At 32.3% G+C, this 70751-nt stretch overlaps 8 protein-coding genes across 10 annotated transcripts; 2 read left to right on the plus strand and 6 right to left on the minus strand.

Annotated features, from left to right (window-relative positions):
- Window positions 1-856: 856 nt before the first annotated feature.
- On the minus strand, window positions 857-1840 carry LOC133677656 (transcription repressor OFP6-like). The gene has a single exon (XM_062099773.1). It carries the CDS (start codon window positions 1698-1700, stop codon window positions 1107-1109), a length of 594 nt encoding a protein of 197 aa, XP_061955757.1. The 5' UTR covers window positions 1701-1840; the 3' UTR covers window positions 857-1106.
- Window positions 1841-8281: 6441 nt separating this feature from the next.
- On the minus strand, window positions 8282-13355 carry LOC133676658 (uncharacterized). Of its 2 annotated transcripts, XR_009835644.1 has the most exons (14): window positions 13196-13355; window positions 13033-13119; window positions 12879-12952; window positions 12699-12770; window positions 12573-12601; window positions 12436-12486; window positions 11963-12013; window positions 11619-11675; window positions 11429-11511; window positions 10779-10926; window positions 10534-10584; window positions 9967-10071; window positions 8821-8908; window positions 8523-8661 (listed from the first exon to the last, which is right to left on the minus strand). XR_009835644.1 is itself a non-coding variant. In XM_062098373.1 (13 exons), exons 1-13 carry the CDS (start codon window positions 13261-13263, stop codon window positions 8524-8526), a joined length of 1014 nt encoding a protein of 337 aa, XP_061954357.1. In that variant the 5' UTR covers window positions 13264-13354; the 3' UTR covers window positions 8282-8523. The 2 variants fall into 2 exon arrangements, 1 of the variants encoding a protein (XP_061954357.1); XM_062098373.1 differs by lacking the exon at window positions 8821-8908 and having other exon boundaries at window positions 8282-8661; window positions 13196-13354.
- A 6376-nt stretch (window positions 13356-19731) lies between these two features.
- On the plus strand, window positions 19732-23551 carry LOC133677459 (putative HVA22-like protein g). Its single transcript, XM_062099539.1, has 8 exons — window positions 19732-19926; window positions 20018-20107; window positions 20285-20334; window positions 20517-20615; window positions 20954-21010; window positions 21099-21162; window positions 21253-21465; window positions 22287-23551. Exons 3-8 carry the CDS (start codon window positions 20303-20305, stop codon window positions 22389-22391), a joined length of 570 nt encoding a protein of 189 aa, XP_061955523.1. The 5' UTR covers window positions 19732-19926; window positions 20018-20107; window positions 20285-20302; the 3' UTR covers window positions 22392-23551.
- On the minus strand, window positions 22587-23268 carry LOC133677460 (uncharacterized). Its single transcript, XM_062099540.1, has one exon. It carries the CDS (start codon window positions 23266-23268, stop codon window positions 22771-22773), a length of 498 nt encoding a protein of 165 aa, XP_061955524.1. The 3' UTR covers window positions 22587-22770.
- A 10131-nt stretch (window positions 23552-33682) lies between the features above and the next one.
- LOC133676944 (transcription factor E2FA-like) lies at window positions 33683-39289 on the minus strand. Of its 2 annotated transcripts, none has more exons than XM_062098759.1 (14): window positions 38907-39289; window positions 37199-37391; window positions 36962-37015; window positions 36772-36857; window positions 36608-36696; window positions 36433-36487; window positions 36123-36175; window positions 35986-36036; window positions 35838-35886; window positions 35668-35733; window positions 35475-35551; window positions 35154-35367; window positions 34523-34589; window positions 33683-34413 (listed from the first exon to the last, which is right to left on the minus strand). In XM_062098759.1, the coding sequence occupies exons 1-14, from the start codon at window positions 39111-39113 to the stop codon at window positions 34349-34351; spliced, it is 1326 nt and encodes a 441-aa protein (XP_061954743.1). In that variant the 5' UTR covers window positions 39114-39289; the 3' UTR covers window positions 33683-34348. The 2 variants fall into 2 exon arrangements, with proteins under 2 accessions (XP_061954743.1, XP_061954742.1); XM_062098758.1 differs by having other exon boundaries at window positions 33683-34416.
- Window positions 39290-43137: 3848 nt separating this feature from the next.
- Window positions 43138-44439, minus strand: LOC133676774 (protein SEEDLING LETHAL 1, chloroplastic-like). The gene has a single exon (XM_062098509.1). The coding sequence runs from the start codon at window positions 44217-44219 to the stop codon at window positions 43155-43157; it is 1065 nt and encodes a 354-aa protein (XP_061954493.1). The 5' UTR covers window positions 44220-44439; the 3' UTR covers window positions 43138-43154.
- A 1841-nt stretch (window positions 44440-46280) lies between these two features.
- LOC133677461 (2-Cys peroxiredoxin BAS1, chloroplastic) lies at window positions 46281-49333 on the plus strand. Its single transcript, XM_062099541.1, has 7 exons — window positions 46281-46657; window positions 46786-46860; window positions 47187-47268; window positions 47364-47443; window positions 48209-48334; window positions 48756-48869; window positions 49011-49333. The coding sequence occupies exons 1-7, from the start codon at window positions 46445-46447 to the stop codon at window positions 49125-49127; spliced, it is 807 nt and encodes a 268-aa protein (XP_061955525.1). The 5' UTR covers window positions 46281-46444; the 3' UTR covers window positions 49128-49333.
- A 13268-nt stretch (window positions 49334-62601) lies between these two features.
- LOC133677162 (cytokinin riboside 5'-monophosphate phosphoribohydrolase LOG7) lies at window positions 62602-67462 on the minus strand. Its single transcript, XM_062099016.1, has 7 exons — window positions 67175-67462; window positions 65734-65831; window positions 64812-64842; window positions 64222-64321; window positions 64006-64076; window positions 63129-63272; window positions 62602-62878 (listed from the first exon to the last, which is right to left on the minus strand). The coding sequence occupies exons 1-7, from the start codon at window positions 67280-67282 to the stop codon at window positions 62807-62809; spliced, it is 624 nt and encodes a 207-aa protein (XP_061955000.1). The 5' UTR covers window positions 67283-67462; the 3' UTR covers window positions 62602-62806.
- Between the last annotated feature and the right edge of the window lie 3289 nt (window positions 67463-70751).

Here is a 70751-nt window from a genome sequence, read left to right on the forward strand (position 1 = left end):
TTTTATAAATTTTTTTATTTAAATTAATAAAAAAAAATAAAAACATAAATAAAATTGGTTGAATGAATCCACGTCCTATAACAAATCCTATAACAAATATTATACAAGGCCGAAAATATAAGAAATATTATTTAAAAATAAATATTATTTATTTTGAAAAATAAAATTTATTTTTTTAAAATAAAAAAATATAGATAGTTAGAATAATATTTTTAGAAATCAAACATAAAATTAAAAAAATACTTGTAAAAAAAACATGCAATAAGTCATGAGACATAAGTAAATTTATAAAAAAAATAGAGAATAATTACAAAACTAATATTAAAAAAAGCTATAAAAAGAATAAACAATAAAATAAAAAATAAAAAAAATGAATAACATTAACCTTTTAAATTTATAACATAGGATATTAAATCAAAAGAAAAAAAAATCCATGAGAAGGTATAAAAATAACCACAAATACAAACTTTTGTTTTTAATCTCTTCTAGGATCAATTAAATAATATTGTAACGTCGGATCAATAAAGTATTGTAACGAAGGGAAAAACAAAAAAAATACCCTTCTTCAACAACCTGGTGTTTTGATCATGGGGGAAAAAATTACTGTTTAAAAACCTTACTTTCACTGTAAAAAATTGGAAAAAACAATGTGAAAGGGGAAAAGCCAAAGCAAAAATATAATTTTACCACATGGCCATTGTAAACTATCCAGTGTTCCAGTAAAACCCACATTTTGTTTTATGCGTTATGCATATAGATTATTTATTCACAGCTTATTAAACATGAGATATTAACAGTCGGATTTGCTTATCCGAAAGAAAATTTCTTGAGCGAGTAGGTTAGATAGATAATAAGATTCTACAACTCCAATATTTGTACTTTTGTCATTACATAAACCAACAAAGGTACAAAAGTTAGAAATGTCTCTTCGACATTTTTTGCCATTACATCCACAAAATGCCTAATCTAAAACATAAAATTTCATGTCAACAAGGAAAAGACTTCCACTTTATTATGCGGCCGTTCATTCTACAAACGAATTATTTTGTACCCGGACATGACGTTCACGTGCAGAACAGCAAGAACCATTTTCACAAGTCACGTGCCTAGCAGCCATAGTAATAATGCAGCTGCTTCTCGGAACCTGTGGTGGTGTTAGACCTCACAGAGAAGACTCCATTCCAGATCTCAGTGAAAGCTCTAACGATAACCCCATGATAGCAAGGCGAATTTAGCTGCAAGAAACAATCAAGGAGCTGTCTAAGATCATCCTTTGAGTAAATCTGCTTCTCCAGTATCATTTGCAACATTGAGTGTCTAAAATCCAGATAAGGGTCATCGGAATCTTTCTCTACAGCAACGCTTTCACCTCCAACACGCCCAAATCCTCGCACGGCTCTTGAACACGTCCCGCTGTTGTCTGTGTCAGAGAAGAAATAGGGTGGTGTGTCCATTGATGGAGAGAATGTGGAAGGGGTGTCATGATATTCATGGCCATTTGGAGACTGGTTTGTGGTTATTTTTGTTGAAGAGGTCGAAGAAGAGGAGCAGTAGAGATCCTTCTTCTGTTTTCTGTAACTGGGGGTTTGGAGTTTCGGTTTTGGCTGGAATATATTGGAAAGTTTTGGTTTCTTGCAGCTGCTACAGCCTAAGTTCACCGAGACTGTGTTGAAAAGGAGCTTTTTCTTGTTAGTGGACATTGTTGATTGTTAAGAGTGCGTCTGTGAGAGAAGGAGAGGTGAAAGGAGTCTGTTGGGATTTCCTTGAAGAGCGCCTGAGCAAGTGAATGAATAGAGATGAGGCATTTGACTGAGGGAGGGGAAGGAAGGGAGGGTTCTCTATAAATCCTGCATGCCTTATGATGGGCCCCCGCTCTATATATGATATTTCGACTCGTCTGTTAGCATTCATGTAATCACAGCGTGATCTTGACCGTGCACGAGTTATTCTTGATCAGGCAAATTTTCCATGATGGAATGGTGTAAATCAACTGTTAGACATGGCTCCAAAGGCCCATTGGTAAGCTGTCATGTTATATACTGTAACGTCACAGTTGTTTTCTTCTTCCTAGTTTAATCCAGGGAGGTACCATACCATGATTTGAGGACAACTATAAAGAAGATAGATTCTCACATAAATAATTACAAGATAGATGCTTGACGATGATTATTGACCTTTTTCCCATACAGGTAAGGCCTCGAAAGCAAGGGAACTGGTTCATCATGGTAAAGCTAGGAATCATGCTAATTAATCTCAATTTATTCTTTCATAAATAACTGATAACAAAAATAAATTAAAACGATAGTATGTTTAATACAAATTATTTTATAACAACTCTTTTGAAGAATATATATATATATATATATATGTATATGTATATAAGTTAGAATCCATAAACCATAAGTTAAAAATCTTAATTTTTATTAAATTAGAATTTTGACTCAATTTTGTAATAAGTTTTTTTTTATTTAAGCTCATAATTAATTTTAACCAAATTTATTTATGATTTTTATATAGCTAAGAAATTTAAATCAATTCATCGTTTGGAGTTGTGTTGAACTAATTTTTTATTAATTTTTTGTTTTAAATTAGTTTTTTTAATGTTTTTGAATTGTTTTAATATACTAATATTAAAAATATTTATTTTAATATATTTTCGAGTATAAAACACTTTAAAAAACAATATTTTTCATAATCTCAAAAAAATCCTAAATCAAACACACATCTAATGCTAAACTTCTAACTCCTGGCATTTACATGTTTAGAACATAACCAACTTGGATAGAAGACACTGGTAAACTTTTGAATTTTAGTATTGAAAACATAATCAAGTTTTGTTTATGATGAGAGGATTAGTGAATAAAAACGACAAACCTAAACTAATCCTTGCTTCTTTGGCAACTGAAACAAGATAACATACACTGAAACCTATGAAGAACTCCAATGTGTTTTTCATTTCCAAGTAAACTATTCTAGTTTAATGTAGGGAATGGTGAAAAACAACTTTTCATTTAGTAAAATATAAAAAGTGAAGTTATTATTTTAATAGAAGAACACATGATCCTTGCATTTTTTATTATGGAAACGCGGTACAAACTGTATTTTAAAAAAATATAAATTTTTTTTTATTAAAATTTAATATTATTAATATGATTTGAATTATTTTGATATTAAAAATAATTTTTTTTCTAAAAATTATTAATACATATTTTAATACAAAAAATTATTTAAAAAATAACCACTACTATACTGCCGATCACCCTCGACCTCTCTACCCTTATAAAGGCAGCAATATCCAGCACCAATCTGTAGAAAAAGTTGTTTTCCAGCTTTAACACTCTGGTAAATCTTCAACCATGTACAGATCCGGTTTAATATCTATGAGAAAGTAGCGAATCTCCCGAATTCAAGAAATATATGACGCTATGATTATGAAAGATTCGGAATCATTCAAGATTTTCCAATGGATTAAAGTAAAGCTATAATGGCACGGACTTTATTCTATTGTTCATTAAAAGAATAAAAAAAAAACACCTTAAATTATTCAGAATTATCCTGAATTTTGAGTCAAATTGAACTTAGTCCCCAGATTTTGATTTTTTTTTTGTTTGAGTATATATATATATATATATAGACCCCTCTGGATTTTTTCAATGTTATTAAATTTAGCTTATGTAACGTGTTAATCTAATGACCTGTTAACTTGAGATCTCGTTCAGTCCGCATTTCATATCAAATTGGGTGAGAATTCATCAATTAAAAACTAGACGACCCCATTATCAATCTACAATCAGATCAAAATTAGAAATTGATATATTTTGATTTAAAAAAAAAATTATATAAAAAATTATTTTAAATTTTTTAAAATTAATATTGAAATATTGTTATTTTAAAATATCCACACAATCTGTGATCCAGGCAAAGCTAAACTATTAGCTAGACTGGATTTTATAACTGTGGTTTTTTTTTTGTTTTTTTTAAATCACATGTTTTTATGACATGTATTGTATTTTTTAATTATTAACTGAGGTCAAAATGAATTAAAATTTTTTATTCATACAAAAATAAATTTGAAACACTTAAATTAAAAAAAAATCAAAAGCTAAGTTAAGTTTTACTCAAATTTCAGGATATTTTTTGATAATTTAGTAAAAACATAAAAATTACCCCTACCTTTAACTATTATCAAAATTAACAGAAAAATCTTTTTTTATATAAAAAATAAATTTGAAACACTTAAATTAAAAAAAATTAAAAGCTAAGTTAAGTTTTTCTCAAATTTAGGATAATTTAGTAAAAAAATAAAAATTACCCCTACCTTTCTATAATTTAATTCATATTATAATTATAATTACACGTTATAATTTGAAAGATTATATTTTATATCATAAATTTTATAGGTATATTAACATTTAATATTCTAAAAAAAATCAACAAAAGAAAAATCTAATTAAATTATAATTCGAAGAGGTATCACGTTTTCTGTGGGTGATTTGATACGGTCTGTTCTGGGTGTATTTATCTTAACATAGGATTTATCTGCAATCAAGGGATGAAAAAAAGAAGGGACAGTAAACTAGATCCTAACAGGAGATCAAATTGTTGCTGGAAGAGAGTGAGAAGAAGAAATAGAAGATCAATATACTGTTTGATCATCTTGTATTTAAGATAAACAAGGATAATTCAGGCTTTCATGGAAATTATTTTCTCATTTTCGCTGATGTCAATTTAGAAAAGAATACTAGAGTGCAATCTATTTGAATTAAAATTCATAGTAAATATGAAGAAATTTCAAATGAAGAAGAGATATTTCTCTGTAGTGTATAAAAAAACAATATAGAATGAGAAATCATACATAAAAAAAAATAATAATATTGAAAAGTTATTTAAAAATATTAGAGATGCAGCGTTAACAATTCAAAATCTAAGTAAAATTCAACTTGATATTAATAAATTATATACAGAGTAGAATTAAAATGAAATGTGGGCAAAAAATGTTAATTAAAAAAAAATTTGAGTTTAAAATTTTATAAATTAATTCAAGAAAAATGTTAATTTAAAATTTTATGAATTAACACTGTAGGAGGCTTAAGTGTTAAAATGATTTTTGTAGAATAAAAAAATTTATATTTGTTATTAATAAATATATTTATTTTTGATATTTTGGTCTAATATGTTTGTTAATTTGAAGTAATATATATATATATATATATATATATATATATATATATATATATATATATTTTAAAATGACTTGGTAGTATCGAATAATAAAAAAGAGTTAGTTTTGAGAGTTATTGTCAGTCTAAGTCTGACAAATGAGATAAAGAGGCACGGGCAATACAGACAAAATTGGGTTCAAAATCTTTCCTCGTCTGAAATCATTGGCATCCAATATCTAGGCATAAAAAAAGAAGATGAAAATAGTATTTGGATTTGTTAGTAAACCGACTGTCTTATGCTTCTAAAATAGTATTTTTTTTTTGTTTTTAAAAAAATTATTTTTTATTTTAAATTAATTTATTTGAATATTTTCAAATCGTTTTAATATATTAATATTAAACATATTTATTTTTAAATAAAAATAATATTATTTTAATATATTTACGTATGAAACACATTTTAAAAAAATAAATACTTTAAGAAAAAAAAACCCGTAAATATGCTATCGATTCCGTTGTCCAGTTAATTAAATAAATAGATTGAGCAGGCAAGAAAGTAATTGGTTCTGCAGATAGGGAGAAGTTTGAGGGTGCGAGGACGCTCTTTTTTCAACGAAGTACGAAATCTGATGCAGCGGGAGCCAGGCATTATTCATGGGCCGCTGAAACTAATGCTCGCAGCAATGCCAAGCAGGGAACGAAACCCACAAGCATGGACTGGAATCACATGTATTTTAGCAGAAATGATATCAAAAAACAACTGTGAAAACATGTTGGTATGCTCAACTTTGACCACAAGTGGAGGGAGGAAGCCTCCTCTGCCGGCGAACATGATATAAAAACCATACCCACTTGCACATTCTCCTCGTCCATATTGGTGGTGGCTTTTAGTCGGAAACTTGTGTTTACAAGTATAAGGACAAAAGTGGAAACAATATTTCTTGGCCAGAAAATCGAAGTCACGGGGTGGTTATGGGAACAATCTAAAATTAACCGATTTTCAGCCAGTGATCTTGAGATTCTGCTGACATCCCTGACTTTTTTTTTGTTTTGAAAGAAGAGCTGCTCGGGGGATGATTCTAATTCTTGCTGCAACTATTTTTTTTTTCCCCGCATCAAAGATGCTGCCTGAGTCGTTATAAGGACCCTGAAGAGGATTTTTCGAAGCTACTTAGCATAGTTATTAAATCCGGTTTGGAGTTGACCCAGTTAAAAAGCGAGGTCCTGAATTTTATGGATCAACTCGAGTCAATCTGGAAAAATTAAAAAAAATTAAATTTTTAATATTTTATATGAAAAAATTAAAAAAAAATCCATGTAAATATAGGCTATACATATTGTAAATAATGAAATTTAAAAGAATATTTTTTAAAAAAAATTATCCAACATTAAAAAGATATTATGTTAAACTTTTAAGTTAAAGTATTTAAATCAAAAAAATTTCTTATCCTACATTGAAAAAACGTAGCTTTTAACTTGTAAACATAGAGTATATGTACTAAGGGGTTTCAAATCCTCATTGAAAAAAGATAACTTTTTTCTTGGGAACATAGAGTATATATACTAATATGTTTTTAATCCCACATTGAAAAAAGATAACTTTTTTCTTGGGAACATAGAATAAATATATTAATGAGCTTATGAACATAGAATATATATACTAATGGGTTTCAAATCTCACATTAAAAAGATACTATGTTATCTTTTTAAGTTGAAGTATTTAAATCAAAAAGTTTTTTTTATCCCACAATGAAAAAACATAATATTTTTCTTGGGAATATAGAGTATATATACTAATGAGTTTCAAATCCCATATTTGAAAAAAAAAACCGGGTCAACCAGGTTTGACGAGGTCATTGCATTGACTGGTTTTTTGAAAAACCCGGACTGGTCCAGTCTCTAGATCGGCTGAATCTCAGATCAACCTGTCAGGCTGGTCCGAGTTTAATATCCATGCTACTTAGTCAGATAGCCTGGGCAAATCAAATGTGCGTTCTTAGAATGAATTATATACCATCATCTATCAGAATAATTATATCCACGCCTTCTCTTAAAAACCGATCCCTCTTGATAGACCTACTTACGTTCCTCGAGCTTATCTCTGTTTCCGGTTGAGCAAGACAATCGTTTTTTTTTTTGGTGTGTGTGTGTGTGTGTTTAGCTATTTGGGATGTTGTAATTGGAGTGTTCTGGGGTTTTCACTTTTCAGGCTAAGAAACTGTTTGTTTTTTATAATGTTTTTGAAAAACAAATAGAATTTTTTTTTTTCAAATTGATTTATTAAATACTTTTAGATCCTTTTAATATATTAATATCAAGAATAAAATTTAAAAAATAAAAAAATATTAATATATTTTTAAATACATTTTAAAAAACAAAAAAAACTTGTAGTTTTGACATCTTACAAAATTTGAATACCACGGTGAAATGACTGGATCATTTTGCATGACATGAATAAGATGTGGATCCTCCTAAGCTAACGTTATATGGGCCTAGGGCCGTTAATAAAACTAGAAAAAAAATGAGGAAATTATTTGGGTTTATATGAAAAATCACAACTTTCAGTTTGATTTAAAATAACAGGCAAATGTTTTTCTAGAGAACCTTTGTTTGTAAGAAATATTTTACAGTAATAATATTTAAAATATGATGGTAATTGAATGACAATAATGTGTTATGATGGAGAGGCATCGGTGATGATAGTAATAGCATGGTGATGAAGGTAGGGTGCAATGACGACAATAGAGATGATATTATAAGTAAATTATTAACGGCAAAATATTTAATAGAATTTTGAGTTGAAAATATATTTTAACAAATGAATTAAATTTAAAAATTGAATATGATATATTTTATAATAAATAGTTCTTTCAAAATAGTTTGCGAGAAACAATCACAAGAACAAAAAGCCCTCTTAGAGTGCAAATCAGTTTCATCGTTTTAACATTAAAAACAATAATTAAAGTTTTCACCGAAACAACCTTATATATTTGCAAGCACGAGCAGAAGTGGAGGATTGATGAATCTATAACCTATATAGGGGGGAAATGAACTGTACGGTTTGTTAGATTTTGCAAGAGTCCTGACTCCAAAATCGAGAGTGTTTACCAACTAGGCTATTTGCATTAGCAAGCGACCTCCCTTCATTGAATTATTTCCAAAAACACCAGAGAGCCAAAGATGGGGGAGAAAAAAGAGCAGAGAGAAAGATACAACAATCCTCGAGGGGATATTAACTTAATTTGAAATGAAACTATAAAAGAATGGGAGTCAGTGCGATCAGCTGTCCAACTTCCCTGTAAATCAGGGACGATAGATGACTGGAAATCAGAAAAATGAAAAGGCAGTTGACCTTTTTACCTCAGCTTGGTAATTTTTTCTTAATCAAGCTCGCTACATGGTGGGCAACCCATTCCGAGCCAGCCTCAGTGCAACAGAAACTATGAGTATGGCCTTCCCTTTCAATTGATAGAGAAATACCAGGAACCTGCTTCGAAATCTGCGAGCATGAAAGTGAGCTGAACAAAGCCTGGAAAGTGAAACTGAAGAATGCTAAACCGAGGGCAGAAACAGTGTAGCTTAATATATTGAAGCACAAGATCAGTTTCTTGAAGCAAGTTGATAAGAAAGAGTAGTAAACATCATGAAGCAGACTTACAGTGATCCATCATCACCATAAAGAGTGCAGTAAAGTTCACTATTTTGCAATCTTTATTCAATCACCATTCCCCAAGTAAGATATATATCTGCCACACCATTTTATCACAATGTATGCTTGTTTGGTGTCAGAATCATTTCAATCCAATAGTTTAAACTGTTAGATGAAGTCTCAAGATATGATTTATATAATTCTATAACAAATTCCTTCCAGTGAAAGATTTTTGAACTTGAAACTTGCACAAACACACTATCTTGTGCTTAATTTTTATCAAATTGAATGAGGATGATGAGTTTCAAACTTGTGACCGATTGATCAATAAGGCTCCAATACCATATTACAAAACCATCTCAACCTAAAAGCTTAAGTTATTGGGTTGAATTAGTTCTTTGACATGGCATCAAAATGTAAGCTTGCTTTAAGCACTCTAATTTCTTCAAAGGAGGCACGACCCGACCAGTTAAGGTCAGGAGTGCATCGTCAATAGAAAGGATGAGGCGACCAGTGCACACCTGAGGCGGACCTACCAACACAGCCTAAAATCCAACCACGAGCTTTTTAACTACAACTACTTAAATATACGTTGTTAGAGTTGGAATTACCACGACTGCTGGCACTAGAATTGCCCTCTAATGAATGTGGTAGTCGTTTCTCAGGCTTCTTCTCCACAAAATAGAGGTCCAAAGACACTTATTGAAATTGGCATGATAACTGGAGAATTCTTGTTGTTCATACTCTTACTTTATATTCCTTAAAATTCAGTAAGATACTCTGCCATGATGTTTCAGAACTGCCTTATGCAGTCCTCTCTCCTTTGTTTATCTTGTGCTAAAACCCTCTGATTTGAAAATAGAATTTATAGTTTCTCTAGCTCACCGTAGGCTTAGTGTTCATACCAAATCATAGTATCCTAAGGGTCAACTATGCAAGTGGTAGCATCCTAAGGGTCCCAAACATGATGAAGGCAAACAGAAAGAGGTAGTATCCTAAGGGTCAACTATACAAAGGCTTCACCATACAAATTTAACATGCTCTCCATGAGCTAAACACGCAGGTCAGTTGTGCACACATACACAACGAGCTTTCAAGAGGATACAAGCATACAACAAGCCCTCACAAGAAATCATGAACCCATCCATCACTCACCTCTTCAAACATTTGCAGCGGACCCCAGTGGTCATCAACACCAAATAAGAAAGCAATTTTCTCGTGATTCTCTCTCATGAAAGCCCAATCTGGCATTTCTGAAAGCTAACATAAAAAGAACCATGATTAACCCTTGGTTGTAAATGTACTTTAATGCAATATGGGGGTGACACCCACTTAAACCTTTTTTCTGGATTTGAAGAGGTAACATCAGCTTTATTGTACCTGTAAGTGGATGAACAAAATGTTAAACAAAGGCTTTTTAGTGAAAATTTCAGGGAAAAAAAAATAAAAATCCAAGTACTAATAAACTATGTTTTGGCAAAATAAACATTTGACTATGAGGGTCAGATGTTAAGAAGGCTTTATGAAAAGAAAGAGTTTTGAAATGTGTCCCCAACATGACAATATGGAACACCTTGTTATAGTACAACAGTAACAATAATAACACATGACATGATGTTCCAAAATGTCTACATTGCAAGAACATTTCAGGAAGAATTCAATATAATTTGATCCAATACTCTAATATCTTGAAATATTAATCTTCTAAGCAATCAAAATTACCTTTCTGAATTCCATCAATGCCATGTAAAGCATGTTTCGGATGGTATGGTACTGTGAACAAATGAAATATCAAATTAATATAAATTAACAAACTCAGAACATGCAGATACCTAGCTTATGTTTTTTTAAAATTAGCAATAAGGAACCATACAAAAAGAAAAACGAATAGTTTAAAGCTTGTTGCAAATATGTTTGCAAGTCATGAGGCCCACAATTTAATCTCATATAAAAAATATGACCATTACCTGCAGCAAGTGACTACAAGCAGCATCAATAGCAGTATCAGACCATGAACTCCCAAGAGATTTTGACAGAATAAACCTTAAAGTGCACTGAGGTAGCAACCCCAAGGATGCTACACTGAAACTAAGTAAAGCAGACAAAATGGAGGACCTGAAAGTCACAAATTTCTGTCATAAAATCCTTGTGCCTCAGTGCTTCACTAACAAAAGTCAAAACTACAGCTAGAAACGAGAGCATGATTTTAAACATGGATAAACAGGGTTCCAGGCCATACAGCATGCTAAAAGCTAATCTCTACCGCTGATGGTTAGACTACATTAATTAATTTATAATTTCCTTAAGATGTCCCAACCAGATTTTTATCAAGTAACCCTAGTAAATATTCATCAAACAGGCAATGATTGTTGAGGGCATGAAGCAAGTAGCCAGGAAAGGAAATGGGTGGAAAAATCAAGAACTTTTTAATGGTTCATGAAAACACAGTCAATTGTTGATGGTTCCAATCAGTGTGTCCACTGGAGTGTCTATGTCTTTTATCAGCAACTTGAATATAAGGGCCACAGGCTTCCATAAGAGAGCAGAGCATGTAAAGGAAGATTGGAAGGATGATGGAAGTGATGTCACTCAAACTCAAAATAGAAATAAAGCTTACTCTGCGACATTCTCGATATTAGACTGTTGCTTTGATAGTGGATTCAACATTAAAAAAGGGTATAGTCCTATAAAATATGTAACCTGCAACGCCAGAGTTAAATGTCAAGCAGCAAGTTTGCTAATTCAGCATAACATGAGAGATCAGGACACAAACTGGAACTAGAAAATTCGCAGAAAGCAGTCATCACCTTCTCTAGAAACCTTAGTATTTCAAGTGACATGTAGGAACCAATAGAGTGCCCAACCTTCAGAGAGAAAATATTAAAGTTATTAAGAACTTCAGTTCAGAAAAACTCATAAATTAAGTAGTTGGCTCTTCCACTTTACAACTTGTACATATGGTAGTGATAATGTAAATAAAGCTCCAATTTATCTATTGATTATGTTTATGAAAACACATTTTGATCCAATATAATGTGATCTTGGTCAGGCATTTCATGGTACTCTCATCTTTTTGGAATTGAAAGGAACCAAAGGGATTGGATTCCTATGGAAAATATAATATAAATCATTAAGAGAAAATGCCTCCTACCAGTACTATAGGAAGTTCATTATTTTGCAGTTCCTGCTTGATGAAATCCACCTGCACAATGAGAAGATCAAATGGAAATTATAATTTTCAATATACTATACTTGAAAAACAGACTAGTTTTCACCAAGCATAAGTACTTTATATGGGAAAGGGGGGGCCGGGGAAGGAATTAGAGTTCTTCAATAAAGGCAATCAAGACCAAAACTATTGAGTTGGAAATTTCTCACTAAGATGGAATTTCAATTTCAGGTCCGTAGTTCTGTTACTGGTGCATTCTCCAAAGCTCAAGCAGATTCATTAACAAGGTTGCCTTAAGCTTCACACAGTCAATGAGCCTAATTCACCTAGATTCTTTACCTCACGAGACAAGGGTTTACCACCAGAAATTATATTGCCAAATTCTAAAAGTTTACTCAACATTATTCACCAAGCCAACAGTCCGCTGAAAGCCAATAAAGTAAGAAGGACGACACCTTATGATCAATTTGATCTTGTAATGAGAACAACTTCCCGTGCTCCCAATTCTAACAAAAACAAAACTTCGTGTAAGAATTATATAACTCTCCACAAGTGAACTAAAAAGAAAACATACAATGACAAAAGCAAGTACCTTTTCAGTGTGAGATATGTGCCCAATAGCTGTTAATGGGCAAAAAAAATATATATATATACCAATCAAAGTTAAAATCATATCTCAAAATTCAATAACAAAAGGGAAACATTTGCAGATAAATGCCTGTAACAGAAGCACTTCCACCAAGCAACTCATACAGGGATTCCAAGAAATCCTTGTAAAACGAAACAACACCTGCATTAATTAACAAACCAAAAGAAGAACAAATCCACATAATTCAGAAATCCAACACTCCATTACTACTACTTGTACTCTAACAAACATCAAAAGGCATGGACTGACCTGGGTTTCCAGGGATAAAGAGAACATGAAAGGTGGGTTTATCAGATTGAATCTCTAACAATTCAGTTGTGTGACTGAAAATCAGAGCACCCATTAATGCATAATTGAATACCGAAAACAACAAAAGAATGGAGTTAATAGGAGATGTGAATACCCGGAAATTTTGGAGAGTCGTAAAGTAGCATGCTTTCTGGGATTAGAAAGCAGCAAATTCGGACAACTCATATCTCTGCCTCTGCTTCTACAGTTTGATGATCATAAATTTTACTACCCGGTTATTACTTTTAGATAAAACGGATATTGTAATTAATGGATACCTTCTGGAAGTGAAGAACAGTGAGAAAGATGAAGTAGGAGCATGAAGGGAACAAGATGAACAGGTCATTTATTGCCTTTTCTTCTTCTTCGTGTACTTTGTTTATTCTTTTTAATAATATTAACTCTCTATTTTATTATTATTATATTATATTAATGAAATGAGTGTTGATCGATCTCTCATGATTGTAATACATGGACCGATGATTACATATATAATTAATGGGTATTGGAGGCTTACATGATTATTAATTTTAGAGCCCATAAAATTAATCGAGACGCACACAAGCTGATCCAAACACCTATATTAAACTATATATATATATATAGACGGACAAAATGCCCGCTGTTGGTAGGACTACTTGAATCGAAGGTACAACCTAGAGTCTTTCTTTTATTATTATTAATTAGGTGTTTGGGTTAGCTTGCGCGCACCTCGACTAATCCCGCGAGCCCTGAAGTTAACGATCGTGTAAGCTTTCAGTGGCCATCATATTAGTAATTACAGGGCTCAAACTTGAGACCACATGAGGAGCAAAGCTCTTGATCTCAAACTTTTATCACTGGACCACTTACTAGATAATTCAACTTAAAACGTTTTTATATTTGTGGGTAGTGGTTATTTTTCAAATTGTTTTTTTTTTAGTTTAACGTAGGTGTCCGGGCCAGCTTGCGTGCATCTCAATTAATCCCACAGGCCCTGAAGTTAACGACCATGTAAGTCTCAAATGGCCATCATATGAGCAACCATAGGGCTCGAACCTGAGATTATAGAGGGAACAAACCTCTTGGTCCCAAGCTCTTACCACTGGGTCACCACCTAGATGGTTCAAATTGTTTTTTATTGAGTGTATTTGTGGTTATTTTTCAAATTATTTTTTATTTAGAAATGTATTAAAATAATATTTTTTTTATTTTTAAAAAATTATTTTTAATATCATAGAATCAAAATGATTTAAAAATATCAAAAAATATTAATTTGAAGTAAATAAAAAAATAAAAAAATTTAAATTTTTTTTAAAAATACTTTTAAAATGGAAAAACAAATATGGCGTAAGCAATCTTATTTACTTGATGCGTTTTAAAAATATTTTAAAAAAATTATTTTAATGTTATTTTAATATTTTATGGATATTAAAATACAATTTAAAAAAATAAAAAAATGTATTATTTTTATGTATTTTTTTTAAAAATATCAATTCACGCCTTCCATATCCGTAAATCTGGGAGCCAATCCCATTGCATCCCAAGGGGTTACGGAGGGATGGAGATTTAGGTCTCAGCCCCGTTAAGATGCACAAAGGTCCAAACAAGACGAAAAGAAAGAAAAAAATTAGTCCAATTATCAATATACGAGGTGATTGACCCGTGGATCAATTTTTTTAAAAAATATAAAATAAAAATATATAATATTTCCTGCAACTCATTTCATGGATCTAATTCACTTGAAAACATTGTATTTTTTTTAATAATTTATTGAATTATATACTAATAAAAAAATTTTTTTTATAAAAAAACAGATAAGATTAAAAAATAAACGATAATGGTATGTAAAATTTTTTTTTGCTAATATTATAAAAAGATTATTGTGATTTTATTTGAAAGCAAAGTAAAAATTAAATGGTGTTTAATAAAAATATATTATTAATTAATTTAATTAATTAATTAATTTTTATAAAATTAAAAAATAGATCAAACGTGCGTGCCTAAATAGAATAGCATGCCTAATCCTTTAAAAAAGACCTAAACGTATTGGTCTGTCAAGTCAAGCTCACATGTTTGGCCTTCATTTAAAAACCCAGACTCATTTTTTTTTCTTTTCTAATAGGTGACACCTCACCTATAATGGAAACCGACCTATCACCTACTATGATGTTTTCTAGTCACTTTTAGTGATTGAAAAATCAAGATTCAAGTTTTTTAAACCTTAAAATCAATTTTTCTAGTTGTTTTTACTTGAAAGCACCTAAAAAAACACAATAAGAACCTCTATAAATCACTTACCAACCCTAAAACACCCTAAAATCACTAAAAAAAAATGGAAATCAATCAAATAAAAAATAAACAAACTCATGTTCATAGAGAAATAAAATCATCACCGTGGAACTCTTCTTATCAAATAAAACTCAATAACATCAAGATTAACCATTTTGGTTGCAATAATATGGCCAACAAAAGCTCTTTTTTTTTTCTTTTTTATCGTTATCCATTGACTTTCTATCTCCTCTCACACGCTTGAACCAAAAAATGAATAAAATGAACTTTTAAAATGACAAGACTAGATCTTTGGGACTTTTAAAAAATTATAAATTTATCATTTTCATTGCGTGAATGTGTTTCGGGAAACCCAACATTTGACACATAAGACTTGAATGAATAACAATTGAATATTTTGGGTGCCACCTTGTAGTTATGGTGCTTTTAGTCTTTGAGAGTTTTGACTTGTAACAAACCATGTTATCCTTCACTCTCGTTGACATTAGTTGGTATCAAAACTCAATGATTCATGGTTATTTTGGTTGGAGGTTATAGATGATATATATCAAAACTTAATTATTCATCGTAATTATTTATTGTATTATGTTAAATAACCATTGCTGGAAGAGATCGCAAAACAGGATGTTTATTGAAAATTATAGTGGTGGGACTCATGATGAGGTAACCTACAAAAAACTATTGTGTTAGGGATTCATGATAGAACAACCCACACAAAAGTATTAGGGATCTACGATGAGGTTGTTCAAACACAAAAGGATATTCGTGGTGAATGATAAATTTTTATTATGGTCTGAACTCACGGACGAGTTCTTTCTAACCCAGATAGATTGATACATGAGTTTTTTTTGGAAAAATAAATATTTTCTTAGTTATTTTTATTTCTTCTCATTTAGTTTAGGATTTTTTTTTCTTATTATTTATTATTAGGCTTTCTAGTTTTCCTACTTGAGGGAATAATTTTCCTATTTCTTATTTTTATTTAGTATTATAGAGTTTTCTATTTTTGTTTTTGTATACATGAAGGGTTGTAATAGCTTTTTGACAAGTAAGACTTGAATGAGTAAAAATTGAATATTTTGAATAATTGTTTTTTTATAGTTATAGTATTCTTGATTTTTTAAGGATTTGACAAACCTTGTTATTCTTCACTTCCATCTACATCAGGTATCAAATTCCGACTAGTATAAAAATAAAAAATTAGAATTAAAAAATATAATTTTGTGTTAAGATATAAAATCTGAACGTAAAATTTATGGTTCCATGTATTGACTCTTTTAGGTTGAGTTTGGTTATTATCCTGGGATAAAGGAGACAGAGACAACAAAAAAAAGACAAAATAGGAGACAAAAACATAATTATATTTGGTATACAAGATAAAATGACTATCTCTGTATCATGTTTGGTTGATGTTAGACAATACAAAATAAAATATGAAAAATATTTATTTTATCCTTAATATGTATTACTATCAAACTTACATATTAAAAAAAATAGATATTATATTTTTACTATAGTTTATATTGAGTGTTGAAATTAATAATAGTATAATAATTCAAGTTATAAAATTCAAATGAGCTCAAGGTTTAGATTGATTCAGGTTTAAGAAAAAACATAAAAATAATTGATCCAGCTTAACCCCATAAAAAACCTAGTCGATTCACGACTTGATCGACTCTTAGTAAAATTCGATTCAAAAACTCGTTGATAGTTTTTTGAAAAAAAATTTGGTTAAATAAGGTCGTTTTGATCCTTTAAAAAATGGAATTAACCTGAGTTGACCTTCTCGACTCGTGATATGGGTTTTATTTTGGACCGAACTTCGAGTCATGTTTTAAAACAATGATAATATTTATTTTTATCTTTACATGCTTTAATTGGACAATTTAAAATTAAAATTTTTTTACATGGATATTTTAAGAATAATAAATACTAAATATTATATCTAGATACATTTTCTCTTTATAACTCATGTTTTGAAAATACATCATTTATCTTTATGTGTCTACCTATGTCATTTCAACTAAGTACATTTCTTCTTTTACCCGTCTTTGTTTTTTTTCTCCGGAACAATAACCTAAAGCTTCCTTATTGAAAAGAAAAAAAAACCATCTCAGCTCGCTTAACACACAAGGAAATCAAAGGTTAAGGAAAAGAAAATATATTTTTTCAATCATCATATCAATGATTTAAAAGCTATTTATTCATGGAAGACATAGAAACCAGAGACATGAAGGTAACTTCAAAATCTTCATGTCAAGTGACACGAGCTATCGCCATGGTTGTGATCCCAGTTGCCGATGGTGCATAGGATCGAACTTGCGAGTCAAAAACCAAACCTGAACCACCCCCAACTAAACGCAAAGATGCTACCTGCATCATGACCAGCTGACAAGTGTTGTGAAAGAACTTGGTGGCATTTTCTACAATCCTAGCTAGTGAAAGAACTCGGTGAAGACTTTTTTATATCTCGAAATTGATTTCATATGTTTTCTCATCACTAGATGCCATTTAGTTGGTGAAGAACGTGACCTAACGATAACAACTTCATATATTTCATCATTTGATCTTTTTCATAGCTTTGGCATCGCCCCATCGAGAGACCCTCGCCAACTTGTTTAGTTGCTGTCTTGGGGCGGAAATCAAGAGAGGAGAAACCCAATCAACTAAACTTATGAACATTGCTTGAAAGGATGCAAGATCATTCTAATTAAGCAATTACCTTTTTTTTTCTTTTTTTTATTGATTTCCCATGACCTCAATTGCTTATAAATCCACGCGTTGTCTTTTTCTCCCGTGCCATATATTGAAATTTGAAACTAAAATTAGTGGGTACGTAATTAATTGATCGGAAAAGAAGATTAGTGGGGCTTAAATGTACATATTTAGCCTTAATACGCCCAATGAGATATCTTCGAGACCATAAATATAAGGAAGGAGTCATAGACTTGGATTTGAAACATGGTTAATTGTGTGTAAATATTAAAGACAAACAAACAAACAAGACTGGATCATGCTTTGGCTACGAATCTTTTGAAAATCATAACGTACGAACAAGGAGGAAGGTTCTTCTTGAAAATCATAACTTGCGACCACAGTGGAAGCTTCTTCTTTTGATTGGCTCTCCATGCCCGGCCATTAACTTTTGGTTTAGGTATCCATTACTCCACCTGCACTTACTGCACGTTCGGCTGAAAATTACGTTTTATATTTTTTTTTATAAAAATAATATTTTTTTATTATTTTAAATTTTTTTTTATTAACGTGAGTGTTCGGGTCAGTTTGCACGCACTTCAACTAATCCCGCGGATCCTGAAATTAACGTGGTTGTTTAAGTTTCTAGTGACTCTAGCATATGTGAGACTCGAACTTGTGACTTTTAGAAAGTAAATTTAAAATCTGACCCAATTAAACTACACCGCCGCTGAAGTTATCATCACGTCAAAACAATTTAAAAATATTAAAAATATAATTTTATAACAAAACAAAAACCTAGAATTTGACCCAATAATATTTGGACCGCAATGTCATTCACGACGTTAATATGATAGCTTAATGTCTAATGAACCCCGTTGTTAATTCCATTTTGCAACGGTCCCATGGAAAAGGAAAAGAGAAAGGGAAGGGAACATGACCCTTTCTTCGTTACGGTCGTTTATATTGACAAGGTCATATCATCGTCATCGAGCCTTGCATTAACACGCAGAATTACCTGTAAATTTCCTCCGTATTTGTCTAAGGCTGCAAACTTGATTTACTAAGCTCCCTTGCTTACGAAGTCAGCTTCTGGAAAATGGCTAAAGTAGCTTCTGTGCAGTTTCGCTTGTTAGTCAAGAAAACTGAAAGGCGGTTTGAATAGTAAACTCCCAAAATATACATTTGATTAAAATGTTGACATATTTCTCACGTTTGATGTCGAAGGAAGGCACACACAGGATGTGCTCCCCAGTTGACTCGCATGTTTCTTATCCAGCTGGAACGAGGATGGCTTTCATTGGTTCCGGGTATGTTTGGAATTACGTTCTAAATAGTATAGATTTTTTCTTGTTTAAAATTAAAATTTTTAATTATTTTAATATATTAATATAAAAAATAATTTTAAAAAATATTATTTTATATATTTTCAAATAAAAAATAATTTGAAAAATTACCTCTACCACATTTACAAACACTCTTATCTTTTACTGTTTATTAGATAATTTGCCACTTTACTGAGAAAAATAAGATTATCATTTAAGAAAAAATAATAAATTTTAAAAGAACCATAATTATAATATTCAGACTCGTTTAATGCTTGAATTACTATTCAACTCAAGTTTTGATTTTTAATAATATCATTTTAAAAAAATTTAAAAATCTAGGCACATGCCAAATCAAGGGTCACGGATGAGACCAATTCTTATTACAGTGACCAAAACTGCCTCCAATTTTTTTATTTTTTTATGGCTTGACCACAACAAACAAAATGACAGAAACACCCTTAGAGAACAGAACAGAAAGCTTTAACTACCAAACAGTGAATCCGTTGGCAGAACCCCAAAAATCCCCTCTTTCCCTCCACTTTAAAAATTGCGTGTAAGAGTACTAGAGAGGCGTCCACTGCAAGAAATCTCTCCCATCTCCGTATCTTATTTTATTCTTTCTGCAACAGGACTGCTACTCTCTTCCCTATATAAATATAACACAGATAGATAGTTTCCGATCATCCGCAGAATCATATATAGATCCCTCTCGAAAGGTTTAAAATCCATTTCTCTTCTGAAGAAGTAATTGGTAATTAACCCCATGTTTTGTTGATTTATCTTCTTATATCTATATTTTGAATGCAGAGTTTGAACAAGAATTCTTCACGTCAAAGTTTCTTCAAGATTTTGTTTCTGTTTTTACAGTAGCAGCTCATTACAAGTTCATTGGTGTTGGTATTTTTCCACTTTTGCTTTCATTAATATACAGTTGCTTGTCTTCTCTTCTTCTTCTTCTTCTTCTTCTTCTTTGGATGTCAACTATTGTCTTTTGGTTCACCGCTCTTTCTTCTTCTTCTTTTCTTCCGTATTCCATGATTGAATGTGTAGAGTTTTCTCTTAATGGTATTTCAGGGATTTTGAAGATTAAGGATGTTGGGAGATCTCCTCACCAGATATCTTGTGTAGGTTATTCAAACTCAATATTCGTTCCTTCTTTTTTATTTACTCCTTTTGTATGTTTCTGTTGTTTCATTGTGATTCTGTGTATAAACTTTATTTATAATGCTCTTTTTCTCTTTATTGAATGATGTTTGTTGGAATTGAATATTGTGTTGACTTTTTTTTTTTTTTTTGATATTGCCAGGTTGCTTTTTGGGTATGCATACCCAGCATTTGAATGTTTCAGATCTGTGGAGAAGAACAAGGTGGACGTTGAAGAAATTAAATTCTGGTGTCAATATTGGTAAGTCCCCTTATGTTCATTCAAACCTGCAGGCTTGGTCTCCTGAACAAATTTTAGTTTTGTTTTCTTTCCCAATATTTGTATGGTCAATCTTGCGAATTGGGAAAGAAAAGAAAACGAAAGAAAAAGATTTTGAATCGAGTGGAGGAGAAGCAGATTAATCTTTACATGCTGGTCATGGGGATCATGTGTTGTGTTCCTTCTTCACTCATTCATCCTGTTACCGCTTTCTAACAAGCAATAGTATCGCCTTATAAATCATTGCTTAAATTACATGGGTCTTCCCTGATGCTTTGCAGCCCATGAACTTTCAGTGTAATTCTCATTAAACTTTGCAGGATCATTATAGCACTTGTAACGGTTTGTGAGAGGATAGGGGACGTATTTCTTTCATGGTAAGCAGAGTTCTGCAATTTTTGTATGTACAAGCCCAGTAGCTCCTATTTTGTGGTATTTGATTTTCATTCTCGTTTTATGGTGAAGGTTGCCGATGTATGGTGAGGTGAAACTGGCATTTTTTATCTACTTGTGGTATCCAAAAACAAAGGTAAAGACAGAAGATGATTGGATGAGAACTGGAATAAATTTTGTTCGCCAAGTTCAGCAAATTATAACGTTAAACTCTTGCTCAATGCAGGGAACTGGCTTTATCTACGAGACCATGTTGAGGCCTTTTGTAACAAGGCATGAAACGGATATCGAAAGGAAGTTACAGGAGATGAAGGCTAGAGGTTGGGATTTTGCCATCTATTACTGGCACAACTGCACCGAATTGGGGCAGACTAAATTCTTTGACGCTCTGCAATACTTTATGAGCCAGTCAGGGAAGTCTACAGACAGCAAAACTAAGGTAAATTATTTTTCCTTCAAAACAAGTCATTAAATCGGTAAAATATGGCTACAGAACACAACAGTGCCCGTGATTCCAAAAGTGGACGCACAAGGAAGAAATACCAACACACAACAAACTAGCTAGAAGCAACGCCTTCCCCCTCCACAAGCAAAACACACCTTGCCATGCTAGAGAAGGAAACCTTGGATTGGTGAACACTCCTTGCGCCATGATAGTAGTTGCATTTCATTTGTTCTTCCTTCTTGGCGCTGCTCTGCCAATAATCTTTATTGCTTGGCATACCTGCCCAACGAATTTCATCACTCTTCTCTTTCTTCATTGGGTATCTAGCTTGTAAACTTGGTTACTTGCCAGTCTCCATCTCATCCCTGAAAGTATTTGTGCCCCATTCAAGCTCCATGACCCATCACACACATAATTTATCCATCTATCGTTACTAACCCAACACTTCACAAATAGCTCTCATCTCATTCCTATAGGCTATATACAGCTTTCTAATGGACTGCCCAAAACTTTCAGGAAGAAACATCTTTCATTACACGCTAATCTATAGGCTTTAGGAGTGAAATGGATTCAACTTCAGAAGAATCAACAGGTTAAGCACTATGTAAATTGTAAATGTAAATGGAGCAGATTGACAATCTCGATTAGCAATTCTGTAATCAGTAATGAAAAATACGCATACGCATTCACAGCACTTTGGTTTCTTTGATGATATCTTGTATAAGCACAACTCTTAATATACTACAGAAAAACAGTAACCTCGATGAATTAGTTAGTACTAATTGTGATTTCTAACCAATCTTGCAATCTTGCAGAAGAGCAATGGCCATGAACCTAGTGCTCCCCCACTACCCGTACCATCTCCAAATGAGTGGCCTTCAATGGCCATGCATAAAAGCAAGAACAAAAAGCGGTCATAAAGACCACCGCCTCCGCCCGGCAGCAGCACAATCAACCGAGCAGTTGCAGGGTCCCCGAAATCCAAACGGCTGCAAGTCCAACTCGATGAGGAAACAGAATATGTTACCACAATGGACACAGACAACTCAACTAGCCTTGATTCTAATGTCAATCAAAAGCGTATGTGGCTACGAAGAACAGAACCAATCCAACACTGAAAAGAAGATTTGTAACAAAAGAAACACTGTACAAAAAATCCAAACATTAGAAAAACAGGAAAAAAAAAAATCTTCTTGTACATGATATCTTTCTTTCTTTGTTTTCTAAATCATTTATGGGTTTGCAACTTTGACTCGAGCTGAATCAGATACACACACTGAAATTGACACTGAGTCACTGTTATTTGTTGAAGTGGAATCGAATGGCACGGAGGATCCGATCAAAAGCATTAGTTATGCTCGGAATGACACGAACGCTGATGAACCCAAAACAAGCAGTGATTGGATTCTTGGTGGATAAGCGAAGCCAGAGACGGCGGAGGAAGTGGGTGCTAGAGGAATCAGGAGAGGAGGACATGGGCTGGAGGTAAGCCCAGGCAGCTTGCTTAACAAGGCGGTTGCGGATGGGAATTTCATAGGTGGAAGTGGTGTTGGAAGTAGCCGATGTTGGGGAGTTAACAGTGGCGGAAGGGAGAAGGTCTTTAATAGAAGTGTAGGATAAAGAGGATTTTAGGGGGAGGAGGGAGATGTCAAGGTGAGAAGGAAGGGTGCCGTTTAAGTGTGATGGAGGGAGACTGGTGGTGTGGAGGGAGAGCTTTGTGGGGATAACAAATGAGGTGGCTATTGAGTTTCTCCGGCGGAGGGTGGGTGTTTGTGGTGGTGGTCCTTGGTTGCTCATGGTGTGGATGAGAGAGGGAGGGAGAAGGGAATTTTGGAGTTTATGAGGGGAATACGGTGACTGAGGCTGGTTGAAGCGAACTGGTGTATTTGGTTAGCGATGACTATGCTGCTGCTGTCTGCCATTCATTGACTGCAATTATTGGCCTATGTTGTCGTTATCGTTTGCCACGTCATATCGTTTAATGTTTGGCCTTTTGTTGTTTAGTCCCTTAAGTTTTCTTATATTGTTTCCAAATTAATTTATGGTGGATGGAATAATCAGGATTACTTGTTTCTTTTCATTTACGAGTTTTAGTTTATGACCCAATTGGATTCAATTTTATATATTGAGAATCCCATTAAATAAAGAATTAGTTTGGGGAGGGGAGCATAAATTGAGATAATTTAACTGATAACCATGATTAAGCACGACTCTTCTTGTATCATTTATTCATGTAGATAGTTTTTCTAACCATATTTGAAATTTGGAAAATATCCAAAATCATCACAAAAATTAAAATATTAAATGACAACAAATATTATAAAATAGTATTTGATGATTGTATATCCTATAGTCTAGTACTAGTTGGGTGCTCACGGGTTTATTTTTTATTTTTATAAGAAATATTATAAAAATTTATAATACAAAAAATAATACTTTTTTAATATTAATAATAATAATTTTTCAAATTTATTAATAATATTAATTATAGTAAAACTAATAAAATTAATAATACAAATAATAATATTTTTATTATAATATTATTAATTATAATAAAAATAATAATATGTAAAACACAAATAATAATATTTTTAATATTAACACTATTAATTATAATAAAAATAATAATATTTATAACACAAATAATAATATTTTGGATATGAACACTTTGAATTATAAGAGAAATAATAATATTTATAACACAAATTATTATATTAAAAAACCAAAGAATATTTAGAACATAAATTATTTGGGTCCTGGCAAGGATCCAAGCGAATTGGGTCCTGAAGCAGGACCTAAGGGGTTGGGGGTTTAGGACATTGGCTGAACCCAAGGGGGTTCGGGATTGGGCCATGTTCGGACTCAAGGGGTTGGGTCCGTGTCCAAACCCAAGAAGGTTGGGGATTGGGTCGCATCCAAACCCAAGGGTGCTGGGTCTGTCCGTGTCTGGACCCAAGGGGGGTTGGGTCAGTGTCCAGACTCAAGAGAGTTGATGTTTAGGTCTTTCAATGCCCGGACCCAAGGGGTTCGGGTCCTTCCGAGTTCGGACCCAAGGGGGTTGGGCTGAGTGGGAATTCAAGGGGGTTGTGGGATGGAACTGCGTCCAGACCTAGTGGGGTTGCATCCGTTCCCGGATCTTAGGGGGTTGGTGTTTGGGTCCTTCGGTAACCAGACCCAAAGGGGTTGGGTCCTTTCGTCTTCAGACCCAAGGGGGTTGGGTCCATCTGTGTCCGGACCCAAAAGGGTTAGTGTTTGGGTCCTTCAGTAGCCGGACCCAAAGAGGTTGGATCCATTTGTGTCAGGGCCAAAAAGGGGTTGGGGTTGGTCCCTATCCGGACCCAAAGGGGGTTGGGAGATGGGTCTGTGTCTAGACCCAAAGGGGTTGCAGTTTGGGTTCTTCGATGTCCGACTCAAGGGGTTTGGGGTTTGGGGTTGGGCCCTTCCGTTCCAAACCCAAGTTGGTTTGGGGGTTGGGTTGTGTCCAGACCCAAGGGCGATGAGGGTTGGGCAGGTGGGACCCAAGAGGGTTGGGGGATGGGTCCTTCAGTGTCCGACCTAAGGGGTTTGGGGTTTGGGTCCTTTTGTTCCGGACCCAAGTTCTGTGTCCGGACCCAAAAGGGTTAGTGTTTGGGTCCTTCAATAGCCGGACCCAAAGGGGTTGGATCCATTTGTGTCAGGACCAAAAGGGGGTTGGGGTTGGTCCCTATCCGGACCCAAGGGGGGTTGGGAGATGGGTCTGTGTCTAGACCCAAAGGGGTTGCAGTTTGGGTTCTTCGATGTCTGACCCAAGGGGTTTGGGGTTGGGCCCTTCCGTTCCAAACCCAAGTTGGTTTGGGGGTTGGGTTGTGTCCAGACCCAAGGGCGATGAGGGTTGGGCAGGTGGGACCCAAGAGGGTTGGGGGATGGGTCCTTCAGTATCCGACCTAAGGGGTTTGGGGTTTGGGTCCTTCTATTCCGGACCCAAGTTCTGTGTCCGGACCCAAAAGGGTTAGTGTTTGGGTCCTTCAGTAGCCGGACCCAAAGGGGTTGGATCCATTTGTGTCAGGACCAAAAGGGGGTTGGGGTTGGTCCCTATCCGGACCCAAGGGGGGTTGGGAGATGGGTCTGTGTCTAGACCCAAAGGGGTTGCAGTTTGGGTTCTTCGATGTCCGACTCAAGGGGTTTGGGGTTTGGGGTTGGGCCCTTCCGTTCCAAACCCAAGTTGGTTTGGGGGTTGGGTTGTGTCCAGACCCAAGGGCGATGAGGGTTGGGCAGGTGGGACCCAAGAGGGTTGGGGGATGGGTCCTTCAATGTCCGACCTAAGGGGTTTGGGGTTTGGGTCCTTCTGTTTCGGACCCAAGTGAGATTGGGGGTTGGGTCCGCGTCTGGATCCAAAGGCAATGGGGGTTAGGCAAGGTGGGGACCTAAAGGGGTTGGGGGATGGGTCCGTGTTCGGACCCAAGAGCGTTAGGTCTGTGTCTGCACCCTATGGGGTTGGGGTTTAGGTCCTTCTTTGGTCGGACCCCAGGGGTTTGTGGTTTGGGTCCTTCTGCGTCCGAACCCAAGAGGGGTTAGGGTTTGGGTCCGTGTCCGACCGAGGAGGGTTTTTGTGTCGGGTGTCTTTGTCTACATCTGCAGCACTCCATGACTCCACCAATATATACAATCCACAGTTATATAAGTCTTGACGAACATGACTTTTCCCACGTGATTTAGTTTTATGTATAATATAATATAATAACCACCGAAGAAAAACCATATAGTTTATTTGAAGGTTAAAATTAATAATAATAATAATAATAATAATAATAATTTATTATTATTATTATTTGTGCCATAAACATTTTTATTTTTATTATAATTGAAGATATTAATATTAAAAATATTATTATTTCTGTTATAAATATTAATATTTCTATTATAGTTCAAAGCATTAATATCAATAAATATTATTATTTGTGGTACAAAGATTATTATTTTTATCATCATTGAAAGTATTAATACTAAAAATAGTATTATTTGTGGTATAAATATTATTATTTGCGATACAAATATTGTTTTTATTATTATAATTGAAAGTATTAATATTAAAAATAGTATTATTTGTGTTCTGAATATTATAATTTTTATTATAATTCAAATATTAATATCAACAATACTATTATTTGGGGTATAAATATTATTATTTTTATTATAATTGAACTAATAATATTTAGACCACAAATTATAATTTGTTTGATATTAATACTTTCAACTATAATAAAAATAATAATATTTATAATAAAAAAATAATTATATTTAGAAACCTAAGATCTAATAGTCTTGGATCCTAACAAAGGACTCATGAAAATTAAGTCCTGACGCAGGATCCATTAACCTTGGGCATATGGCAAGTCAGTCCCAGCGCCATATGGGCGCGCGAGGCTGACCCAGTGCACAGACAGGGCAGCTCAAGTGCCAGGTGTCCCACATGAGGGCGTGGGCCTGGCTCACGCGTTGGGCAAGCCAACCCCAACACCAAGTATCTCCACATGGGGGCACGGGCCAGGCTTATGCCCAAGGCAAGCCAGCCCCAACATCAGGTGTCCCCATGTGGGGGCACGGATTTGTCTCACGCCTGGGTAAGCTAGCCCTATCGCTAGATGTCCGCATTCCAAGGCCTGCAACCCCACCAAAACTTGAGCTGAAATTTTTCTCCCTAACCATTCTTTCAATGCTAAATGCATCGCTGCGAAAAGACAACTTCACCCTTCCCTCGTTACCCTTGCAACTCTCTGTGGGAAGGGTTGGTCTGTCATTACACTATTTTAATCTATAGTACTTTATATTTAGGTAAACAGTAATAGGGGTATTGAACCTTATTAATATATTGTATAATTTCCTTGTTTTGTATATTGGTTATCTTCTTCTTTTCTTATATAGAAAAACTAGTGGAGGCTATAATGTAGAATATGCAGTAGATGTAATGACAATTATTCTCTTTTACGTTTTGGTGGTAATTGTTGTTAACATAGAAATTGAGAAGGCATTTTTTTATTTAAAAGAATCTATATTAGATAATTGCAAATTAATTTTAATTTTTTTTATTTAACTTATATTCAAATACAAGAATGGTTAATGAGGTTTTCAATATACACACATATATATTAATAAAAAAAATTTAAATATGAATATCATTTTTAAGGATATATTAATAAAAAAAATGTAAGGTTCATATTATATATATGGGTGATGGTTATGATTGGCGGCTATATAATCCCCTTGTGCCTCTTAATTAGACATTCATGATTAACTTTTTAAGGAAAAAATATATTTACATTCCACCTATAAGTATAAAAATCTCAAATTCAACATAGATAAGTAAAGAAGTTGCTAAATTAACGTTGACCCAAATATCTACAATGAAGCACTTTAGATGATTTTAAATGATAAAATTGATATTAAGCTATAACTGATGCAATTATAAAGAAAATGACGAAGACAAAAAGTTCATAGGAGGGGGTTACAAAGAGTCTTTTAAAAAACTCTCCAAATATATTAAGCTATTGAAGTAATGTAATCAAGGTTATGATGTATATTTGATGAAGTTATGGAAAAAATAGGAAAAGAAATGTGTTATGGTAAAAATTATTTAGGTTGCTTGTATAATTTTGGTAAAATTATTTGATGAAACTATTGTGAAAAAGAAGGAAGTATGTTGGAGATGATAATAGAGAGGTTGCTAGATTTTTTGTTTGGTAAAGCAAGCTGACCTGAAATGGTTGAAAATGATTTCTAAATACTAAAACTATTTATGACCAACTATTTTTTTTTAATAAAAACGAAGTTATTTTTTTTTTTAAAAAAAACCCAACAACTCTTTAGTGACTTTTTATTTTTAGGCTCTAGAGGTATTTTTTTAATTATCATTTCAAATATAATAACAATCTTATAAATAAATATATATCTTTTCTTGATTTTCTTTTAGCGCCAACTCCTAAAAATATAACTTGTTATTTGTTTTTAAAATTCAAGTTGTAAAATCTGACATTCAAAAACTTGATTGCAAAAAAAAAAAGAAGATAAAACTATAGAATACTTAGAGTAATTTTTTCAAAAATCAAATTAGTAAAAACTCAATATATTTTATCTTTGCGCACGCTGACTCCTCATTCTCTGGTATTAAAATGGTCATGTTTCCTTGTCAAAGGGGATAATCAAATGATTACGCTCGAACATGTTGAGAGATAATTAATACCACTCCTATTCAAATCAAATGATTAATTAAGCTGTAAGAACTCCACCATGCTTATCCAAATTTGAAAGGGATCTCTCTTATTCTTCAGATCTTAATTAATACCAAATAAAAAAGATAATGATAGGGTTATTATTTTGACGTCATATATACTCATCGATCCGAAAAACAAATGAGAGGGGACAACAACGGGGGTAGGAAGATGCGGTAAACCAGCCAACGCTCCCCTGTTTTTAAACCATCGATCCTCGATGGCGGTGTTCTTCTATTTCTACGAATTGGAGAAACCAAAAAATCTCTGGCAGCCTGTTTTTAAATATTAGGGCTGGTGAAGGAAGAATCGCTTTCTGCCAATTTCGTGAATTTGAGTGGTCAAATCTTGAGCGGCTTGGAGCCTTGTATGGTGTTGTGTTGCTCCTTATTTTTCCACGTTTAGTGCATTTTCTTTCTTTCCTTTCCCATGGCCATGCTCTCCTTGCTTGTCAAATTGAAGTGCCCCGAGCCACCACGCAGAGCCGGTAAGAGTTCTCTTGTGCTTTTATCCTATTACTAGAAATGCGTCATGCGATTCGCTAGTGATAATTTAAATAATATGAAAAAAAATATAGTAATAATAATTAATTAATTAAAAAATAATGAAAAAAAATAGAAAGAAATACATTCGAGCCTATCCGAATTATCAAACAACCCGATACTAACCTAATCAAAGGAAAACTAGGAAAAAAAAAGTCAAACTTCAAAAAAAACACATCAACTTTAAAAAATAAAAAAAAAGTAAAGCAATCTCAATCTCATATCAGCCTCCTAAGCCTAATCTAATATAAAAAAAATTTGCACGTTGTTAGATCATGAAAGCGAGTTCAATCAAAAAGTTTAAATGTTATCTAATTGAATTTTGAATAATGAAAACATTGAAAAAACTACTAATAAAAAACTTGCAAAATAAAAGGACTAGAAAAAAAAAGGCCTAAAATCTAATAGGAAAAAACCCAATAAAAATAAAATTTTTTAAAAAATTAAAATATCCCAAAAAATTGCAATAAAAAGAATCGAGGTCAAATCTGAAAGATAAAAAAATCATAGAGGGTGAAATTAAAAATTATTTTTAATATAATAGATTATTCATAGATTAAAAAATGGTAGGTGGTGAAATAGAAAAAAAATGTTGAAAGCAAACCAAAATGTTTTATCCAGATTCAATTAAAAAGCATAATCCTCAACCAATTTAATTTCAAATGATGAAATCACTATAAAAATATTAATAAAAAAAACCTGCAAAAGAAAAAAAAATTAAAAAAATAAAGATCAAATTTTAAAGATAAAAAATATAAGGGTTGAAATTGAAAACATATGTAAAAACCAAGCAAACCCAGATAGACATCCTAACATGGTCAAATCTTAAAAAGCTCGTAACCTCTATAAAAACCTGAATCCATGTCATATCAAAAAGTTTATTATAAAACCAATTTTAAGATATAAATTTGAAAAACTTGTCAAAGCAAAAAAAATAACAAAAGAAGCTTCGAGCACAGCCAACTCAAGCCAACAAATTCAACATATGACCTAGGACATGAAACTAGGATGATGCTATAAACAAGAAAGCTTAACAATTAGCAGTAAAAAAATATTCAAAAAAATACTTTAAAAAAAGATAAAAGTCAACTCAGACTAATCTTATAGATCTATGACTCGGGTCATGAGACCAGTGTAACCCCATCAAAGGCAAACTCAAAAAAACAAAGAAGCCAAATTTTTAACCAAACAAACATCGAGAAATGAAATTGAGAAAAAAATCAATACAAAAAAAATAACAATTAAAAGAATCATGACTAAATTTGACATAAAAATCAAATGAAATTAAATATTCAATGATGAAATTGTAAAAACCCAATCCATTATGAAAATGAGTAAACAATAGCAATTAAAAAAAGCATGATCAAATTTGAAACAAAAATCAAATGAAAATAAATGTCTAGGGGTGGACTTGTAAAAAAACAAATCAATCAAGTAAATGATTCAAAACAAAACAAATAGCAATCCAAAGAATGAGCATTAAATTTGAAAACAAATTTCAAAAATCAAATGATCAAGGATGAAAGAAAAAATAAAATACAAAAAGAAATAATCAATGTAAATACAAAAAATTACAAATAAAAGATGAGGGATTGAATAAAAAAAGAAGATAAATTGAATGGCTGATAAGATGTTTTTTTGCATGGCCAACATGCAATTCTAGAAAGAAAGAGAAGGAAAAGAAAAAAAATTATTTCCGGTTAAACCTCGCCGAACCACCATACACACACCATTTAAGGAGAAAAAGATGACGAGGCAAATCACAACCTACGGCAGGAGCACCATTACAATTACCGGAATCAGCCGCATACGTCGCCCAAAGTTGACGGAGCAGCTGACGCACTGACAGGTGTTTTACATGCACCAGCATGTTTTTTGTTTTTATTGGTACAAAACTGAAAATGCCCCCAAGACCAATCAACAATAACAAAAATACCATGAGAAAATTACTACCGAGCCCCTATATCCATGTCTAAAAATTAGGAATGACATGGGTAATGTAGTAATTTCATTATTCTCTCAAACATGAAAATACAAAAACATCCATGTGTAGAAAGAATTGGATTATTTTATTCTAGGGTTACATTAGTTATTTTACTTTACTGTGCATTTTAAAACACAATTACTAAAATAACCCTACTCAATTCTTAAAATACATTTATATAATGAAGAAAAAAACCACTCTATCCCGGAACAAAGCTAGAAGAAAAAATGGCAAGGGGTAATATAATAATTAAAATATTGTAATGAAGCACAGAAATACCAGCAGCAGTTTTAGCTTTCGTGTAATAATGTAATATAATGCGCCAATGCCAACAGCCATTTATTTCCAAAAGGATAACGAGGATGAGACTCAAACGCTGACGTATAAGTTCATTGTCCGACTCCAGCGAAGCGTAAAAACCAAAGAAGCTACTGCCTGGATACTATGGAAGTCAGAAAAAAACACAGGAGAAAAGGTAGCATTGACCTGGTATCTGGCGTGGAGCGTGTTAAGTTTACGTAGTGTTGAGCTGGACTTCGAGTTTCATTAGTAAATTCAGAAAAAAAATTTAAAATTTTAATATTCCATTCGAAAAAATTAAAAAAAATTCAAATAAATATAAATTATATATATTGTAAATAATAAAGTTTAAAAAAATATTTTAAAAAAAATATCTCACATTAAAAAAATACTGTATTATGCTTTTAAATCAAAAACAATTTTTATTTCACATTAAAAAAACATAATTTTTTTATTGTGAACATAGAATATATATACTAAATGGATTCAAATACCACATTGAAAAAATAACGTTTTCTTGAAAATATAGGAGTATATATACTAATAGGTTTTAAATTTCATGTTAAAAAAACATAATTTTTATCTTGTAAACATAGAGTATATATATTAACGGGCTTCAAATCCCATATTAAAAAAATATTATGTTATCCTTTTAAGTTGAAATATTTAAACCAAAAAGTTTTTTTTATCCCACATTAAAAAATTGAAACTTTTTTCTTGTGAATATAGAATATATATACAAAAGGACTTCAAATTTCATTTTGAAAAAATAATTTTTTTCTTCGAAACATAAAGTATATATACTAAAGGGTTTCAAATTCAACATTAAAAAAATAAAATATTTTTCTAATATTTATATAGTAAACTTTAAAAAATGTTAATAACCACTTAAAAAAATATGAAAAAAGAGATATAGAAAAAAAACCACATTTGATAGAAAAAAAACACCAAGTCTCACTCGGGTCATGAGTTAACTCACCAAATCAATTGGGTTTAATCGGATCATTACACCGACCATTCTTTTAACAAATTCAAACCAATCCGGGTTTAATAACAGTAGTTTTTGGTCGTCTAGATCAATAACTGATCTGGTGTACCTTAGCTGATTTGTTGTTCCCTTATTTATACTTCAAATAAACATGTGTCAGTTGTAATGAACAATAATGGTTCGTTACAATAGGGAACGAGCTTTAAATCGATTCGATCGTAAAAGGCTAGAAGAGTCCTTGATTGATAAAAAAATAATAATAATAATAAAATTAAATCTAGCACCTACCAGCTGATAAGATGTATTGATAATCAAAAGATATAATTTTGTTCGGTGAAAACGATCTTATTCAAAGTAGAATTCATCAACCAAACAATTCAGATTTTTTTTATAATTACTTATGTAAGTAAAATTGAAAATAATAATAACATAAAGAGTAAGATACTACCACATATTCGATTGTTTTTCATCCAAATTTAAATTTTTGTATTCGAATTAATAAATTTTTTAAAAAAAATTAAATTTTTTTAATATATTTCCAAATAAAAAAACAACCATTTCACTTCCAAATACACCCTCCCTCCCTCAAGCTGTATCTTTTTCTACTTTATTGATCTTGTTTACTGCTTTCCCGGTGCATTTAAATTCATACCATTCCTTTTTCCAAATTCATTTTTAAGGATTTAAGCTCCAGAATCCCACTCCTTATTTGACTAAGTCACAAGTAAATTTATTGACAACATAAAAACTGAAATGCCCAGTAAGACAAGATTTAGTGTCTGTTTCTTTAGCCGAAATAAGCATCCAAAGAAAAATTCATGTAAAATCAACACTACTGTACAAACAGTCAGGACTCCCATTGCCCCTAGGCGTTTTGAACACGAAAGTGACTGAGCAGATGACCAGCAGTTTTTACCATGCTTACTAGGAATCTTTGATTGCATAATGTATTCCTCAGAATAAAGCACAAATTCCATTGGTGCCGATCTTCAAGGAGGGTATCTACTATTTATAATCTTAATAAATAGTAGTATTTCCTCTGTTGCCATTCTGTGATTTTCTCTTCCTGAAAGAATGGGTGCTGGGAGTAATTGGGATTAAGGTGTAGGCGGAGGGGTCAACGAAAGAACTAAAAATGTTAAACATGACTGAGTGATTGAAGTTCAATCAACTATCATTTGAAAAATTTTCAAGTATCATGTTCCAGGAAGAAACTTCAGCCACAAAAGCAGCATGCTTCCATCCAAGGAAATATGGAAACTAACGTTTACAACTTGAGACCATAAAATTAAAATAATGTTACTGATTCTAGGCTGGGAACCAATGCTGCCCCAAAGTTATACTGGTTCCCGCAAAACATTGTTATAGCATGCCACTAAGATCTGTTGCCTTCCATCGCTAAACAAACTACAGCACCAACGATAGCAACATGTACATGTATGATGAAATAATAAACGTAATTTAACTATGTTGTGTATGCCCTCGCATCATAAGATACACCAAGACTCAGTTCCATCCAGAATGTCCACCATTTCAAACAAAATTTCCTCCTTATTTTTTTTCCTTTGATTTGCTTGCAAATGACCATAAAGATCAATTTCTACCTTATAGCATTAAACCATGGATTGTCATTTGCCAGCTTCTAACACTTTCCTGGTTTGTTTTTCTTCGGCCAACTCATTGGCATTTTGAGTATTTGACGAGCATAGAAGGATGCATATAGGTGTAGAAAAAGGATTTCACTTGGCACATTGGATAAGTCAATATTTACCTCTGAATAGAGCTTGCACACCAGTTGGCACTTCAGTAATCCCACAGGCTATAGAGTTTGTGTCCTAGGAGTTGGGACATCGGCCACTCCAAAGTCAGTCCATTCGATATTTGCTGCTAAATGTGTAAAGGATTGATGATTGAACCTTACATACTCAGAGGAAGAAGTGGGGGAGGGAGAGGGGGTGGAATATCAAAAGGAAATAATTTCAAGCAAGGATACAGTCTGTCTTCCACATATCTGTAATGCTTATGTCTGCATCTGAAAGAAGCCAGTAATCTGAATCGTTCTGCAAGAGTAACAAGAATAATAGAGTTAACAGAGTTAGAGACATCTTACACATTTGAATAGGAAAATGACTGACCAAAAAACTATCAATTTTGATTCGTTCAGATAGAGCAGCTGCAAAATCTTTGGTATGACCCAACAGAATTCTGCATGTCTTATTTGTTTTATATATGCTATAAGAAACAATTTGGAACCTACCAGCAGAAAGGTTTCACAGATGACATTTACATGAATTAAAATGTTTAAGTAAATCCTCACAATTTGAGGATTAATTGCTGCTTTAAAGAGTTTTTTTTTTAAAAAAAAAAACAGCATTTTAATCAAATTTACTGTGCATCATCTCAGCTGTGTTCACAAAACTGATGCTGAGCCAGGCAATCAACAAATGGGCTTGAAACCAAAGCTCAAAATCATTGGTCAGAGACTAAGATGTGCATGCCCACCATTATCAGATCTAGTACGTACCTTTGCTGAAGTCAAAACTATTATCCATGGAAATAATATAAGCCTCTTTAGTGAGTAGTTAATTGCTAATAAGAACAAAAACGCTGTACACTACACTTACATTTATATCAGAAGGAACTATCTTCATCATTCCCCCTAAATCCTGAGTAGCATTAGGATCAGAGAACGCAGTTGGAGCCTGTTGTGCCAGAGGATCAGCTCTTTTCTCAGTTCTTACACCAGTGGTCATCTCTGTCACTGGGTTTCCATGGGTTGCTGAACTAGAAGCGTGAGGAAAAGCAGACGCTTCAACACTATTCATCTCCTCAAATTGACTAGAACAAAGAACAGAAAAAACTTAAATAAGAGAAGAGAAACAAAAATAATCAGTAAACTGATTCTCAAAAGACAATGATGCCCCATCTTGAAAGTGGTCACGCACCTCACAAGGTAGACATCAATAGGACCCATAGAGCTTCTCAGGATTATCCTGTATCTCCTCTGTGGACAGTCAACAGCCTGACACATACAGAAGCAATATCACTCCAGCATCAAGCAGATGACGCATAGAATTCAAATAAAAACAACTTTTCTCCAGTCCCCATTCTTTTTTAAATTTTATTCTATCAACTTACCTCATCAGGATCAAGGACTTCTAGAGTAGTTCCATGGGGAGCTTTAATTGCTATGAGGGTTTCATTCTGGCATGAGAAACAGAAGAAAGTTGACAAAAACATAGGACAGATAAGCATCAAGACTGGAAAAATATTATGGCAGGTATAAAGTTTGGAGAGAATAAAAGTACCAGGAAACAAGGTAGACTCTTGATATCTTCTTCAGTCACAAAAAGCCATCTGTAATTGGAAGAAGATGAATAGAAGTACCATAATTAGCAAATACAACACCTGCTCAAATTAATTGAAAGTATGTAGGGTTTGTGGAGAGGGTTTTACTTCTGATTGTTCTCGTCTTCACTCATATCTCTCAATCGTTCCTGCATTTCTCTGCAACAGTTTGACAGCATTAGCATTATCCAAGAGATTCAACATTTCAACATTATTTGCTATAACAGGAAAATCAGCCATGTAACCTTATTTGATCATCTAGTTTGTGCTCTTCCATAGTAAGCTTTTCAATTTCTTCCTGCAGGAAAAGAAGCACAAGATAAACCTCCTGCATTAGAAGCCAATAAGTAATTGTTTTCACCCTCCCCTTTTCAGTTCCTCATCATTTGAGTAGAGCATCATCAAAAATGGACTAAGGGGTAATATGTACAAATTGTCTGTGAGCAGTCACACATCAAGATAAAAAGATAAAGAAAAATCACCCCCATGATAATTTGCAGAAAAGAAAATTAGTTAGGCTTGTAGAACAGGAAAATAATATCCACTTCCGTTTACCTGTAATAAAGTTGCATCACCTTCTACCTGCCTTGGCCTTGAAGCATCAATGCCCCTGGTCAACCATTCAATCAAATTAATCCTTACACGAGTTCCCATGTGCTTTGGATGCCTAGAGGAGTCAAACATGGAAACAAAATAGTAGAATTTTCAAGAAAGTTTATTATCAACTTACTTCCAGCGTATTCTATTCTTGAGTGTCTTTTCTATGAGACCAATTCCTTCCAAGACATTTGTTATATCATATATCCGCCTCTTCTGTACCTGTTCAAGTAAAAAGCTTTTAACAAGTATGATACATTATCATCACTACAACCATTCAATCAGAAGCATGATTACCTCCAAGGTTTCGGCTGCATTGTTTAGGTCAAGAATTCCATCATCGGCATTTTTAAATAGATCAACAAACCTCTTTGTCAAAAGACCTGAAAAATATGGTAGAAATAAGTATGATAGCTTCCACAGCTCTACAAGACAATGAAAACAGATATGATGAAATCATCTTGAATGTTAATATTTGAAAAATTACCGAGCGAACTATCATAACGACAGCTGCCAGCTGGAGTAAGAGGAGAAGAGCAATCTGCAAGTTCACGTATAATATTCATCAGGTTCCTCTTTAAGTTAGTTATGCTTGGACAATAAAGACTTTATGCAAACCCTACTCAAAGGATGAAGAGACATGATCTGTATACTAACAAGCAAAGTCTAAGCTATCTTAACGCATGCAAAAGAACTTGCAAAGGCGATAAATACAATTCCTCACCAGCCTTCGACACTGGGGTTTGAGGCCCAGCTCCATTGCCCTTTGAGGTCTTGGAATTGTTGTATGTCCTACCTCCTTTTGCTGATGCAGGTGTCCTGAAGGGACTATTAGATATATTACTGCATCCAGGACTGCTAACATGATTGCTGGAGCTGACTCCATTATCAGCCAATCCACTCTTCCGTTTTAATCGCTGAGGGATACCAAAAATCGCAACATTGTATTAAATGACTGGCAGGAGTGGATAAAACCATAAAGAACATAAGGTTACAAGTAATTACTTAAAAATTGTCAAAATAAAACAAAGGCAATTCAGTTTCAATTAGCAGAAAGCATAAAATGAGACTACAGCCAAGTATACTGTAGGACCTGCGATAAATATGTTGTTGGAAGCTACAATCATAGAAAAATGATTTCATGCATGATCATCAGGGTTCATTGGAAGTGTTTATACCATTCCTTCAAAATCCACCACCGCTACTGCTCCAATAAAAAAAATCACATGAAACTATGATGCACATATAAGCCTTCCTTGTATAGCAACTAATGCAGTAACTGGAAATCGTAACTAGATAGAAAAAAAAGGCTACACAGCATTTCAGTGAAGGATCTCAACAAAAGGACATGTTTGGCTTATTAAGCAAGAGTAAGGATTCAAATGAAGTTCATATAGGTAGATTAATGTGTGAACCAAAATCCATACTTAAGAAAAAAAGGGGCTAGAAAACAAGTCAGTATTCTATTATAGTATGTTTTATTGGATAAGAGGGTGAAAGGAAGGGTAAATGAAAGCGACATTGTTACCCTCCTCTTGTTCGCAATGCATGGGAGGGGAAAAGAGAGTGAGATATCCTCTTCTTGTTCAGTTAAAGGAGTAAGAGCAGTTTAGCTGTAGAAGTAAAATCATATTCCTTATTGTTGCAATTTGGAGGAGATTTTAACAGTGCCATTAGAAAAACAAGTTAAAAAGATAATAATTCCATCCCTCCCTCCTCACCCCTCTTAGGGATGTTGTGAATTTTATTACAAGAGGAGTTATGTTGTAGTAAACCCTCCAATCCCCTACACTACCCATGAGAAACAGGACAACAGGAAAACAAAATCCACAAACCACCCTAGAATATTTAAAGGATTCAATACCCCATCCTATCTTCCTTTTCACTTGAAGTTCTCTTACCCAAACATAGTTTGAGAAATGAAACACAGCCTCCATTCCCTGTACATGAGAAGCTCACTTAAACATCATCTGTATGAGAACTTATATGGACAATGGGCTTCCACCAAATACTAATATTTATACCTATAGAACAAATTCCAAAATTCAAAACCAAGTCCAACATCATCAAAAATAAAATATGTGCAATGACAACTCAATTTTCCAAATAAACATCCATTCAGATTCTGCGAAAACGACAATCATAGCATAACTGATAATCTTGAAGCACCCAAAATAACCCAATTTCTTTCCAGAATCCAAAATTTCCCTTCCTTTCCCACAATTTCTATCAACCAAACACACCACTATCAAAACAAAACAAAAACGCATTTAAAACACAATTTAACTTCCATTAACATCAAATACTCGCACGAACAATCCTCAGAAACACATTAAACACCAACATAAAAACAAAAGGAAAATTAATTTAAAAAACAGATATACATGGATATCTTTATACAAATATAGAAGCACAGAGAAACTGAAACGCACAGGAGATCTCACAACAATAGCCTCAGCATCCCGATCTGCGGCGACTCTACTAGTACTCGGAGAAGAAAATCGGTGATAATCATCAGGAGGAAGAAACGGGGGCTTCATCGTAGCAAACGCAAGGTGCCGCGCTAAAGGAGGCAAGATCGGTCCTGATGGCGGCGCCGTCGCAGCCGGTCGGGTTGAGGCTTTAGTGCCGCCGGACATAAATGAAACCTAAAGACAAAAACCGGAGTGAAGGAGAGATTGGAATCGTTTGATTAGTAAAAGAAGTAGGAATTAATTTTAGAGAGAGAATGTGGGTTTAGAGGGAGAGGGAGCGGGGGTTAGGACGTAAGAGAGAAAGCAGAAAACGAGGGAAGGAGGGAATTTTTTTGTTTCGGATTTTGATGGAGGGAAGATAATTATCTTTATTTTATATTTTGGACCCGCTATTTTGTTTTATTATGTCTTAACCCCGGAACTCTCTGGTTTGTTTTGTGTTTAGAGCGTTGCGGAATGTGTTTTGAAATTCTTTATTTATTTTTTGGCAATATGTTGTGGAATTCACAAATTGTACCCTGAGAGGGATGGACTGTGGTCTTTCACCCTTGCTATTGCAATGTGATGATTTTTTAACTAGTCTTCGATTAGGGGTGGCCATGGAGGTTTACGGAAGCTGTGGATGCGTATTTGTTTTTGCAAAATCACATGTTAAATTTAAATTTAATTCATAAATAAATTTAAATTTAAATTTAATTCATAATCTGTTATAATTATTGTATTTAAAATAAAATATTAAACAACATAATTGAATTTAATTATACTAGAATACCGGTAAAAATAAACAGAATTAATAATCTTGACTACTCTTAATTTAGAGATCATTTTTGTTATATAAATTGTTCTTTTTTATTACAAGTAAGACAACACCTCTTGAAGAGCATGCTCTGTTATGGATTCAGTGCTTTTAAATATCAATGCATATTACGCAGATTTCTCCAAAAATATTAGGGATCCATATCTATGTTTTCATGATCGTTTATCTCCAAAAATAACTAGTCAAAGTGTCTATTACTAGTTTTTATTCTTAGGTGTGCATTGAAATAAAACAAAGGAATCCTATAGATATAAGTGAGTGAATAATTTGTTAAAGAGATGACATAAGTTTATTTAAAGCATTTTCAGTTTGGTTTTTATTAAAAAAATAATCAAACCAGATTTTTTTAAAAAAACTAAAACCGGTTCAAACTGATCAATTTCAATTTGGTTTTTTAGGATAAAAACCAGTTCAAACCGGTATGGCTCAATTTTTTCCGATTTGGCTCGGTTTTTTCCCGGTTTGGGTTCGGTTTGGTTTTTTCAGTTTTAGGCTTATAAAACCAAGACCAAACCGAACCGGTGGTTTTTTCAAAATTTTAATCGGTTTAATTGATTTTTTTCACGGTTCGGTTTTTTCGATTATTTTTTTCTGGTTTTCTTGGTTTTTTGATTTTTTTGCTAACCCCTGTTACTACATAACAACAACAAATTAAGGTGATTGCTATAAAATTAAAAGAATGGATTGGCTACAAATTTTAATTTTAAATTTTCACATATATTTCTATGCCACCCAATGATTTGTTGTATAAGGGTTCGTTTACAAACGCAAGTTACACCACAAGCACACTTGCATTCCCGGTTGGCCGTCTTCACTATGTTATTATTACATGCACATCTAATTTCAAACTGGTTGAATTTTTTTTTTCTTTCCAACTATTTATGCTGGATTTTTTTATGTATTCAATTGCCAGCTAAATTGTTATTGTTTAGTGTTTCATTTTAAAAATATTTTTTTAATAATGTAAACTTGATTTGTAAAAATATATAATAAAATTGTAAAATTATAACTTTTTTTTATACATGATTCATACAAATAATAAACAATTTCATAAATAAAAATACGGTATCCTAGCTACTATGCAATATCCAAGGACAAACATTAAAAGTGATCGGTAATAATTTACATTCAGGCTGTGTTTGTTTCTTAGAAATTGGTTTCTGGAAAATTATTTTCTAAACTTTCTTGTATTTGTTTGTCATTAGAAAAGTTGGTCAACGGAAAACACTTTCCAGTCAAAGAAAAATTTAACTTGGTTTCCAGGAAATGTTTCCTTTTATTTTAGGCGGAAAACACTTTCTGAAAGTTGTGAAAAATTTAGAATGTCATATTATTTGTTGATTATATCAAATTTGGTCCTCAAACTTTTAATTGCTATAAATATTTTGTTTTGAATATTTGTTTTTTAATTCTATCCCTTAGAATTTAATTTTTATATTAATTTTGGTCCTTATTTTTATAATTATTATTTGCTTTTCTCCTATCATTTTTTAATTGAAATTTTTTATCTATCAAATTTGATCCTCATTCTTTTTATTGTTATTTATTTTATTTGAAATAATTTATGAAATATTAATTATTATTATTTTAATTTCTTTATTTTTTAATTTTTTTAATTTTTAGATTCGATCTCTATTATTTTGATTATTATTTATTTTATTTGAGATAATTTATATATAAAAAAAATTCAATTTCATTCTCATTTAACTTTTTAATTTGTAAAATTTGTTCCTCATTATTTTAATAAATTTGAAAAAAAAATAAAACATTAATAAGTTATTTTCCAGCTCATTTTCCATGACATAACCAAATACTGAAAAATATTTTTCAATTTATTTTCTATTATACTATTAAATATCAAAAAATAATTTATATTTTTAAAATTCACTTCTAAAAAAAAAACTATATTCCAAAAAACCTGAGTAGTGTTTCCAGAAACCAAATCATTTGCCGTCAAGGATGCAGCCACATGTTCCGCTCCTAAGAAACCTCCTCTTGGACAAAAGACTGCCCATAATGCTAATAGGCCTTCGCCCTAGCTTTGCAGTTTAACTGGTTTTTTCTTCCCTTTTGGTTTAGCGGTCACGGTTGATCCAGGGTCACCAGGAGTAGAGATCGAGAAGGAAGGATATAAAATCAATTCAAGAAACCTAACTTCAAGGAACTGATATGATGATTAAGAAATTATATTTTCTTTCTTCTAAGTGCGTTTTCAAGATCCTCCTCACAAAAGAAGAAGATGAAAAAAAGACACTTCACTGGAGGAAAGAGAGAATTCATGGACGATCAGTGGGTTCACAGTTGCTTAAGCCATCATTGCATCGAATCGTGGTGCTCTGATGGAAGAGAAGAAAAAGCAGCACTTAATTTTTAGAATTTCAGTGTGCTTTCTCCAGGAAAACAAGCTGCTAATGAGTTGTATCTCCCAAAAAGAATCCATCTTTGGGATGATTCACAAATGACAAGTCATTAGAACATACCGATGTGAACAAATTGTAAATGATGCCACACTGCTCAGCTAGATCTTGGTCTTGAGAAAGACGGGTCTTTTAAGATGCATGGTGAGGGAATGGCAAATTGAATCCAGTTCAGTCTAACTTGGCCTTGCAAAGAACACGTCTTTAAAACAAATTGAATTCCTACCTCCGCACCATACCAGCAAAGAACTCTAAACTCTAAGGGGAAAATTATCAGCTCAAGTAATCATCATAAAAAGTTTTCTCCTTGAAAAACAACAGATGCTGCAACCGATAAGACCTCTTCTTGGGTACAATACAGACAATCACCTGCTTTCCTGAGTCGAAAATCAACAACACAAGTAGTGCAAAGTTATAATTGTGAAAACTAGCCCCCCCTCCCAATTATTTGCTACTAGCTCCTGCTGTACGGGTGTCCTCCCCGTTCACTCCACAAACATGATAAATAACTATATGTAGCAATAGCATAAAACTCAAATTTCATAGAAATTCCATCTTAAGCCTCCTGGTATCATTGCTCCGTAGTGATTCAAGTTTGACAACATAGAGCTAACTTAAAAAGGCTAAATCTTCCGCAACATAGACATCCACAAGCAAAATAAGGTTAGTCCAGTGTAATACTCTAAATCATAACGTGATGTAATGAACGAAGGAACACTATTTTCATTACATTGCAATTATGATAATATATCTTATTCTAGAAAGAACTCCTAATCGCAACAACTCCATAACAAGGATAGCATAAAGATGCAAATCCGCAGCTGGGAAATTCTAATATTTTCATCGAATTCAGCAGACAGAAACCTTCTTACATAAAATCTATGGAATTGATTGTTTTATTCAAAACTAACAGTGACATAAACACAAGCAGCAATACCATCCAGCCACACAGAAATCCAAAAAAAAGAATATTTATTCTGTATTAGTAGTAGAATCAATGTCGCAATTTACAGAATATAAAGGAGAACTTCTCAAAGGAACAGAAGAATTACAACAAACATCAATTCTACTCATAAACTCCTCCTGGCTTGTCTTTAACAGCGTATGTAGAGGAAAACACAGACCTTTCTCAACACAACATTGATGTCTAGGCTTAATTCTATTCTCTAAACTAAATGAAAAATACTGCGGAAATTCTCTTAATTCCTTCAAATCCCTTCCCATTTCCACAACAAAATAATTCAACTTGGGCTCAATATTATTCTTAATACTGTAATTAAACAGTTGTGGAAATCTCCTAAACATGGAAACAGCATCTTTATACGAGAACCCAATTTTTTCAAAGTATTGGATTCTGGGCAAGAGTTTTTTTTCAACACTACAAGACAGTAAATATGTGTGTCTTTTTACCTCTTCAAGGCCAATGCTTTGGAGGAAATAGAGTGTGGGGCGCAAGCAGTATTTGACGCTGGATACCAGTAATCTGGGCCGTCGGTTTATGACATGTTTCAAATCAGAGCCGTTGACGCGGGCTTCACGGAGAAGGAAGGTGATGACTGGGGTGACAGTAGAAGGAGTGGAGGTGAGGATTTCTGGGCACATGGAGATGATTCTGCGGAACTCTTGTGGAGTGAAGTTCATGGAGGTGAGTAAATCAATGATGGATTTGATGTTTGATAAGGAGGCAGAGAGGATGAACGGACGGTGGTGGTTTATTAAGGAGAATATGTCTAGCCCTATTGAATCGAGGTAGAGGATTTTTTCTTGAAATTCAGTATTGGGTGGTTCTTGGGGTTGGGATTGCGGCAGTGGAGGGGTATGGTGTGAGGATATAGAGGGGGTTTCTGGAGTTTTGAAAGGCTTAGGAGGGAGAGAAGCGGTGTTCGTTTTGGAGGAAAGAGTGGGAAACTGGAGGGTTCTTGGGCAAGAAAGTGCGGGGCAATAATCATGGTGGGATAAGGGGAAGCTGTGGGCTTTGGGATAAGGAAGTGGGGAGAGTTTGATGTTGGAGAGGAAATGGAGGAGTGTGTCTTCCATGGTGTTGAGTTACATGGCTCACAGACTGTGAGGGGGTTCTAGTGTTGGTGTTTTTCCTTGGTTCAAGACAATGGAGGAAATTGTGGTGGAGAAGGGTCAGGAAATTTTGATAACATGATCTGGAGATGGGGAGCAAGTGCTATCTGATCGAAATTAGAAAACTTGGATAGAGGTTTGTTTGTCCCATGAATAAGAGAGAGACTGGTCTAGCTCCATGGACTGGCCTAGCTCCATGGACTGGCCTCTTTGAGCTGTAGCAGCTGTATGGTGCTCGTTTATGGCCCATAAACTGGCTGTGCCTGGACCATGTTCTTTTCTTGAATATATTATTATCCAAACCAATTTTAGTGGTATCGAGAGGAACAAATCTTTAGATTGCTTAAATAATTCACATGAAGAATTATTTCTTCCAGTGTATTATTATTTCCAGTTCAAACATGAATGTTAAAAGTCTTTTTCAAATATATTTTTTGAAAATCTAAATAATTTTTTCAATTCAAGAATTCATATTTATATCCACTACATTTATATTTAATTTTTGATTTATGATAACTAATAAAAAATTGATAATGTAGGTTAATAATATTGAAATTTTATTTTAATTATTATTGAAATTAATTTTTTAATATTTTAGATTTCAAAATCCACTACAAAACGAGAATAAAAAAAGAGTTTTATAAGATATTTTTTAAATTTTTATATATTCTTTCTCATCTTATTTTTAGTACTTTCCTTCTTCTTTTTATACTTTGATTTTAAAAATAAAAATTAAAGCTCATATTTATCTGATGAAAAGATATTTGAGTTATATAATCTTTGATTCAATATCTTATTTAGAAGTACATATAAATTAAGGTAATGCTATTGAAATCTTAAGAGGCTTATTATAAATATTTTTGTGCCAAAAAATGAGCAATAAATTTTGTTAAAGACAAATAATTTATCATTAACAATAATAAAACTTCATAGTGTCTTTTTAATCTTTTTTTTTTAGTATGCATGCTAGAATTGTTTTTCAATATTTTCTTAGGCTCGAGTCACGTGTTAAGAGGGTCAACCCGAGTCAAAATAAAATAAAAGTGATTATTATCATAATTTTAAAACTTGATTCGATAGTTAACTCGGGGCAAGGCCCGGGTCATGGATTAGGAAGGTAAACCTGAGTTGACCTGGATCAATATAAGAATAAAAATTATTATCATTATATTTTTAAAATCTGATTTGGGATTGACCAGGGCAAGATCCAGGTCACGGATTGAGAGGGTTAACACGAGTTGACTTGAAACAACATATGAATAAAATTTTTTATTAACATAGTTTTAAAGCCGAAGTCAGAAGTCGACCCGAGACAAGGTTCAGGTTACAGGTCAAGAGAGTCAATCTGGCAAATTAATTTTTTTTAATAATCAAAATAACCTTTTTTTGACTATTTTTTCCAAAAAAAATCAATGGAATTTGACCCCTTTTTTATCCCAGGCTGACTTAAGTTTTTGTTCGTGTAAGTGTAAGGTAGAGTCAATCACTTCTTTATTTTTTAAAAAAAATTTGGACTAATCCAAACCTCATGTCAACTCATCAAGTCAATTCTAATTTTATAATTAAGATTATTATAATATTATTAATTTTAATACTCAATATAAACTAAAGTAAAAAAAATAATAATATCTAATTATCTATTTAATTATGTAAATTTAAAAATAGTTTATATTAAAGGTAAAATAGATTTTTTTATATTTTTTTATGTTTTATCCATCATAATCAAACATAATACAAAAATAATTATTTTATCTTATACATCATTAATAAAAATAATTTTATCTCCATTTTATTTTTCTATTTTATCTTATCTATATATTTTTTATCACGCAAGAAAGTAATAAAACACTATCTAAAAAATAAGATCACGGTCTCAGGGTCCTCACAAACCAGAACTCGCTTGACATTGCACTTAGCTAGATTTCCGGATGCCCCGGAATGTAGGAACGGGTAACCCACCCCCTCTGCCCGTACCTAAAAAAAAAAAAAAAAAAACAAAAACATAAAAAGAATCCTAACAACCAAAGGAACCGAAAACAGGTCCATTGACTCCTCCTACACTAGTTTTAGTTTTATCTTATCACTCGCCATTTCTCAACCTTATACTTGCTCTACCCACACCAACCACTACTGTTCATCACACCAAGAGAAGGAACACTCTACCTGCTCCCCCCCCCCCCCCCAAGAATATGGCCTGCTCAGCTACCTCCACCACTCTCATCTCCTCTATCGCCGCCGCCGCCGCCGCCACCACCAAATCCATGGCCTTTCCTATCTCTAAAAACATAACTCTCCCCAACTCATTTTTTGGCACTCGAAAATCCTTCCAATCTCGCGTCCCTCGTTCCATTTCCTTGACTCGTGGCTCTCATTCTAGAAACACCTTCGTTGTCAAAGCCTCTGTAAGTTTTTTCTCAGACTCGTTGGTTTTTATGACCCAAATTCCCATTTCATTAACTATTTGAAAGAGCTTTTCTTCTGTGTTTGATTCAGCCTCTAACTAAGTTTGCTTTCGTTTTCTTCTGTGCAGAGCGAACTTCCATTGGTCGGAAACATAGCACCGGATTTCGAGGCGGAGGCTGTCTTCGATCAAGAGTTCATTAATGTACTTTGTGCTGACAATGTTATCGAATATAAGGAGTTCATGTCATGTCATTCTTTTTTTTTTAATTAAATTAAATTTTAATTTACATTGAAGGAATTGTATGATTACAATGTTTCTATTTTGCACAGAAATTTGGTCTTAAAAAATAGATTAAGTACCTAATTGCTACTCTGATTGTTGTATAATCGTAAAATTTGAAAGTCAGTTAATTGTTAGCTTGATTGGCTATGAAAGTCGTGTGGTGAATTGAGCTTGCATTTGTGCTCCTGTGTTGTGTATTATTCTTTCAAACTCTTTTATGTTTTATTGGTTAATTTTGGTTTCAGGTTAAACTGTCTGATTATATTGGGAAGAAATATGTGATTCTATTTTTCTATCCATTGGACTTCACATTTGTTTGTCCCACAGGTTTGTTTGGAACTTAGCTTATGTCGTTTGAAGCTTTGACGAGTTGTGGATGCTAATTGTTCTCCTCATATTTTTTCTGTTTCACTTGTGTGCAGAAATCACTGCTTTTAGTGACCGTCATGAGGAATTTGAGAAGATAAACACAGAAGTGTTGGGTGTTTCAATCGACAGTGTGGTATATATCTTCTTTTGTCAAAATCAAGAAAGAAAATTCTAGGAATCCTGTGACTTCGGCCTGAAATCTTAGTGGATCTTATGTTTTCACTTCAAGTTTTCAACTTTTATTTGATGAGTTGGAGCACATCCTCCCGCACACAACACACACGTTTAGGATTAATATAATATGTCTCTAGATAGTCTAATTGAATTTTTTTTTTCAGTGGGGTGGGGGGGAAGGATTCTTGTAGCCAACCTAAAGTAGCTGGATTATAGCTTGGGTTGACTTGACTTTGACTTGAATTTGTGTGTATTATGCATATCGGTTTCCTTTATATGAATAATGTGAGCCATGCTTGCTAGCACAATTGATAAAATTGCGTGGCCTTTGCATGTATTTTGAAAACATATGGTTCAAATCACAGCATTCTGAGTTGGTAAGTTGAAGTGAATATTGTAATGGACAAAAAGTAACTTGGCTGTAGAAGAAACTAGGAACTGAAAACTGTAAAGAATCTCAATTTGGGTTTTCGTTATAAATCAATTGACTTTAGCTATAGAAGCTATCGTCTGCATATAATGCAATTGCAACCTTGTTGGTTGCATGTTTGGTCATTGCCAATTTTCATTAGCTTTTGTCTGTACTGATAAAATACATAAACATTTGCTTTCCAAACTGGAATCATCCACTATCTGTTTGTTGTATCAGAGCTGATTTTGGTATTGGACTAAAAATCATAAATTGATTATTGATGTTGAGCATGTCATGATATTCTCTGTGTAGTTCTCGCACCTTGCCTGGGTCCAAACAGATAGAAAGTCTGGTGGGCTTGGAGATTTGAAGTATCCTTTGATTTCTGATGTCACCAAATCCATTTCAAAATCTTATGGAGTGCTAATTCCTGATCAGGTACGAGATGTTTTTATTAATGTTGTTCTAAAGAAACACAATGAACTCATTAAAAACCTTCATTTTTTTAATATCAAATTGTTATTGCGTAACCTTGTACATGTACAAAAGCACATCCATGCATTTTTTTGTCTGTTGTTTGTTACTGGCACGACTCAGTATCAAGCTAAACCATAATGACTTAGGTCTAGCTCACATCTAGTTCTCTATTGAATGGAAATCAGAGTGCCTTGTTATTCTCTTAGTGATCCTATCTATCCTGTGGTTAATGCCACTCCCATTATCAGACAATGCTGAGAAAAGGGCTCTCTCGTATTAATCACCACTGCCCCTTAACCTCTGCACAGTGCTTGGAAGAGGAGCCTCTGCCTCTGCCTCTGCCTCTGCATTTTCTTTTTTTGATACTTGGTTTTAATTTCAGGGAGTTGCTCTGAGAGGACTTTTCATCATTGATAAAGAAGGAGTCATCCAACATTCCACCATTAACAACCTTGCCATTGGGCGTAGTGTTGATGAGACGAAGAGGACACTCCAGGTGATTTCACAAATACAGGGAAAAGATATTCTAAAACTGGAAGATTTTGTAAATTAAGGATTGGCATGATTGTACACCTGAAGTGCCTTTCGGCATATGTTTTCCATTCATTCTTATTGATTGCTTTTGCATTTATTACAGGCCTTGCAGTATGTGCAAGAAAATCCAGATGAAGTTTGCCCAGCTGGGTGGAAGCCTGGTGAGAAGTCCATGAAGCCTGATCCAAAGCTGAGCAAGGATTACTTTGCTGCCATATAGAGCGGCCAGCATTGCATTGCATTGCATTGCGAATCTCATTTCACTGTGAATTAGGGAGGTGTGAACAAGTTTTATTTATCATGTAATGTCTCTTTAGACATGCGATTTTTGAGCAGCAATTTCTGGAATAAGTGCTCTAGACAGGAAGCTCTCTTTTTTTTTTTCTTGTAATGGAATGATGTTGCAAAAACAATGTCTTCATGTCATTCTCCAAGTCTAGCGTGTGTGTGTGTGTGGGTATTACATGCAGCTTCTCCCTTAAATCCACACAATTACAACAGAACGATATATGGGTTTTGTAATGTTGATAACTGGGATATGGAGTTTCAATGGGCCATAAATAATTTACTTTCTTTCTACCATGTTAAGGTCAGCCTGGTGTGCCAAGGTCGCATGCACAACAATGGAGCTCATACTTCAGCTGAGTTGGTTGATCAAATTGTCTAAATGGTAGGGTTACAGATTGTAATCCCATTCTTCAAGAAGTTGCAACCAATCCTTGGTATTCTGTTACATGTAGCTGATGGTGTTTGTCTGAGAAGTTCTCGTTTCCTGTCTTTCATGAAAATTAATAATAATGTGATGATTTTCCAATTCAAGCATTGCTCAGAGCTTTGCAGGATAACTGTTCCTGCGGAGGAGAGAGTTTCTGAACTTCTGATCCAAAGTCCAGTGATTTTCAATTTTCAGTGGAATGGGATTTTCTTGGGCTTAAGCCGACCTGTAGAACTCCAATAGTCTATTGTTTTCCTTTTCAGTTGACTCAGATTTTGGTGGGCTTATCTAACTTGCTGAAGTACTTTGGAACAGTCTCATAAAATATTTGAGTTGAGAGTGTACTAGTAGATTAACATTTTAAAATATATTAAAATAATATTTTTTTATTTTTAAAAATTATTTTTAATAATAATATATTAAAATAATTTGAAAACACAAAAAATATTAATTTAAAAAGTATAAAAAAATTATTTATTTTCAAAAATATTTTTTAAATACAAAAAAAACCCCTGAGCAACATTGGAATAAAATTACATTTATATTTTACACGGTGGGTTGGATTATTTTTTTTAAATATATAAAATTTTTTAAGTCATAGATTTTTTTTTCTAATGTAATTAAACTTGATTATTTTATATATAGAATCCATACAAAAATATATATGAAAGTAGAATAACAAAAACACATCACAATAAATATATATTTATTGTGATGTGTTTTTGTTATTCTACTTTCATATAGATTTTTGTATGGATTCTATATATAAAATACTATTTTTATTAAAGTTTATATAGTCTTACTTAAGATATCATTTGTGTAGAATACTATTTTTATTAAAATTTATATCCTCTTAGTTAAGATATCATGTGTCAATTATATATGTATATAACTAATAAAAAGTTGGATGACATGTTTTTCCTTGTATTCTTATTTAGGGATGTTTGTTTGATAGATATAAAGTGGTGCATGAAAATTATTTTCTAAATTTTCATATGTTTGTTTGTCATTAGAAAAATTGGTCAATGGAAAACACTTTCTAGTCAAAGAAAAATTTGACTTGATTTTCATGAAAGTATTTTCCTTTTATTTTGAGCAGAAAATACTTTTTAGAAGTTGTGAAAAATTTAGAAATGCCATATGACATGTTTTCCCTTGTATTCTTATTTAGGGATGTTTGTTTGATAGATGTAAAGTGGTGCATGAAAATTATTTTCTAAACTTTCATATGTTTGTTTGTCATTAGAAAAGTTGGTCAATGGAAAACACTTTCCAGTCAAAGAAAAATTTAACTTGATTTTCAGGAAAGTATTTTCCTTTTATTTTGAGTAGAAAATACTTTTCAGAAGTTGTGAAAAATTTAGAAATGCCATATTATTTGCTGATTATATCAAATTTGATCCTCAAACTTTTGATTGCTATATATATTATTTTGAATATTTCTTTTTCAATTTCATCCCTTAAAATTTAATTTTTATATTAACTTTGGTTCTTATTTTTATAATTGTTATTTTCTTTTCCCTTATTATTTTTATAACATGTTATTTATTCCTATTTTGTTTTTTAAAACTAAAGCAAATAATGTATCGTCTGCCTGTTTAGAATCTAGCTACTACCATGGTGTTTGAAAAATATCAAGAGAGGTATTTTGGGGTGAAAAATCCATTTTTTCATTTATTTTGATTAAAAAACACCTAATAAATATCCTTATAACCTAAATAACTAATTTATCAAGCCACCCCTACAAAGAATACTCAAAAACACAAAATCAAATAAAAAAAGTTCTCTCTTGACCCCTATTTGTTTTTTTAGGTAAGATGAATGTTTAAAACAACCAATATAAACTCCTTTATGTTAAATGAAATCCATTGACACTAAAAACAACGAGTTTCATCATTAATAGTGTTTGACATTGTATTTTGAAAATGTTTTTGAAAAAATTAAATTTTTTTTTCTTTGCTTCAAATTAATATTTTTTTGATGTTTTCAGATCATTTTGATGTGCTGATATCAAAAATTATTTTTAAAAATAAAAAATATTATTTTGACATGTTTTAGAATGAAAAACATTTTGAAAAACAACTGTTACAACACGCGCTTAAAAAGTGATTTAATAGATGATGTTCTCTCTCCCTATTCTTTTGAAACAACTCCTTTTCTCCTTTCTCAAAACCAGAAATTGAAAAATTAGATCAAAATTAAAATTATCAAGAATGTGGGATTAAGCATATTTCTCTCTCTCTCTCTTTTTTTTTACTTTTCTATCCTCCATCTTTTAATTTCCTATTTCCCATAATTTAAAGCATAATCCTATCAAATTAGACTATAAAAGAATTCAATCACAAGAAAAAAAAAGTTTAAAAAGAAAGGAAGAACTAAACTACTTCCCTGTTTATATAATAAAACAACCAGAGAAGATACTAGATCTGTTAAGTTATATATATATATATAGAGAGAGAGAGATGCTAACATGGTCGGAGTTCATTGTCCAAATTTCATAATAGCGCAAAGGAATTTGCATGGAAAGACACCCGAAGACAATGACATTTTTATAAGCTAGTTGTTCTGTGTTATGGTTTTTTTTTCTCTCCATATTACGGTTGCAATATCATCAATAATTGTTGATACCCAGGCAGCGATCAGTCAATTGTTGCTTCCTTCAGTGTGTCTGTCTGTCTTGTGTAATTAACAAATGTCAAGTGCCTTCAATTAGGTCACCATATGTATAATGGTTGACTGCTACTAATCTCAAAGTAAGATTACATTTGACGCTAGCAATCAAATGCAATTTGCTCATTAAAAAGAGATCGTGTGCCTCACATGCAGACACAAGCTTCCATCACGGGTTCCTTATAATATGCTTCTTTAGTTTCCTACTAGTTTGGGCATTCACTTTGAGCCGGGTATAATATATATATATTTTTTAAAAATAATTATACAAGAATTTAATATATAATAAGCATTTTTTATATATATTGAGATGATTGTCGTGACGTGCACAATATTGAATGTCAGATCTGCCTCCTTGAATTAAAAAGATTTTGAGTTTAATCATAAAATTATGATTAGAGGGGATCATGAGTTGTCATCTAGTATTATAATTATTAGAAAATCTAATAACCTACGAGAGTATGGGTAAGAAAACTAATTGTGCAAAGAAAAGACACATCACCCCAGTGTATCCTATTTATGATAAGCTGCATTATTAATTGATTATTTTCCTTTTCTTCTAAATCCTATTTTTATTTGTTGGTCTTTTCTAAGGTTCAAGGAAGATTTTCTTTCGTGAGGAGGCCTCTATCTTATTAGGTTAAATCTTAACCGTTCTAAGGCCTCTAATTTTAACATCACATTTATTTTCTATTTTGTATCTTTAATACTTAAGGGTATACTTTACATTGTAATTTTATACCTCCATGTATTAAAATCTACAACTAAATCCTTCACTTCGAATATTAATCAAATAAATTAATTGTAGTGCAATTTTTGGTATTTTGGTCAAAACCTAATGGATAACCGTAAACTGGTTACAATATCCATTTTTATTTTCAATACAAGATAAAAATGTGATTTTATCTTTTTAGAAAATATGCATGAATTTTTTTTTAGGATTTGCTCGTATACACGAAAACAAAAATATTTTTTTTGGATTTGTTTTTTTTGAAATTTAGAAGAAAAATTGAGTATTTCTAATATCAGATCCATGTCTTATAGTGTAAATCTACTACCTAATATTAAATAAAATTCTTGAATAAAAAACATATTTTTGTATTTCTGAAATAAAAGAATTTTTTTTTGGATTTTTGAAATTTTCTCGAAATTTGTTTTAAGAAAAGTCAAGTATTTTTAATATCAGATATGTTTCATATAGTGTAAGTTTACAGTACGATATAAAGCAAAAAATGTTGGAAAAACACATGAAGGACCTATAAATAATTTCAAAGTGATCCTTGAATTTTTTTCAGAATTTTTTGAATTTTTTTAAGGGCATGTTTGGCTAGACACACAAATAAAGACAAATTAAAACTAAAGGGAAAAGGTTTAGGGCGTGTTTGCCAAACATGCTCTTCACCTAAAATCTGAGGTACTAAAAACATTTTAAGACTATGTTTGACAAATATACCTTAAGGACCTAAACAAGACTCTATTTCTTAAGCAAAAATGGGGCATGCCAAACATATCTTTAAGTCTGGATTGGTCTTGGCCCATCCATATAGGCCTAGGGCCCAAGCCCACATGTATGGGATGGGTATAGGGCTAACCCAACCTGATTTGTTGGCTAACATATGGCCTAACAAGCCTTTTATATATATAACCAGACTACTAAGTCCAGCCCATGCGACTAGGTCACTAGCCTAACCTAGTGATCATGTTGCTTGCCATTGCAAAACATGAATTATTTCATGTTCTACATGTTTGCTTCAACAACAACTAAAAGAGAGAGAGGGGAAAAATTACTTGGGCTATGGATAAGGCGTTGCTTTTAGACGTGGTAGAGCCACTAAAGTCCATATTGGTATTACTTGGGTTGTTGGAGAAGAAGTTGTTAGTGGAAGAGAAAAAGTTGTGGATGTTGCAGCGAGGGGAACTACTATTGTTGGCTGGCTTAAGGACGTATTGACCATTGGTTGGTGGTGGAGGTTGCAACATTGTTATTGGTGTTAGATGTGGTGGAGCAAGTGTTGTCCACGATGGTGTTGCCTGGGTTAATGACGGTGTTGTCGGTGGAAAAGAAAAAAAGAAATGGTGGAAGTTTTAGGAGGGAGGGGTATTGTTTGCTTGATTAAAAAAGGATGAAAGAGATAGTGAAATGTATTTTTCAAAGTGATGGAGGTAATGTTTACTAAAAATGCAAGGGAATGTTTATTTCTTCTCTCTTTTTGTTTTTTTTAAAGAAAGCTAGTGCGAGGGGATTTTGCCTTAATTTTTCTCACTTTTTTTGCATGAAATTCACCCCAATTTATAAGAAATGAAAGAAGAACATGAGGTGTGTTTTAGGCATGGTTTGTGGCCAATGATTTACTTAAGAATGATCTCAATCATTAACCATAATCAACAACTTGGTACTGCACAATCAGACTATCAAAGCTGGTTAGGTCAATGGTTTTAGCCGTTTATTGTAGCGGCTGCTAAATATATATATTTTAAAATAATTATGGATTGTAAAAAAATTGTTAATATTATATAAAAATTGCTATACTCTTATTTGGACACAATGTAAAAATAAAATGATATTTAATAAAATAATATATAAAATACATTATGACTTCATTTAAGAATTTAATAAATTAATATATTTATAATAATTTTAATTAATTTATTTTAAAAGAAAATTAAATTTAAATTAAGAAAAAAAAAGCACCCTATATATATATATATTTGTTAATATTAATGTAAATGTTAATATATAGGGTAGTTAGCCCCACACGTCCACCCTAGTCTCAAATGACACAAAAGTAATTCACTATACCAAAAGAAAATGGTATCCATTGTAATTTTTTGAGTCCCCAAGCCTTAATATCAAAGCCAAACCCTCCAATATATTTTGCTTCCGAAAGCTTGACATATCTATACCAAATTCACACCTTTTTTTCACTCTCTCAAAACATTTTTTAAAAACTTTAATTTTCTTTCATTGATTTTTTGTAAGCCCTTCATCTTCTTGTGTTATTCAAAATCTATTTTTTGATGGAATTTTTTGTTTTTAATTGATTTTTAATTGTTTAATCATTACATTTTATGTTTTTTTTGTGTTTCGTTTCAAAATCCTAACCCTACTCTCTTTCATTGGCTTTATTTTAGGGTTTTTGCAACATGAATTATAGCTTTACTAGTATATTGGCCCGTGCTCCACAACGAGTCAATATTATTTTTTTAAAATGTAAAAAAAATATTAAGTGTATAGAGAATGTGTTAAGCGTCTTGGGTCATGTCAGACCTAGACATTAAGTTAAAAAATAGTTAAAAAAGAGAAGATATAATTTCTATTGAAGGAATATTTAATTCATAAACATAAAAAATGAACTATTTCAATGGAAAGATATAATTTGAATTTTTAGATGTAATATGTTAAATTAGATTTTTGTGATGATTTGTTATTTATAAATAATTTCTAAACTTGAATTTCTATTTAGGATACTTCAAAAATAGTTTAAATATATATATTATAAGTCTCAGCATTTTAATTATCACTTACTCAGATCCATGTCGCGTGGGTCTGGCATGATCACCAGACCCATGTCGCTTGGGTCTGGCATGGTTGTCATCTCAGGCATTTGGGTCATGCCAGACCCAAGCATTGAGTTAAAAAAAATACAGTTCAAAAAAAAAGAAAAAAAGAAAAGAGAAAAAGAGAGAGAAGATAACAATTGTATTGAAGGAATAACAAATTCATAAATATAAAAAATAAACTATTTCAATAGGAAGATATGATTTGAATTTTTAAATGTAAAATGTAAAATTAGATTTTTGTGATGATTTATTGTTTATAAATAATTTCTGAACTTGGATTTCTATTTAAGATACTTCAAAGATAATTTAAATAGTTTTTTTTATAAAAAATAAAAAATTATAGGACTCAACATTTTAATTATCACTTGCTCTGATCCAAGTCATGTGAGTCTGACATGGCTGCCAGACCCAAGTCGCTTGGGTCTAGCATGGTTGTCAGGCTCAGGCGTTTGAGTCATGCCAGACCCATGTATTGAGTTAAAAAACAAAAAAAAAAAAGAGAAAAAATAGAGAAGATTGAATTTCTATCGAAAAAATAACAAATTTATAAACATAAAAAATGAACTATTTCAATGGGAAGTTATGATTTGAATTTTTAGATCTAAAATGTTAAATTTGATTTTTGTGATGATTTGTTGTTTATAAATAATTTCTGAACTTGAATTTCTGTTTATGATACTTCAAGGATAATTTATTTTTTTTAATAAAAAATAAAAAAACATATAAGTTTCAACATTTTAATTATCATCTGCTCAGACCAAAATCGTTTGGGTTGGCATGATTGCCAGACCCAAGGCTTTTGGGTTTGGCATGGTTGATAGACCTAGCCGTGGGTCTGGCACACTAAGGTTTTTGGGTTTGACATGGTTGGCAGACCCTGGCTCGCGGGTGTGGCATAGACCCAACTACTTTGGGTTTGGCAAACCATTCCAAACCCAATGTGCGTTAGTCTAGTCTTGGGTATGACAACCATGCTAGACCCAAGGTACTTGGGTATGACAAATATGCTTGATTTGACAAACAACAAATAAAAATGATAATTGTGCACTTTCGTTGTCAGGAGAGAGAAAAGAAAGAAAAAACACAAACAATCTATCACCAACGGCAATCCAACCATTATCTTTCTACACACGCCATACCATGTGGAAGAGGGCACGACTGCACATCCAGTGAGACGACATATAGACTATTGGGTTTAACATGATTGCTAGACTCGGACGAAGGTCTAACAGACCTAAGTGCGCGAGTTTGGCATGGACCTAAGCGCTATGGGTTTGGCAAACCATGCCAGACTCAAGGTGCATTGGTCTAGCCTTGGATATGACAGTCATGCTAGACTTAAGGTATTTGAGTATGACAAACATCCTGATTTAACAAACACCAAACGAAGAGAATAATTGTGCATTTTAGTTTTTAAGAGAGATAAAAGAAAGAAAAAACACAAACAATCTATCACCGGCGGCAATCCAACCATTATTTTTCTACATGCGCTACACCATGTGGAAGAAGGCATGACTACGCATTTAGTGAGACGACGGATGACTAAATTTGGCCATCGGGAAGTGTCACACACACCTCTTTAATGACGTGAGCACCACCCACCCGCTGGGAAAGAAAAAGAAAGCCAAAGAAGCGTCTCACAAAAAAGATGAGAAATTAAAAGTGAAACTATTATTACAATCCATAGTGAAATATCTCTTGATTTACAGTAATTTTCCAACACCATTTAGCTTTTGTTATAATAAGATGAATTAGCTGTATATTTTCTTGCTTTATTGATTGAAGGATGAATTAGCTGTATATTTTCTTGCTTTATTGATTGAAGATTACTCTGGTTCAAAATTATTGTTGTAATGAATATGAGTTTTTTTAGGGTTTTTATTTGTTTTTTTTTATTGTATTAATTTGATATTGTTTTGAAGTTGGGAAAGTTGTGATTTTGGATTTGAATTAAGTGAACAATTGAAGTGGGTTGGTGTTGTTTTGTGGTAATTGAGTGAAAATGGTTGGCAGTGAAAGAATTTGTGGTTTTCAAGAGGAATTGAAGATGAAATTGATATTTTTTTTTTGCAAGTGTTGATTGTTTGGTGTGGTCTATTAGGGCTGAAAAGTTTGGTTTTAGGCTCGTAATTCAATGGGTTTTCAAGATCAATTGAAGTTGAATCTGGGGTTTTTCAAGTGTTGTCTATTAGGGTTGAAAAATTAGGTTTTAATGTAAGAAACTGAATTTTGAAGATCCCATGACTCTACTTTGTCTTTTACCAGGGATTAGTATTGTTTCATTTGTATTTAAATTATTTAATTTTGCAATTAAAAAAAATCAGAGAAGTGCTTCACTGTTCGTATGATCTAGCCAAAAATAATTATTTTCCAATCTCCCACAAAAAAAGACAGGGGACTAGTACTTTATTTTCATAATAATAATAATATAATTTAATCCAAAGTTAAGATAATTTTAGCTTCATTGATGAGTTGATTTACTCTTTATTGTGTTAAAAGATTTGCAATGAGGAGTCATTTGGGGTGTGAGAGTTTACATACAAGAAAAGACACCACTTTAATCCACAATATTTTTTTTTTTAACATGAGAAAGATATCACTTATATGTACACCTAGTAAATTTATACCTCATATCCAAGTTTATCCAATTCAATCACAGCTCATGAAAGCATTTAATAATTTTTAGTGTAAATTATACCTCATGAAATCACAAATTAATTCAAGATACTTAAATCAATAATAACACAATAAAAATATATATTTTTTCTCCCTTGTTGTGTAAATTGTCGCGAAGCAATTAAATAGAGATAGAATTCAATATGAACCAAAGTCACATAAAAAAAGAAAAACAAAGCATTTTGTACTTGGAAAACCCCTAATATTGGAGGAAAAGTCACGGGACTTTAGTTAATTCAAAATCTCCATTATCAACAAATAATGAATTACGACTATCTTCTCAAAACAGTTGTGATCTCTCTCTCTCTCTCTCTCTCTCTGGACTTAATAATATAGTGTTTAAAACCCCCTAACAAAGGGACTAAAACTCCCCCCTCTCTCTCTGGACTTAATAATATTTTATGTACCGAACAAAATATAAATATGGGATCCTCCAAATAAAAGGGAAATCCAACCCATCCCAACACATCACATCATCTTTATTTGAATAAAAAAGAAATGCTACAAAGAATAAATTGTTTATTGAATAAATTAATTCAGATGGGGGCTAGCTGTCTATATAAGATTTAAAAATTCAGATAAGGATTTTGTACAAGTATATAAAAACTAGTTGTAAAAAAATAATTAGGCATTCAACTTCTTCTGACTGTGATGGTTGTTTTTTAAAATGTTTTTTATTTAAAAATATATTAAAATAATATATTTTTTTATTTTTAAAAAATTATTTTTGATACCAACACATTAAAATGATCTAAAAATCAAAAAAATATTAATTTAAAATAAAAAAAATAAAAAAATTTTAAATTAAAAAAGTAATTTAAAATATAAATACAAACATGACATGGTGACGTAGTAGGGTAAGGTACTTTCCATTAATTACTTGATTATTTAGATGTGTGAGGCAAGAAACAATTATCACCATTAATAATGTACAATCATGTTCTATTTGATTAATTATAAAACTTGGTATAATCTTTGTTATTATTAATTATAAGTAAGATTAGAGAGGCACACACCTCACAAAACTTGGAAGAATCTTGAAATGGATTTCTTGTAACGAATTGGGTGCTAATTTTTTCTTTAATGGCTATTAAAAGAGAGAGATGAAAACTGTATCAACAAGAAGTCGTTCCCTCTCAATTATGCTAAATATTATTTGGTTTATCATGATTTAAAAGTTTAAATACTCCAAAATATACTTTCATAATCATTATTGTGCCACAATTGTTGGATAGTCGAGTCGTTCTAGAGGATTATGAATTGTTGGGAGAAACTTCTGGAGTGTAGTAGAGGAGAATATGCCCAAACATGAAGGCAAGTGAGATGCAACGCATTAGAAAAGACACAACTTGACATTAGTCTCCTTTTGTCGTGATCTTCTGATCTTCCACTTGCTGATTATAAAACGAAAGAAAATACTTTCACAAAGATATGGGATTTTGGCTGAGGGGGAGAGGGGGTGTTTTGACTCTAGAAACCTTGACCAGTCTGATTCACAAATAAGATAGAACGTAGGTCTTTGGCCTTGTTACCAATATTGCAACTAACTTTAGAAGTAAAGATTTGTGGATTTTATTAAGCATTTTTATCATCACTCGTTATTTTAATTAGAGAATATTTAAGTGGTTTTAAATACAAGTTAATTATTAGGAGAAATTATATTTGTACTGAGAATATTTCTCCAATAATCATATTCCAATTGTATTAAATATCTAATTCAAAATGATGCGACGAATGTGTTTTTTTTTAATAAATATTTTTCCTTGTTAATTTTTTTATTTTTTTATTTAGTATTAGTAAGGTTTTTTAGTTTTTTTATATAAATAATAGTAATAGCCTTTTGATAAGAGGAACTTGGATGAATAAAGATTAAATATTTTGGATGTCTATTCTATTATTATGATGTTTTTAGTTTTTGAGGGTTTTAACTTGTAAAAAACCTCATTATCCTTCATCAGTCGATGTCGCAGTCTAACAATTCCTTATGGTTTTGGTTGGAAGTCGTAGGGAATGAAGATGTTTACCCTTGAGAAAAAAAATCCTAGAAATAATATATTGCTTCTGACAACATTAATTGCTGTTAATGAAAATCTTGATGGTAAGATCTAGATGGGATGACATAAGAAAGTTGTGTTAGGGATCCACTATAGGGTGACCCATATTAAGTGTTGTGTTAAGGGTCCACGATAGATTGAACCTCAAAAAAGGAAGTCCGTGGTGGATGATCGTTTTTGAATGAGGTTTGAAGTTGAGGACGAGTTCTTTCTAGTTTGAAAAAACTGATGTAGGAGTTTTTTTTGTGAAAGCAAATATTTTTTTGTTAATTTTATTTTTTCTATTTCTATTTTTTCTATTCAATATTATGAGGTTGTTTTAGTTTTCCTATTTGAAGGGAATAATTTTTTTTATTTGGTATTAATAGGGTTTTTTAGTTTTTAGTTTTTTTTTATATATAAAGAATTATGATAGCCTTTTGGAAAGTTATACTTGAATGAATAAAAATTAAATATTTTGAATGTCACCTTTATAATTATGATGTTTTTAATTCTTAAAAATTTTAACTTGTAACAAACTCTGTTATCATTTGTTATAATACCTCTAATGAAAGATTTATTTTTTCAAAATACGTTGGAAATTCGTTGGAAGATAATATTACAAAACAAGAACACTAAGATAATATTTTGTATACAAAGTTGTACATGGCAAGACAATTTCAATGATAAAAAAATGATTGTAGAAATTGATTGTGAAAAAATATTTTTTTTGTTCAAAAACTAAAAAGTTTTGGAAATGTTTTAGGAATTAGAAGAAAAGTATTTAGTAAAATAAAATTTTAAAAATTTTAAAGAATAAAATAATTTTGATAGTACTCAATCATTAACATTTTTAAAATGTTTAAGAAACAGAAAACAATAATTTTTACTTACAAAACAGTTAGACTTTTGAAATGTTTAAGGAGTAAAAAATAAAAACAATTCTCACTTAGTTTTTTTTTGGTTGAAAATACTCAGTCATTAAAATGTTTTAATATGTTATAAGAAAATTTAAGGTAAAATTTAGAGCTTTTTTTTGTATTATTTGAAAATATTTATGAAATAATTTTGTTTAAAATTAATTGGTCAATAGTCAAGATTTTCAAAATTTATGAAATAATTTTTTTTAATATTCTTAGCCATTGAGTTTATGAAACAATTCTTAAAATATTCTGGATTTTTTTTATAGTTCCTGAGCATTCTCAAATATTTGAATGGCTCAAAAGTTTGCAAATTTTTATTATTTTTTTAAAATATATTTTTAATTTCATAAATGTCATCAATTGTTTTTAAACTAATATTTTTCTTAACTACGTACTTTTGTATATCTTTTATGATTGCGTATTTCTTAAATTACTTGTTAAAATTCTCAAAATTAACTTTTATAAAAAATATGAATTCTTTCTATTTCCTAAACATTTTCCTAAATCTTAATTGATATTAATCTTGAAATTAAAATAAATTTAGTCTAAGGTTGAATTGATTAAATTTTGCGAAAAGAATTGATATAAAACACAAATACAAGAGCAATTATGAAGGTCTTTTCAAAATCGATCCATCCCATTTCCCAAACTGATTTCTGCCTTTATTTTCATGGAAGACAGACTTTTTCCTCGTGAGATAGTATTGTCTCCTTGAATCATGTCTAATAACGTGAGATAGAATGCTCACAAAACTTGAATCGTAATGGTGGGAAACGTGGGGGGTGGCAAGGACGAAAAAGGTTCAGATAATTTGATCACTTTGGTGCAAAACACATTAGCCATACGAGGGACCTTGGCCTCGAGCTTGAAGACGATCGGTTAAAACGTAGTCATGGCGTGTCCTGACAGTAACATGAACTCTTGGGCACTCAAAATTAACACGGGAAAGACCGAAATAGCTGTTGTGGTTCGGTTTAAAAATTAAAAAAATAAATTCCTGTAGTTCAACTTTAATGAATTCTATTGTGGATAAATTCACTCTTTTTTTTTTTTATTACTGGATGCGGTCAGTTTTGACTGCATAAAATATATATAGTATTATCCTTCCTGGACATATAAATATAAATAATCCTGAACTGATTCCATTCCTTCCTTCCAAGTTCACATAAAAGGGAGACTTTGAGACATCAGAGCTGACACAATGCCAAAAGGATACCCAAAAACCTCCTCTTCTCAAAGCTTGTATACACTAAGCAGGAAAAACCTGAAGAAGACCATTCTGTATATACCTAAGCAAAAAGATTACTAAGCGACCGCTGATTCAGGCAGTCAATCTATCAACCTCCTCCCACACCAACTTGGCTGTTATTTCATCGTATTCTGGCACATAATCCTGGAGTAACAAAGAAAGAGGAAAAAGGTGCCCAGAAACAATAATTAGATAATGTAAATCTACCGAGTAATAAAAAAATCAGCACCACCTTATCATACAGCAGCCATTAATTCTCATGGCTAAGTGGGACCATACTATTTTTTTTTTTATATTAAGAGAGTGATTTTAATAGAACTTGACTGCTAAGATACATAATCTCACTTAAACAGGATAAAATGGATTGTTTTATGTACAAGAAAGAATTATCTACCTCTAGTTGTCTGACCAATTGTTTGGCTGTGGGAGCAGACACGATAATGCGACGTGCAGCAGGTGATATGAAGCCTTCATCTACGGCCTTGTCAATGAAAGACAACAATGAATTATAGAACCCATCTACATTCAAGAGGCCCACCTGCATAAATAATATGAAAAACCCACTGCTTAATATTCTTTAATAAACTATATGAGTATGATATCAATGTCAAAAAAAAAAACTAACAAGAAACTTTATCTTGAACAACGCTACTTTCATTTTTTTTAGAGTCCCTGTTAGGAAATTTCTCCCATTTGAAGGGATATCTAACAGATCAATATATCATACAAAATCATGCATGTAGCTTGAATATGATTATAAGAATCGCATATCTGAAGCTAATCTTTGCATGTGAATCCATTGAAGGGTCACATGATTTGATTCAATGCCACATTACTTTTCTAGTACAATCGATAAGATTCATTGACCAAGATGGTGTCAAGTTAGCTTTAGAAGCGATATGCATCACCCTAAAACATCCTCGAACTCGAGAAACATGACACATATCAGACACATTCCAAGCTTATAAGCAGACTAAAATATATTAACATGCTAGATATATATGCTGTACAGAGAGTTCTAGAACTTGAAACATGACAACATGTGAGTGCAACAATAAGTGCCGATGCTATGTGTTGGGGATCATGATCTAAAGGAAAACATTTAAAATTTGGAAGCTAATCAAGATTCAGTTGCTTAGTACATAGTAATATCTTAAATCCTCGTCATTTCGGGAGGAGTAATGTTTGCCCCCTCTAAAGCAAATCTTTGGATCCCTCTATGCAAAATATCATGTGTTCAGTAAAAAATGAAATAAGAGAAAAATTCTTACAGGTTTGTGATGGATATTTAGTTGAGCCCATGTAATTACTTCAAGCAATTCTTCTAGTGTCCCATATCCCCCTGGCATTGACAAAAGTCAAATTCCAGCACTTTAACGTTGTCCATATATGCATACACTTTGCATCACAATAGGCAAACTTTACATGGAAAGAGACCAAGTATGTAAGACCCGTAGAAGTACGTAATCTACAGATCAAATTCTTACCAGGGAGGGCAATGAAGGCATCGGCTTGGCGAGCCATTTCAGCTTTCCTTTGATGCATATCAGACACAGCTCTAACTTCCCCGACAGGCTCCCCTGTTACCTGCAGCGAGATTTTATACATTACAAAATATTTAATACTTGTCATTAGTTAATGCCTCATTTAGTTTAACAGCATTAGACTTTTCTCAAGGCCAGCAAACACACACATCTGCTTCTTAATATTTAAGCGTAAACAGTTTTGAGAGCCTGGCAAAATGGACAGGTGTGTCGCTAAATACAAAGACAATGGCAGGACAAAACCATTCAAACGAGAGTTTTTTTAAAAAAATATTTTTCACAATCAAAATAATATTTATTTTTAATATTAGTATATTAAAATAATTTCAAAATACTAAAAAAAATTAAATTTTAACAAAAAACAAGTTAAAACTCATTACTAAACACCTAAATTTGGCCAATAACATAATATTGTATTATAGAAAAGGCCCAATTTCATTTTATTATTGTACTCAATGTGGAAACAAAACACATGAAAATGCAAAACAAAATTGAGGTTTTGTCTTGTACTAGAGCGTTTTTGTGTCACATACCTCTCTGGGCATTAGAGATCTTGGGATTACTCTGCAAGAAAAAAAAAATTCCAATAACTGTAAGTTCGACGAACTTCAGGTTCAAAGGAATAAAAGAGCATAATGCATGTAAAACATTCTTGAAAATTCAATGAGTTTGATTGAAGTGAAGGAAGTAATTTGGCTGTCCCCATATGGTCATTTAACAATCTAAAAACAGGCCTGCAATCTGTAAAATGCCTCCTCTATAACAGTATATCCGACTGCAGGGCTAGCAGAGTCTTCTTAAGAATCAAAATTGTAATAGCTTCCTTCCATTCATGGAAACGAAAGGTGCTCCAATCACTACCTTAAAGTTTGCATACTTTCTACCAGCCTTTTCAGTCTATTTCTTTCTAACAGTAACACATAGTATAATTACACTGACATTGCAAGGACCAAAACAGATCCGCTTTATCCAACTCATGTACAGGCTGCTCAAAAAGCTTCCAAACATGTTGAACACATGCACCTTTTGTGAATCTAGACATGTTCATAACAAACACAAACCTTTAACAGTAAGTTTAGTACCATGTCCAGTCACTAGCTAGGAAATCAATATGCTCGAAACACAATTTTTTTGTTTCAAAAGATATCGAGATAAGAAATGTTAAATTCCCATATGATCCCATGATGTCTGGCTTTGAGCAGGTTTGATAAATGGGAATTCCAATGCATAGGACATTGGGAAATTCGCATGGCTCAAGAGTGAAAAACTATTATAATTAACAAATTAATTGAGCAAAGGAATAATGCCTGTGTGCAACACAGTGTCAATGTACCAAAGGGGAGGGTAAATATAATGAGATAAAATGATGCATGTCCTGTGAAGCAGGCTTCTTTTACTTGCCATTCAAAGATACAAGGATCAAGTAGAGAGAGAGAGAGAGAGAGAGAGTCTAACCCTAGAACATGGCGCCCACCATCATGAACTGCTTGAGAAACAAGGCCCATTAACCCCAAGCTCCCACCTCCATAGACCAGATCAATTCTTCTCTCAACCTTCAGGATTCGTAGAAAACCACACCCAATTAACACAAGATATTCATTAAGCTATGGAATTCATTAGATGACAACGATAACCATAACCTTCCTGTGGAACCAATAAAAACTCTTGACAAGATTGTTTGGGAAGTTAAGATTTGAGGGAAAATGAAATCATTTCAATATTATTTATTTAATTTTAGTGTTTGGAAAGTCTTAATTGCTATAAATGAATTCTACAATCAATTAAGATTAGAGATTTTTAAGGATTTGCAAATTATACCAAAATTTGTTTCAGAGTTAACTCATTAAAAATTAGGTAAATGAGAGCAAGTTAGGCAAATGATGATTTTTCACTAATTTAAAATCAGATAAATCCCATTATTTCAAAGCCTATTCCAAAGAAAAAAAAAATTCAATTAGCAAGTTAAATCAATTCAAAATAAATTTCAAACAAAATTTAAAACTAATTAGTACACTAAATATATTGGCGGAGAAACCCATAAACAAAAATCATGAAGGCTAAGCTTGTGAAGGAGTGCCCAAAAACAACACGCTTAAAAGAGTCATGATACCAAGGTAGCACGTTTGGTTCCCCCAGAGAATTAACCAAAGAATATTCATCTTGTTTTTATTTATTTTGATTATAATAATTCCATTTTCTTGAAATTAAAAAACAAAATTAATTACAAGTTCTGATACAAAACCAAAAACAAAGGATCATGCAAGAAGGCTGCTCAGCTGACAGGCGGGTTACAGCTAGCATTCTCTGATGCCAAACATAAACCCTAAACCTTCTCTCCCCCAGCTAATTTCTCCAACAATCATAAGCCCACGTTGAAAGCTTGTTTTGTGGCAACTTGCAGACACACCTCCACCACTCCCACACCCACTAGAAGACGTTTTTTTGTTTTTTTAAAGAATAATATATAGCAGGAACACAAAGCAAAATCATTCCAGGCAAATGGATGAAATGAATACACAAACGTAAAGGGGAAAAGAAGACGAGATGAAAAAAAACTTGAAGAACAGAAAATAAAGGGTGTTTGTTGCACTAAAAGCCAATAACCAAGACCAAGGAAAACAAACTAAAAACCAAATTGCTTGTTGAAAGAAGGATTAACATTGAGTTCTAATATATCCCCAAAATGCTGAAGGATGATTTTAGAATCTCCTTCGATGAGAAAAGCTGAATGTCAAAGTCCCAGAAAGAGATGAAGGCTAAAAAGAAAAAAAGAAATAGTGCAAAAAAGAAGAAATAGGAATGGTCTAAAGAAAAGCTATTCTAAAAGAAATCTTGAATGTAAGGGATGAATATGCGAAATAAATCAGGAAAAATCCGTTGTATGATATATAATTACCAGTTCCTTGGCCACCTCTACAGCAGCTTCCTGGTAGCTTGCTTTCTTGCCTGAACTGCTCCCACAAAACACACATATCCTCTTAAACTTGGATTTAGTTTCCTCCATCTCTCTGTCTCTGTCTCTGAATCTGGCTTTCTTTGTTTTTCCTCTCGATGATGATTTGTTTGAAGAATGAGAGGGCTGAGAACGAGAACAAAGTGAACATTTATTTAAATATAGAGAGCTCACGTTAATTAATGCCTGAACCGAGTCATTGGTACGTGTTCTTATTTTGTTTTTTTTTTTTCTTGGAGAATATACTTAGTAAGGCCTATTTATTTGGAAGGTGAAATATACGATTTATATACCTTCCCTTTTCTTTTTTCTTTTAACCAATGCGAGCGATATTAATTATTGATTTTTTTTTTATAAGAATCTAAACACGAGAATGATTGGATGATCCCAACTCTTGATCTACAGTGTTGACCCTGTTTGATATTGCTAAACTTTTAAAACACAGATGTTTTTAGCTTCTTCTTTTTTTTTTTTTGTTAAAAAGTAGTATTTGGTTATTGTTTATTTTGTTATTAAGGAAAAATAGATGTAACTTTGGAAAGAAACCTTGAAACAAAGCAGGAAATTTTGATTTAACTTTGAAAATTATTCTCAACAGTAAAAATTAAACTCAGCATGCCAACATTCATTCTAAATATTGATATTTTGCATTTGATGTAGTTGTTTACTTTGTAATAAACCCTTTTTTATTCCTGATTTTTCAATGTACGATAAAAATAAAAATGAAGAGTGAAATGATGGATAAGAAAAAAAAAAGAAAATAATAGGAAATCAAATAATATAATCAGAAATGATAGTTAATGAAAATATTTGATTGTGATTATGAATATGAAGGAAATGAAAAAAAATTTCCCAATCTAAAAATAAAAAATTTAAACTTTAATAAAAGTTCAAGATTCTCATAAAGAAAGAAAAAATGGTAGTCGGACTTATGGAGATATCTTTTTTATGATGAAGAAGGAAATGACAGATTTTCATGAAAGAAGAAAAATAAAATATAGTAGTAATTTGAAACGAATCAATAATTATGGAAAGAATTGTGCACATTAAAACAAGATTTTCATTAATGAAAAAAATAAAATTTTTTCAATCTATATTTCCTGATAAATCTTAACAATAAAAATAAAAGACATTACACACTAAAAAAAACTACAAATAAGAAGTAAAAAAAAATAATCTCACTTGGCCCTGTTTCTTTTTGCGTTTCAAAAGTGCTTTTGAACAAATTTAATTTTTTTTATTTTTTTCTTTGCTTCAAATTAATTTTTTTTGATGTTTTTAGATCATTTTGATGCGCTGATATCAAAAATAATTTTTTAAAAATAAAAAAATTATTTTGATACATTTATGAGTGAAAAACATTTTAAAAAACAATCGCAACCCACTCACACTAGCATTCACTTTTACTTGCGTCACATAAGATATATGGAAAGATATAAAGTTGGGATTTTTCAATCCCTTAATATCACAACCCTACATTATAAAGAAAGAAATTAGGGTTTTCCAATTCCTAAAATTATATTCCTTAAATTGTAGAAAAAACACTAAACTAAAAAATTTAGAATACATTTTTTTAATAATCAATCTGAATAATTTATATAATTTTGTACTAAAAAATATGGTACATATTCCTATTTACACTGGTCTTAGATCTAAATCTTTTTAGGAAAAGGAAAACTAAACTAGATATTAAAATTATAAAACCTAATTAAAAAGAAATCTGAAAATAACTAGAAAAATAAATAAAATTATGAAACAACACCTTATGAATCTAATTTGGGCATGATCCTAACTTCAATCGATTACAACAAGCCAACCCACTATAGATTTGAGTCTATATAACATGCTGATAAAATTTCAACTTGATTCAAGGCTTGGAAAATCATATATGTTTGTTTTAGTTAAAAAGCTCATATAACTTGTCTAGATTTCTTTTTCTTGAACTTGGAATTGTCAATAAACATTCCATAATGCATAAGATGTCGATGATTAAAAAGAAACTTTCAGTTGTGTGGTGAAGTTAGCAACTATTCACTTAATGCTTGCTTTAGCACTTCCTAAGAAATGGTTTATATAGAAACTTGATATCCACAATGCATTTTTAAATGGCACTCATATTAAGAGGTATTCTAATCTTAGTAACCTGGATTTGTAAATACAATCTATCCATCTCATGTGTGTAAACTTAATCCTTTTTTTATAATCTTAAGTAAACTATTCATCCTTGTTTATTGCATGTTTGAGCGGTAACTTACTATATATATTAGTGTATATGGATGATACTTTGGTGATTAACTCAAATATTGTATGATTTCAAAAATCTTATTATGTGTTGGGGATGCAATTTGCTATTGGAGATCTTGGTAAGATTCATTATTATTATTTTTTAGTTTAAAGGTGGTTTATACCTCTCATAGGTTTGAACCTAGTCAACAAAAGTATGCATATAAGGTTCAGGAGAAAGCCTAAATAAGTTTTTGCAAACCAGTATAAAGTCCTTTATCAATTATCATTAAGTTGTTGAAGGTATTGAGCTCTTTGTTTTTGGATGACTTTCTATATTGTAAGATAGTAGGAGCACTACAATATATTACTCTAACTCAACTTGCTCTAATTTTTATTATGAATAAGTGTCGTCACTTTATATATGCTCTAGAAGTGTCACGCCCTCAAAATTGGGTGTTGACACGCTTGTATCATCTAGCATTTAACCCTAGATAATACAAAAACTAACTTTATAATGTTCGTAAAAAACCACAAATGTTAAACCAAAAGGTCTTAAATATATGCATTTCATAAATGATCACTTAACAACATCAACTCTTAAACATGATACAAATCATATTAAAAAGAAAAATCAATTTGTTTACAACTCCTCAAAAACTATTAATAATTAATGTCAAATAACAAATCAAAAGATCTCATTTATGAAACATAAATCATTCAGCTTAGCTAACAACTTAAACTAGCAAGGTAAACACTATAGTTCAAAACTCGTTACGCCTTTACTTTAATCCTTTACATATCTAGAGAGAGAAAAAAAAAGAAGGGTAAGTTAACCACAACTTAGCAAGCTCCACACACACTACCAAGCCAAGCATAAGTCTCTCTCTCTCTCTCTCTCTCTCTCTCTCTCTCTCTCTCTCACACACACACACACACACATATTGTTATTAACCACTTTTGACCTAAAAAAATAATAGAGAAAAATATAAGAAGGAAGCCTAAAAGATTATCCAAGTTGGTGGTAGAGAACCAATATAACAAGTGGAAAAGTTGGAGAACTAAAATGTATAAGATTAACAAGATTGACAACTCAATTTTGACTGATACAAGGCCTCATCGGTGAAAATATTTTTATTTAGGGTAAAAAAATAAAAATTTGGATAGTTAAATACTTAATGAGAATTTTGAAAGGCTTAATTAATTTTTTTGAGGACTTCATTGCAAGGAAAATTATTTTTGAAGTCAATTTGGGTGTTAATTGGAAGAAATTGAGGTTTGGGGATTCAAATTAGAC

This window comes from Populus nigra, chromosome 17, assembly GCF_951802175.1.
Source record: "Populus nigra chromosome 17, ddPopNigr1.1, whole genome shotgun sequence".
In the NCBI taxonomy this organism is placed as follows: Eukaryota; Viridiplantae; Streptophyta; class Magnoliopsida; order Malpighiales; family Salicaceae; genus Populus; species Populus nigra.

What these genes read in the sequence shown, in the direction of transcription:
- LOC133677656 (XM_062099773.1), bottom strand. Translation starts at nt 1,700, where the DNA reads ATGTCCACTAACAAGAAAAAGCTCCTTTTCAACACAGTCTCGGTGAAC.
- LOC133676658 (XM_062098373.1), bottom strand. Translation starts at nt 13,263, where the DNA reads ATGACCTGTTCATCTTGTTCCCTTCATGCTCCTACTTCATCTTTCTCA. An exon ending in ACATATCTCACACTGAAAAG is followed by an intron (nt 12,487 to 12,572) that starts GTACTTGCTTTT and finishes TGTTTTTGTTAG; the next exon opens with AATTGGGAGCACGGGAAGTT. An exon ending in CATTGATGGAATTCAGAAAG is followed by an intron (nt 10,072 to 10,533) that starts GTAATTTTGATT and finishes TTTTTATGTTAG; the next exon opens with CTTTCAGAAATGCCAGATTG.
- LOC133677459 (XM_062099539.1), top strand. Translation starts at nt 20,303, where the DNA reads ATGTTGGGAGATCTCCTCACCAGATATCTTGT. An exon ending in GGGGACGTATTTCTTTCATG is followed by an intron (nt 21,011 to 21,098) that starts GTAAGCAGAGTT and finishes TTTATGGTGAAG; the next exon opens with GTTGCCGATGTATGGTGAGG. An exon ending in TGTGGTATCCAAAAACAAAG is followed by an intron (nt 21,163 to 21,252) that starts GTAAAGACAGAA and finishes TGCTCAATGCAG; the next exon opens with GGAACTGGCTTTATCTACGA.
- LOC133677460 (XM_062099540.1), bottom strand. Translation starts at nt 23,268, where the DNA reads ATGAGCAACCAAGGACCACCACCACAAACACCCACCCTCCGCCGGAGA.
- LOC133676944 (XM_062098758.1), bottom strand. Translation starts at nt 39,113, where the DNA reads ATGTCCGGCGGCACTAAAGCCTCAACCCGACCGGCTGCGACGGCGCCG. An exon ending in GTGATGCAACTTTATTACAG is followed by an intron (nt 36,176 to 36,432) that starts GTAAACGGAAGT and finishes CTTTTCCTGCAG; the next exon opens with GAAGAAATTGAAAAGCTTAC. An exon ending in ATTGATGTCTACCTTGTGAG is followed by an intron (nt 35,368 to 35,474) that starts GTGCGTGACCAC and finishes TCTTTGTTCTAG; the next exon opens with TCAATTTGAGGAGATGAATA.
- LOC133676774 (XM_062098509.1), bottom strand. Translation starts at nt 44,219, where the DNA reads ATGGAAGACACACTCCTCCATTTCCTCTCCAACATCAAACTCTCCCCA.
- LOC133677461 (XM_062099541.1), top strand. Translation starts at nt 46,445, where the DNA reads ATGGCCTGCTCAGCTACCTCCACCACTCTCATCTCCTCTATCGCCGCC. An exon ending in GTGTTTCAATCGACAGTGTG is followed by an intron (nt 47,444 to 48,208) that starts GTATATATCTTC and finishes TTCTCTGTGTAG; the next exon opens with TTCTCGCACCTTGCCTGGGT. An exon ending in AGACGAAGAGGACACTCCAG is followed by an intron (nt 48,870 to 49,010) that starts GTGATTTCACAA and finishes CATTTATTACAG; the next exon opens with GCCTTGCAGTATGTGCAAGA.
- LOC133677162 (XM_062099016.1), bottom strand. Translation starts at nt 67,282, where the DNA reads ATGGAGGAAACTAAATCCAAGTTTAAGAGGATATGTGTGTTTTGTGGG. An exon ending in GGTGGGCGCCATGTTCTAGG is followed by an intron (nt 64,843 to 65,733) that starts GTTAGACTCTCT and finishes TTTTTCTTGCAG; the next exon opens with AGTAATCCCAAGATCTCTAA. An exon ending in GATCTCTAATGCCCAGAGAG is followed by an intron (nt 64,322 to 64,811) that starts GTATGTGACACA and finishes ATCTCGCTGCAG; the next exon opens with GTAACAGGGGAGCCTGTCGG.